Source organism: Sapajus apella, unplaced genomic scaffold, assembly GCF_009761245.1.
Source record: "Sapajus apella isolate SASKATOON/1434 unplaced genomic scaffold, GSC_monkey_1.0 scaffold62, whole genome shotgun sequence".
In the NCBI taxonomy this organism is placed as follows: domain Eukaryota; kingdom Metazoa; phylum Chordata; class Mammalia; order Primates; family Cebidae; genus Sapajus; species Sapajus apella.
This window is the reverse complement of record NW_022437002.1, coordinates 13,286,259-13,357,423: the sequence shown is the minus strand read 5'-3', so window position 1 is coordinate 13,357,423 and position 71,165 is coordinate 13,286,259. Positions and strand designations below refer to the sequence as shown.

Sequence of the window (71,165 nt, the reverse complement as noted above, 5' to 3'; positions counted from 1 at the left end):
TCAGGAGGCTGAGGTGGGAGGATCAATTGAGCCTAGGAGATGGAGGCTGAGGAGTCATGATCAAGCCACTACACTCCAGCCTAGGTGATAGTGAGACCTGTCTCAAAACAAAAAAACAAACCAGCAAACAAAAAACACCTGCTGGCCAGGCACAGTGGCCCACACCTGTAATCCCAGCACTTTAAGAGGCCGAGGCAGGCAAATCATGAGGTCAAGAGATCGAGACCATCCTGGCCAACATGGTGAAATCCCATCTCTACTAAAAATACAAAACTTAGCCAGGCATGGTGACGTGTGCCTGTAGTCCCAGCTACTCAGGAGGCTGAGGCAGGAGAATGGCTTGAACCTGGGAGGTGGAGGTTGCAGTGAGCCAAGGTCATGCCACTGCACTCCAGCCGACTCTGTCCCAATAAAACAAACAAACAAACAAACAAAAACCACCTGCTACACAGCCTGAGAGCCTGGCACTTAGTAAGTGCTCAATAATGCTATCTATTATTTTCATTACTGCTACAGAAGTGTGGAGGAGATAAGTGTCTTAACTTTTGAGTGCCAATGAGAGAACAATCTCAAATACAAGAGGCTTTAAATTGTGGTCATGACTCTACCCTGGGCAACAGTAATAGAAGCTCTACTTTCTGATCACCTGCTCTGTGCCAGGCACTTTGCCAAGTCCTTTACTATATTTTCTCATTGAATCCACACAACAATGATTAGCAATAGTGTATCGGTTAGCTTTTGCTGCATAACAAATTGCTCCAAATGTTTATGGCTAAAAACTACCACCACTTATTAAGCTCATGAGTTTCTGGTTTAGAAATTCAGCTGAGCTCTTCTTCTGGCCTTCACTGGGCTCACTCATGCATCTGCAGTCAGCTGCTAGCCAGTTAAGTGGCTCTGCTTCTGAGGGTCGTCTGGCTGACATCTGCGTGCTGAGGGTGACTGAGCCGTACGTTTCTCTTCATCCAGCAGGATAGCCCATGCTTGTTCACACAGCAGCTGGGCAGGGCTCCAACAGAATGGGGGAAAGCATATAAGGCCTCTTTAGGCTTGGGTTCAGAGCTGGGTCTGTCACTTACACCACACTCTGTTGGCCAAAGTAAGTCCAAGACCATCCCAGACTCAAGGCAATGGGAGAAGCTGCCAAATTTTACTACCATGAGGTGCACTCAGGGAGGGATGGGGAATTGTGGCCACTTTTGCAATCTACAACTGATAGGTACTAATATCCCTGCCATTTTACCTGGGAGAAAGCTAAGGTTCACAGAGGTAAAAATGGTCTGCCCAAGTTATGCAGCCAGAAAGTGGCAGACACGTGAACCTCAGGGTCTCAGGCTTGACTACATCCTGACATTCAAACTTCATTCTCTCAGGGGAAGCTGGCAGGTTCTCGTCTGTCACAATCCAAAACAGCCCAATTTTACAAGCATCAGTGAGTCTGGCTGAGATGAGGACGAGGCAGGAACGATAAAGAGTTGGGTGTGAGGCAGGTCAGGATCAGGAGACTCAGAGAGAGGTGCAGCCGCGGCTAGGCTCGGTGACAGGGACCTCAGCCTGCCTCACAGAGGCACAGAACTAAACTGCATGGGCCAGAGCTGACCCTCTTCCAGGCAGAAACCTTGCCTGGGCCTCAGGCTGGCAGGGTCCCATCAGGAGCCTGTGGTGAGGGAGCTGCCTCCGGTGTTGGCTGCTGGGCTCCCAGCCCATGGTGGTGACAGCGCAGGCGGAAAGATCAAAGAGGTGCCACAAGGTGAAGTGAAAGATCTGTCCTCTCCAAAGAGTTCTGAGATCACCTCTGCTTGTAGGGAAGTGAGCAGAGGGGCATGGGGTCTGCGGTAGGACTGCCCCACCTCCTCACCTCCACTAAGACCGGCCCCTCCCCCACAGAGACACCAGAGCCATGAGCACAGCTGTGCCCAGCCAAGCTGCCGGGTGCCAAGACGGGCCTGGCGGGCTCCCTCTCATCTGTCTCTCTTTAGCAGGAACAAATGGGAATGAGGGAATCAATTAACAAGGCTCCTTAGCCAAAGGACTGCTGCTCCCTCCTTCCCCAGCCTGTTAACCCTTTTCTTCCAGGGCTGGGAAGGGCTGCCCTGGTGGGGCAGCCATGCTGGCCCTGGACCTCACAAGCTGAATACTGGGATCCTGTCTTGTCTGTGCCAGATGCCCGTGGCAGCTGCCAAGCTGAGGAACCAGGGCCAGAAACACAAGCACCTCCATTCCACCTCGGCGGAATTTGGAGTCAGGATTGAAGAGTACACAGGACTCCGGCACACAGGCGGGCCTGGACCTTTCTTCTCTCTCTAGAGACCTGGGATCTTCTCCTGGCTCAAAAAGCTCTGAACAGAGAAACAGGCCTAACAGTGGCCTTCAGACTGGGAGGGTAGGTCACAGCCGAACCCTGTGTGGGCCTCACACTGGATCTGGGAAAGACAAGGGCCCAGGGGACAGGGCAGGATGCATCCAGCCATGTTCAGAGAAAAAAAATAAAATAAAAATAAAACAATTCCAACTTCAGAAGCAAATGGTCAAATTTGCTAAGAATTCTCTCGGGAATTCTGCTCTCTGGGGAATTCAGAAAGGCAACGGTGAGGGCCTGCAAGTCCTGGGTTGTCAGGAGCCCGAGGTGTGAGTCCCTAGCTCAACAGCTGATGTGGCCTTATGACATTTCGAGTTATTAATTAATAGGCCACTCTTTCTCCCAGTAACTCTCACCAAACGACTTCACTTGCTCCCCAAGGGTCTTTCCCAGCCTTGGAAGTAAGGCCATCGGTCTTGAGCCTGCTATATTACACAATGCAGGGCTGCCATTCATAGCCTGCTCCACCATACACAGTGGCACTGGGGTCACCCCTGCATGGAACAAAAGAAACAAAAGTGTGTACTGTTGGCCTTTTACTTTCGAAAGATATTCTAAGTTAAGACCAAAAAATTAAAAAATTGGATGCAGCTTGCGTTGAGAGTGCTGCCCACAGATCCCACATGCCTACACTCTAGACCGGATACAAGACTCCAAAGGGGAAGAAGGTGAAGAGAGGGATGAGACAGGCAGGTCAGAGGGAGGACCACCTGCCGAGCTGCACCCACAAGCTCCAGCGGTTTCCAGAGCCAGGGAGCCACATGGAAACCAAGTGTGCCCAATGACAAGGCACCCTCCACACAGCTGAGTGAGCTCTGAGTGAGCCAGGGCCTGGGACGGGGCATATGTCAGGCCGTTCATTCATCCATCCATACCTTCATCACAAAAATGGACAGTGAGTGCCTACTGTATGTCAGACACTATTCTGGGGAGAGTCAACAAGCAGACAGGGGCCTGGGCCTTGGGCAGTGTGAGCGTGAGGACCACTCGGTGACTGAGTCTTCCAGCAGGAGAGAGGTGGTCTGTGCCCTAAATCCTGGCTCAGTGCCCACTGGGATCATCCAATGGGCACAGCCCCCTCCTACCCCTCTTCAGCACCCTAGGACACTTGGTGTGAGCCCCCTGGGTAACTCTGGGGCCCTAGACAAGCAGAGGGATGACAAGGAAGGGTGGGGGAGATAGGTGGGAAGGTGGAGTTAGTTGGGAGACTGCCCAGTAAACAAAACGTGTGCTGAAGCACCCTAAGGTGCCCCAGTACAGGCAGGAGTAGCTGGACCTCCCTCCCTTGCTCTCAGCGTGTTTGCGTTTCCGTTTTCCTACTGCAGAGGAGTATCCAGACTGCTGAAAACTCCAAAGGCTCACCTTGGCCCTAAATTCAAAACTCAAGCCAGACCCCGGCACGGTGGCTCATGCCTGTAATCCCAGCACTTTGGGAGGCTGAGGCGGGCAGATCACAGAGTTGGAGACCATCCTGGCCAACATGGCAAAACCCTGTCTCTACTAAAAATACAGAAGTTAGCCAGGCATGGTGGTGCACGCCTGCAATCCCAGCTACTTGGGAGGCTGAGGTGGGAGAATCGCTTGAATCCGAGAGGTGGAGCTTGCAGTGAGCTGAGAAGGCACCACTGCACTCCAGCCTGGGCTACCTAGTGAGACTCTGTCTTTAAAACAAAACAAAACAAAACAACAAAACAAAAAACTAAACTAAACTAAAGCAAAACTCAAGCCAGGGCATCTGATTGGCCCAGTGTGAATCACGTGTCATCACTGAGCCAATCAGCATTGTCCAGGAGAGTGGGCTCCGTAAAAGATGGCAGCTCCCATTCCAAAATCAGGGTTAACATGGGTTGAAAATGGTTCCCTGTAGACAAAACCACAGATATCCACACCAACCTTGGACATACAGAGATCCATGGAGCCTCACTTTTCTGACCTTTAAAATGGAGCTAACTATAGTGCCAACCTCACTAGTCTGTCTCAAGGATTAAAGTAGATAAACAAGTGTGCTTGGCACACTTTAGCAGATATTAGAGAAATAGGAGGCAAGTTTGATTTAGGACCTCTGGCCTCAGTCAACCCCTTTCAAAAATGGGTGTCCTGCTCCATCTCCCCAACCCTGATGTCCCAGGATCCCATGGCCCAGGGCCTCCGTGAAGGCGGTGAGTGAGCACAGACTCTCCTCTCCAAGGTCTAGTGTCCCTGGTCTATTCCCTGGAACTGGGAACTCCTCCTGCTGCTCTTCTCTTCTCCAACTAATGTTTCCGGCCCCCTGTGACCACCTTCAACACCCCGCATCTCTGCCTAGTGTTCTGACAAGAGCATGTGCAGGGCTATCCTTAGCTGGGCAACAAGAGTTCAGAAGGCAGTTCTGGCTGGGTGATCTTGCTCAGGCACCTAAGCCCTCTATGCCTTGGTTTCCTCAACTGTGACAATGGGGTGGATAATAGTAGAAACTCTCCTGTGTATGTGGCCCAGCACAGAGCGAATGCCATGTAAGTCTTAGCCGGTCCCGTTGTTAACGCTGCTGGCCCCCGCTCCGTCTGCTGCGGAAACAGCATGGACAGGTCAGAGTGAGCTGAGTGCTGGGACAGAGCCATAAACAAGACTGACTGACGCCGGCTCTGTCCTCCTGGAGTTCCCATCCTGATGGAGGCAGACACATCAACAGACAATTTCAATGCAGCGTGACCAGGGCCACTGTCAAGGGAAGCCCGAGCGGCCAGAGAAGGGGCCCAGCCCCTCGGATAGAGGCTCAGGGCAGGCAGCCTCCAGGAGAGGTGGTGACTGGAAGACAGTGCAAGTGTGCCGGGTGAGGGAGGTTCAGGGTGCGTCCAGGCAGAGGGGCCAGGCAGTACTCAACCCTGAGAGCTGGCGGGGGGCAAGGAGACAGGTTGATCTTGGTCAGTTCACATGGAGGAAAAGTGGGTGAGGTGGGCACGGAGGGCATCCGAGTGGAGGCAGCTGTTCTCCAGGGCTGAGTGTGGAGCCTCAGCCCTGCCCTCTCCCTGGACTGTGCCTGTGTGTGATTTTGTGTGACTGCGATTATGTGTGTATGTGTGTGGTCGTGTGGGGGGTGGTGTGTTTATGGTTTTGTTCCTCAGCAGGAGGGTGTGAAACAGTGTGAGTTTGGAAAGGGTATGCCTGTTTGAGACAGTTTAGGGTGTGACCACTGTGTGTAAAGTTGTGTGTGTGTGTGTGTGTGTGTGTGTGTGTGTGTGTGATGCTATACGTGTGACTGTGTCCATGAGTGTCCATGACTGTGTGATGTGTGGCTGTATGTGGCTGTGTATTACGTGTGTGTCTTCCTGTAGGTATGTGTGGATAAATGTATGTCTTTCTGTAGGTGTGTATGTATAAGTGTGTGTCTTTCTGTGCGTATGTGTGAATAATTGTGTATGTATATGTATGTGTGTTAGACACACATGCACTGCTGTCTGTGGAGACCAGGGCAATGAGAACTGCTCCCCCACTTCCAGCCCTGCTGCAGAGGACACACACACACACACACACACACACACACACACACACACTCCTGGGGCTGGGAGGGGTGGCTGCCTGTCGCTGCCACAGCCAGTCAGAACTTGCTAATTTGCATGTTAATGAAGCCCGGGGAGCTCTCCAGCTCCAGACTGACAGGAGCCCCCGGCACCCCCATCCTCCCCTGACAAGACTGGGAGCGGGGAGTGGGAGTTGGGAGGGCTGAGAGCCGGCAGAGGGAAGAAGAGACGGAGGAGGCTCTGGAATGGAGCTCCCCTTCCTCTTTCTCTCATCCCCCCACCCCTCTGCAGGCCCCAGACCCCTCCACTTAGCTGCCAGCCCCCACTCTCTCCCTCCACTTCTCCCCACTAGACTCTGAACCAAGGGAGAAAAGGCTGGGTCAGAGCCCTCACCAGGCAAGGGCAGCCCTGGGGTGAAGGCAGGGGATGATGCTCAGGGCTTCTCATGAGCTGAGCAGAACTGCCCAGCCGCCCCCTTCACAGAACATGCAGCAAGCCATCCCACGGGCACCTGCAGGAGCCCTGGGGCAGACGCCTTGAGCCAGACATCTGAGAGCAGCAGGCACTAGTGTGCCCAGGTTGGTGCCAACACAGTCAGTGGGCTGTCTCCTGCCCACTGCACCAGGCTTCAGCACAGGCCGAGGGGACCACTGAGCACTCAGCCTGCCCGGTGTCCTAAGAGGGAGGACTCAATCCATGTGGCACCCCCCTGCCAGAGTCCTGCCAGGAGGGGAGCCCTGAGGCAGAGTTGAGGACCTGGACGGGGCTGGGGGCTCTGAAGATGTGATGTGTGAGGAGTGACAGTGGGGTCATAACAGTGGAGGGTACCCACCACCGTCTCCCCAGAGGGGCTGTGCTCCCAGGGAGGGAAGGGCGGTGGCGGTCGAAAAGTGGAGCCTCACGGCTTTGATCAACAGGTCAGTCCAGATTGTGCTGTTTCATTCTCAGTGCCATTGCCACTGGCAGGCCTGTCCAAGGCCCAGATCCCTCCCCCTTTCCATCCCCCCATCCCTTTCGTGCCCCACCCCCTCCTCCTGAGCTCCTTCCTTTCCTAATCAGCCACATCCCACAGGAGGCTGGGCTCTCTGGGGAACCCTCCACAGCCAGCTCCTAAACACACTGTCTGGTTTTGTCTCGGAGAAGGTGTGTCTCCTGCTTTGGCAGAGGGACAGTCTGAGCTGGGGCCCTGGCTCCTGCCCTGTCAGCCTCGCCCCTACTGGGCACTTTCTTCCCTCCTTTACCTTCCCTTCTCCCCCCATCTCTCTTTACCTGGGCCTGGCCCAGTGCTCCTCTGTCTCCCCCTGGGCCTAGGCCGCCATCTCTCCCTCTTTTACCCAAATGCTCAAATATTCATATTCATTCATTTCTCTCTCTCTCTCTCTGGCATCTTGACTCTTGCTCCCTGGACACCCACCCCTGCACCTGCCCCATCCCCCACCCGCGGCTACAACTGGTCCCCAGATGTGCTCACCAGAGCTGGGAGGCAGAGAGGTGAGGGCACCTCAGGGCCCTGGGTCTCTGCAGGTGAGAGGAGAGCGAGGCAGTTGCTGGTGTTAATTGCAGGGAGGATGTCTGGCAGAAATAAGGTGGTTTTTCTGCTTCAGTGACGACTGTTACAATCAAATTGTCCACAGACAATTAGCAGAGTGGGGGAAATAAGAATTAGATTTCTAATTATTTTCCCAGTAAAAGCCGCCCTGGACCCCGTGGGTGAGGGGGAAGGGCTTCTCGTTGGAGCCAACAGGCGCTTTTGTGGGCCTACCTCCGCTGAAGCTGGGGTAGGGGGAGCTCCAAGTAGCAGGTGGCGGAGACAGAGAAATGCACCCCACCCCAGCACCACCATGACAGCAGGAAGGAAAGGGTACAACTTGCTGAGCCTTGGGGTCCTGGCAAGAGCCAGCATCTAGAGGCTGCTACTGGGTCTCAGGACCAGCCCTGGCACTGAGACCCACTTGCTGTCTCTTCCCATTTTCAACCCTCAGTTTGCTCATTCCAAAAATGGGGGAATAGGAATTCCCAGGTAGTGGAGTTGCTGTGAGGAGTCAATGATTCGCGCTGGTGGGAGCATCTCACGGCGACTGGCAGAGGGCAGGGGGTCCTGCCTGCTCCCGCTGTGGCCTCACTCTCTCACTGCGGTGCACACGCTCACACACCGCTGCGTGGATGTGCAAGCTCACACACACGTTCGCATATGGGAAGCCTCTCCTTCCACACACCTCTGCACATTTGGGTGAATAGCCTAACTCAACAAAATGGGCCAGGCAAGGTGGCTCACGCATGCAATCCCAGCACTTTGGGAGGCAGAGGTAGGTGGATCACTTGAGTCAGGAGTTCAAGACCAGGCTGGCCAACATGGGGCAAAACCCCATCTCTACTAAAAATACAAAAATTAATCGGGCATGGTGGTGGGTGCTTGTAATCTCAGCTACTTGGGAGGCTGAGGCAGGAAAATCATTTGAACTTGGGAGGCAGAGGTTGCAGTGAGCAGAGATTGCTCCACTGCACTCCAGCCTGTGGGTGACAGAGTAAGACTCCATCTCAAAAAAAAAAAAAAAAAAAAAAACCACCACACCCTTTGCATATCTGTCAAGGAGGCTGATGAAGGTACCTACTGCATTGGGTTCAAGGACACATGTGGAAAGGGAATGGCTCCTGCCTGGCACACAGCATGCATTCAGTACATGCTGTTAATGATGGAAATACTATCTAAGGTGTCCAGCCCAGGCCTGCAAGGCTAAAGGACGAAGGTAGAGGGTATTTCTGGAGGGAACAGGTTTAGGGAGCTGAAGCAAGGGATGAATAAGCATTTGTCAATCTCTACTAAGCACAAGCGCTCTGTGCTGCGTGCTGTGGACCCACCAGACTCAGCCTTCATGTTCAGAAAGACAGCAGCAGAGCAGGGAAGGACTGACCAGGTTTAACTGGGACAGCCCTGGGTTTGCGTCGGAACTGCACCTTTGGTATTAGTCAGGCTGCTTCCACTTCCCCTCTCTGAACCTTAGTTTTCCTTTCTGTAAAGTGGAGATAATAACAGTGGCTACCTCCCGGGGTAGTCTGCAGGCTGTGACAGTGCTTTGCACCTGAGAACACGCTTTTGGGGTGGATTGGCCATTGTCACAATCACTCTGACTTGGACACCAGTGCCCCACATGTCCTGCACATTGACTCAGTGTCTACAGATAGATGCCTCCAGACCACCTGCAGCCTTCACGCCTGACTCCACGTGCACGTGGAGGAGAGGAAAGACCTAGCTCACCAATGTCCAATAGGTGCCCAGGCCTAGTGACCGCCAACACACCTGCACACACAAGGTCTCATGCAGGTGCCACACACGATCAGTCTCACTGTCACATTCACACACACACACACACACACAAACACCCACACACCCTTCCTGGGCCAACTCCCTCTCGCACACCCAGGACAGGCAGCCAGGATGTCCCCGAGTGAACCAAAGAGAAGCTCAAGGCCGCACCCACCAGGGCTGTGCAGAGGGAGGCAGCTGCAGCCCAGCTGTGGGGTCTGGGCTGGGGTAAAGGGAGCTGTGTGGAGACCCAGATGGGAGTTGGTGTAGGAGGGGCACAAGGCTGCATCCTGGGCTCCACCTTCCCACCTCCAGGCCAACGAGCTGGGCTTGGCAGGGAGGCAGTCACCTGCCTGGTGGTGGGAAGAGCCTCTTTCTGTATTGATCTTCCCTCCTCACCTGCCCTTTATTCAACAGTGACAGCGACCCTGGGGAAGATGCCTCTGCCCACCCTCCCTCACCCCCACCTCTGTCTCTCTCCCCAGGCCTCCTCCTGGGTCCCTGGTCTCTGTCACTCTGGGCCTGGGTCTCCTAGCCCCCCGTGCTGGGCTATGTAAATGTGGTATTTCCCTCCCATCATCGGAGCTGCCTGCTTGGCTCACATTTAATTTGATCCGTGGCAGCGCCTCTGCGGAGCCACTCATCAAAGCAAGAAGACAATTAGGTGAATGTCAGGTTGGCCTAGGCCCCGCAGGAGCCACCAGGGCCTGGAGCTGGGACTGGGAGGGGTGGGCTCAGGGGCCTGGCTGCAATCTTCGTCTCCCTCTGGGCCTGTGTGTGTTCAGGTTCCAGTGCCTGTTGTGTGACCAGAGGCCTGGACTGCACAGCGACAACCAGGCTTCCTTCTGCCTAGACCCTGCTTTGAGGGGAGCGACTGGTGCCCTTGAAGTACAGGAAAGGCTTGCCAGGCCTCTCTTTCCTCCCCAGGCCACAGAAAGCAGGGGACCTGGGCATCTGTATGGCTACATTCAGGTTGACCCCTGGGCTGGCAGTATTTGGGTTTGGGGGAAGATCCAAGCTCTGATCTGGGTCCTGCTCCATCCCTGCCACCCTGGACTTGAGGCAGAGCCCAGAACCACTCTTTGACATCCAAAGGGCAGGGGGTTTGGAGAACATGCAGAGGCCTCCACTTTGGACTGGCTTGGTACTTCATGATGGGAGGGATGGCTTCTCCAGACGTGTTCCAGGATAGCAATTAGGAGTTTGGGCAGGAACAGAATGGACGAATAGGTGGGTTCCTCTAATGAAAGACAGGTTTACGTGCCCTGGGAGACCCCCACCCATACTGCACAAAGCCTGCCAGAAATGCTGGTACCTTGTGGGGAGGGGCCAAAGGCCCTTCAGTGAGCATGGGGGGACTCTGATCATTTGAGCCTAAGAATAAATGTGAATGTGACCTTACTTGTGCTCATCAGTTCTGCAGCTCTGTGACACCTCATGCCAAGGACATGAGCTTATTTAATTCCTACATAAACCCATTTTACAGATGAAGAAACCAAGGGTCAGAGGAGGTAGTTGCCCAGGGTCATTCAGCCAACAAGTAGGAGAATCCTATAGACTCTGGGCTCAGGCAGTGTCCACCTCTCCAGCTGCCCCCCAGAAGTGCCAGCCCTTCTAAGAGAGCTGCTTGCATCCCCCAGGACACCTCCTACTGAGGACCAGGTTACCCAAGTCTCCTGCAGCCTGGTGGAGGTCTGTCTGCTGGGGTGAGCCTCTGCCTCACCCGCCCACCCGTGTGCTAGGGACAGAAGGGGGACTTTATGTGCAATCTGCCCGACTCTCCAGAAAGCACTTAGGTTTACGATGTGCATGAAATTGATCGCCAGTTGGCGCAGCCCCCGCTTGCTCAGTGCCAGCCCAGTGCTGGCAGGAGGCTCTCCCACCACCCCCTACTTTCAAGGAGCATCAAAGCTGGCTGCCAAGGCCTCTCGTGAGGGTCCTTCTCCAGTAACAAGTGCAGAATGGAGGGGGGAGTTCTGCCCAAAGGCCTTTCCACAGTGCACACACCCCCGCCCTGTGAAAGTTAAATAGCTCCGTGTTTTATGCCAGTTCCAGCCTCTTCTGCTTCCCCTCTAACAAGCTGATGCTTTCAAAGGCCCCACTAATTGGTGTTTGCACCTCACACACCACGACACTTTGATAGTCACTTAGAATGTGGGTCCATCCATCACATCCAGGGTACAGGGAAGCTGCTTACCTTGCTGTACCAGGGTGCCAGGCCTGTGTGCTCTGTGCATGTGTGCAAGGGTAGCATGCCTGCATGCACATGTGAGAGTACTCATATGCCTTCTTTCATATGTGCAGGATATGTGTCTGTATAGGCATGCCTATGTGCACTTGTGTGTATAACGTCTCCCTTGAGGATATTTCTTGTACAACTCTGTGTTTGTATGGCAGTGCATGTGCACAGGTGAACCCTTACCTCTGTGCACCTGGGAGGTGAACTTGTGTGTATGCACACTTTCCTAGGTAGTATTTGTAAGCACATGCAATAGTGCTTTCGCATGTTTAGGCAGGTGCATAAGTGTTTCGTATGCTTGTGTATATGTGAATTTTTGCAGGTCTACAAATGAGGAACATATTCATATCTGACTGCACCTGTGGGTGTGTAGGTTTGCCTGCTTTAGCACAGAGGAGAATAAATGTGTTTGTGTACATACAGGGAATATGTGGTAATGAGTGAAACCCTGTGTCTATCTGTATCTTAGTGTAACACAAGCATACGTGTACCTGGCCATTTGTGTCTGGCATGGGGAGAAAAGGTTTAACCTAGTCAAGGGTCTGTTAGCTTTGGATTTGAGACCTGGCTCTACCATTTTCTAGCTCTGTGACTTTGGTTTAGTCACGTAACCTCTCTAATCTCGTTTTCTCATCTGTAATGGAGAAATTAAAGCATCTTCCTTCTATTGGAGGGCAAGTCAAATGGGATAATACACCTCGAGGGCTGGCAGGACGCAGGGGTGAGCCTGTGGGCAGACTCTCCTCTCTCCTTATGCTTGCCCCCTCCCTGGGAACGCCCACAGTGTAGACACTTTTCCTGGCCTCATCATGTAGCTAGCTGCCTGAAAGAGACCCTGTGGGCACCTGGGGAGAGAACTGGAAGAATCGTGAGAACCAGGTTGGGCCCAGGTCACACAGTGACAGCCAGGACCTCTGAGATTTTTGCGACATCCAAAGTGAGTTCTCACTTTATTACCTACCTTTGGCAGGTGGGAAACTGAGGTGCAGAAGTAGATGCAAGCTGGTGGCAGAGCAGAAACTTGCTGTCAACGGACACAGCCTGCAACCAGGCTGGTGGGAATCCAGGATGTCCTTCTGAGTCCTGAGGGAGAAGGGGCAACTTCACCTTTCTCACGTACCCCGTGCACAAATCCCAAACCTGGGATTATTCCACTGACCCCGGCCCAGGATGCCTGCCGCAGGCTGAGTGTGGACCTCAAGGAGTGCAGCCCTACCCCTCTGTAGAAACACAGACCGAAAAACATAGCTCTAGTGCAACCCTATCGTTCACTCAGCAAGACAGAGGGCCAGAGAAGGGCTGGAGCTGGCTCAAGGCCACAGGGCAGGAGAAAGCTAGAACAAAGGCCGCTTGTGCCCCAGACCAGCGTTCTCACTCTCTTGCTGTCCTCATTCACCACACCGCCACTCAAGGGCATCGACCTGGTTGGTGGGTCATGGTTGGGGGAGGGCCCTCCCCACGGGCAGGTCACAGGACCTTCAAACCCACCCGGTGCCCAGCCCAGGAGGTCCACATACCGCCATTTGGGCGAACTTGGCCTCTAGACCTGGGCTCCCACACTGCCCCCACCTACGATTGCAGCTAGTATGTATCCCTTGTTTTTTCTTCTTATTTTTCAGGGCACATGTTTTATGTTACCTTTTTAATTAAAAAAAATCAAACTTTACAAATCACAACCAGCAGCAGCAGCGTGGCAGCCTCGCCAGGTGACATCCCCACTGTCATTAGCACCACCATTCCCCAAAGTCATCATCCTCTCCAGCATCAGGGTAGGACTATACCCTGCCCACCAATCCCCACCCCTTAAGCTGTCGCTACCCCCAACCCTTCATAAGTGTCCCTGACATGGCCCAAGAATCAAGCAGAAGTGGTCCTCTTCCACCATCTACATTTCATTTCTCACTCTCTCCCTGCCCATGCCCATGCTCATTCCAGGATCACATGACCCAAAGCCCTCCCCAAATCTTCATCCCTCCCTGCTCCCAAGGGCCCTGGGCCTAGCCTGTCCTGCAGAAATTGCGGGCTGGGCTTTGGCCCTGGAGTCTTCACTGGGGCTGCAGCCAGCAAAGGGAGCCGGGAGGGGAAGGAGGGGTGAGCAGCCCCCTCCTCAGGCTTGGTGCCCCACCCACCCAGCCGGCGGCCTGTCTGCCTTCCTGAGCTCATTAACTGCAGGTCACTGTTCAGCAGGAAAGACAAGGTGTGGGTTCTGCGGGCATTCATTAGCCGTGAGAGGAACAGTGTGTGTGAAATTAGCAGTCACCTGAGGACCTCGATAATTTCATAATTAGGAGGCCTAATGGCTCCAGCTCTGGATGCCAAATGACTTAACCCCTCGCCTGCTGGCCCCAACCCCCAGCCCAAGGCTGCAGGGGAGGGCCTGCAGTGCCATCTCTGCTCCAGTCCCCCTCCCTAGGGCCCAATAATGTTCATTTCTGCCTCCCCAGTGCCCAGCACAAAGGCTGGCACAGGGCAGGGGGCATAAAATCAAAGTTTAAGGAGTGAATGAATGAATGGATGAATGAATGAGCAGGTATCTGAATGGGGAAAGTGTTCCAGCCCCCGATGCAGGTGCTCAGGGGAGGAAAGCTTTGGAAAGGGGAGAGGAGCGGCTCTGCATCTGCAGGAGTGAGTGTGTAGCTATGCACGTGCCGGTCTGTGTGCATGTACAAGTTTCAAGGCACACACACATGGGTCTACGATGTCTGCTTCTAAGAACCTTTCCTGGGTTCATGTTCAAGCTCTGTGAACACACTCATTCTGCTGCCTCCTCTCTGAGGGGGTGCTCTGTAATGGGGCCCAAGTGCCTCCCTTGATGCCAGCCTTTCCTGGCACCACCTGAATAATGGTAGCTCCAGAATTTCTATACGGGGGCACTTTATATGGGGGCACTTTTTGGGGAGAGAGGCATTCTAAGGGGCTTGCCTTGAACTGCATTTACACAGCAGATGCACTATTTTTGCCAAGAGTGAGTGTTTACTTGGGAGTCTGGAGTACTGGTAATAATAAGGGTGCTGAAGTCACACTATTTGGCATAAGGGGAGCTGGTCAGGACAGCCTCCAAAGACCCCCCACCCCGCCACCTTTTTGAGCTTGGCCCCCCTCCTCCCAACTTTCCCCTGGTCCTCCAGAGGTGAAGAATGAAGTGGAGGGTTGGGGTCCTTGGGGCTCCAGGCTAGTGCAGGCCTTCCCCAGTTTGAGACAATTGATTCTGAGCCTCCCTGACCCAGCCTCACTGTAGAGAGGAGGAGCTGAGGGGCGTGATAGGGGAGGTCTATAAAGAAATAGGGAGGAGAGGAGGTGTGGGGAGAACAACAAAGGAGCATGGAGGGGAAGAATGGAGGTGAAAGGGAAGGAAGGGGAGGAGGAGAAAGGACAGGAAGGAGGTGAGAGAGAAGAGAGAAGCCGGGAGGGGAAGGGAGAGGAGGACAGGCAGGGAGGCTGAAAGCATTATCAGCACTTAAAAAGCCAGCGGCTCAGTTCTTCTTTGGCACAAATAATGGCTTTTTATGAATAAATCATGTGTCAGACGCCTCCCAGGGAGTGGGCATAGAGGAGAGCTCATCTGCTGGGCTCCAAGACTGATGGGGAAGGGCCAGTTGCAGCCCCCCAGCCACAGGGTGTTGCCCCCTTTCTCCTGATGGGGCCCAGCAGGACAGAAGCAGTGTCTGGAATGATCCCTGGCCAGAGCCAGGCAGAGGGCGGTCAGGGCTCTGAGGTGGTCCCACCGCCCGCTCATAAGCTGGGCTGGAACCCAGGGTCTGGAGTGTCCCTCTGCTCCCCTCCCCTCAGACAGACAGCAGAGCAGCCCAGAAGACGCTCCTGGCAGGGGAACACCAGTGCTGGTGCTCCCAGTGAGAGCTTTGTGCCAAGACAGGCAGGCACGCCCAGAGAGGAGGGTGTGTAAGGCACATGTGGGGACAGAGACAGTACCTCACACAGGCATAGCCTGCACAGCCCCGGCACTTGTGTGGGCACACTTAGGGGCAGATTCACTGTCATTCCCACCACACACACACACACACACACACACACACACACACACCCAGCCATATGCACACTAGGACAGGGAGAACCTTGACCACCACTCCACCTGTCCCACAGCACACTCACTGACACAGACACAAAGACACAGGCCCACACAGACAGACACATATGGGACTACATGGAAACACACAGACCTGCACACACACACCAGTGGCCCACCCTCCATCAGCCTAGGATGGAGACAGCTCTGCAGCCCATATGGAGCCCACACCCAGCTGAGCTCTCTCAGAGGCTGGCTGTGGGGTGGGGCTGGGGTATCTGTCCCAGGGGAGGGCCATGAGTCTCTCTGTGCTCCCCACTTGGCAGGGACAACCACCATACCAGTGAGGTCTCAGCCCCAACTCTGAGCCCAGAACCTATGCGGATTCTACTGGCTCCGAGCTCCTCTGCTCCTCTGCTCCCAGCCACACCATCACAGGCAGTGGGGGCTGCAGGAGAGCCTGGACATTGGAGGCACACTCAGGGGCTCTACCCCTTGCCAACAGTGTGACCTTAGATAATAATTCCTATCTTATTTCCTCCTTAAAACAAATGTGTGAAACAGGTGCTACAGCCCATCTTCCAGAATGAGAAAGTGAGGCTCCAGAAGGTAAGAGTATTGGGTATTCCTTTCTAGGACACCACCCCCGACTCTCTGGGGTCCTGGTTTTCCTTCTCTTTTCCCTCTCAGACAGTGGGTCCCTCCTGTGCCAAGGTGTTCATCAGAGCAGGCTTGGACTTTCTGCTCTTCCAACTCTTCAGTACTTCCCCTCTCAAGTCACTTCCAACCCCTCAGTGACAACCTCTGTGCTCCCGATTCTTGACTTCCCTTTCCAGCCCAGACACTTCCTGGGCTCTGACCCCACTATGCAAGTGGACATCTCAGAGCCACAATGTTGCCCAGAGCCAGAGAATGTCATTTCACCCAGTATATATGCTCCTGAACATCCCTCCCCCTGCTCCAAATCCCAAAGATTCTCATGGAATGTAGCTCCAATGATCATATCAATTTCCCTAAGGTTCCTCCTGCTTTGGTGTGCCCCATCTCAAGGAATGGCCATCTCCCCAGGTACCCAAACGAAAACCAAGCATCACTTGATGCTTTCTTCTCCTTCACCCCCCAGGTCCAATCCACAACCAAGTACCCAGTGACTCCATATGCAAAGTAGATGTGAACTCATCCTTTCCCTTCCAGCCCCACTGTCCTCCCCCATCCCCTAGTTTGAGCCACACTGCCCCTCTTCCACTGGTGAACTCTCTGGCCCTTTAGCCTCCCTGCCATCAGTGATCTGTCTCTCTGAATTTTAGCCACATTCAAGTGCTTTTGGTTCTGGAATCCACATGTCTCTTGTCTCTGCGCCTTTGAACATGCTATTTCATTTGAATACCCTTCCCAATGCCAATTCCTCCTAGCAAGCTTAGCTGAGGCAGCACCACTCCAGGCACCTTCCCTGACTCAAGTCCAAGATGAATGCTGCCCCATCATTCATTCATTCATTCCCAGGATAGCTCCTGATCTCCTCCTCCAATTATCACAGCTTTGGTCTATAATCTAGACCTGTTCCCCACTCTAAGGAGCCTCTAAGTTCCTTAAGGGTAGAGACTTTGTTGTTCTGGGGCAGCCTCAATGCTTAGTATAAGAACTTAATAGGTGTTCAACCACGTCCTCCTGGAATGAATGAGTGCAGGGCCTGTGCTGAGCACTTTACATACCTTTCCTCAGGCCTCACAGAAATTTATGAGATGGATGCTACTACTCCATGCTGTAGTCCGGAAAGACAAGGCTTCAGAGGTTGAAAATTTTCCCAAGGTCACACAGCTGGCAAATTGCAGACAATAGATTCCAAGAGCAGTCTGTGCACCTCAAAGGGTTCTCTTTTCACCATCTCTACCCACCTCCCCAAGTCATTTTCTCTCTCTGACCTTTTCTTATCTGTACAATGGGAACAGAACTCACGTCCAACACAGAGCCTGGCACTAAAGGTTCTCAGTAAATATTTGTGCATTCCCTCCCAATCTCTGAGGCTTATTTAGGATGTGTTTTACTGGGCCAAAACTTCCTGCATGCACGTGTTCACAGAAACAGGTGCAGAGCTCCACAAAGCACATCTTCAGTACGGGAAACTCAGTAGGCGCTTAACCAGTGTGTGCGGGACAGAGGAGCATTCGTGTAGCAAAGGCTGACGAGTACCCAGACACAAAGCCACAATAGTGACTCAGACACAGGAACCCTCCCCCTGCCCCCAAGTTCCCTGTCAATTATCCTCCCCTACCACTCCCCTCCCGCTAGCCCAAGGCGCGGGAAATATTTAAAACAATTTTATTCATGAAAATATGCTGTACAATGCACTCTACACAGCCTCGACACGGCACACACGCACACGCACACTCTTGACGGCACGGCCACGGTACACTGCCTACGATACGCGCCGGGGACGCCGCGCCCACCGCCCGCCCCGACCGGACACTTATAAATATGGGAGAAGGGCCAGAACTGGCGCGGAGAAAGGGGTGTCGGGGTTAGGGGTGGACCGGGCTGAGGCTCGCTGGAGAAGCTGAGACCAGTACTAGGGGGTAGGGCCGGCTGAAGAGAGGGACTGACTCCGACGGAGGCAGGGAGAAGCCAAGGCCGGCAGGGATGAGATGGGGAGGCTGAACTGTTGGGGTGGCGGTCGTCGGAGGGCGATTTGGGGGTGGAGGGCTGCTCAGGGTGGATGGATAGGTAGGCGTGAGTTTTCGGGAGAGGGCTGCTGGCTTCGGGTGGGTGAGACTAAGACCAGTGGGAAAGCGTGTCAAGTGGGAATCAGATGCGTGTTTGGGGTGGGCGCGGAGTCACGGCTAGGGCTCCGCAAATGAAACTGAAGATTTGGAAAAGCACCCTGGCACATCTCCTAGTTGGCTTCCCCGACCACGGTCCACACCAGGCGACCCACCCTGCTCCTCCCTACTCCGAGCCAGCCTGGAATTCAGCCTCCTCTCCCAGGCTTCCTGCCAAGGAGGAGGGGGCCGATCTCAGGAGTGTGGGCAGGAGCGCTGGGGTGCCCCGGCCCCTCCCTCCCCTTCCCCGGCTGCCGGCCTCCGTGAGGGGTCCCTAGCTGGGATGGGGCCGCCTCCTGGGTACTCCCGGGGAGCTGGAGTCGGGGGCGGGGGCCCGGGAATCGGGATGGGAAAACAGAGACCCCTAGGGGACGGGACGGGGCGCCCAGGGGCGGGAGGCGGCCCTCAGCCCGGCACCCAGCTCTGGTTGGGGGGCGGGGCCCCGGCCAGGCCCGGCGGCGGCGGAGGCAGGGCCGAGTCGAAGTTGAAGTCCATTTCGTCGCTGTCCATGAAGTCGTTGAGGATGATGGACTCCACGTCGCACTCGAGGCTCCCGCTGAACATGTCGAGGTCCAGGTCGGCTGGGAAGCGGTCGGGGGCGGCGCCTAGCGGCCCGGCAGCGGCGGCCGCGTAGGGCCCGGGCAGCGCGTCCAGCAGGAGGCCGCCGGGCGGGCCCCCGAAGGCGGCGGCGTGGCCGGGCGGTGCCAGGCCCGCGGCGCCCGCCTCGCCGGGCAGCGTCATAAGGCTGATGGGGTGGGCTAAGGCACTGCGCGAGGGCACGGGCGGCGCGTATGGGGCCGCCCCCTTGCCGGGGTAGGCGGTGACCGCGCCCGCCAGCGCCAGCTCCCCCGGCGCGCCCAGCACCGGGCCGGGCCTAGGCGCGGGCGGCGGCGGCGGCAGCAGCGCGGGCAGCGCCCCGGGGCGGAAGGGCGCGGCGGCCGGCGCGAAGCTGGCCTGCTTGTTCTCCTGAATGGTCTGCATGGGCAGGCGGCGCAGCGCGCCCAGCGCCGGCGGCCCGAAGCCCCCGCCCCCGCTGTAGGCACCGCCCTTGCAGCCGCCGAAGTAGGCGGGCGTCCCGGAGCGGGCCCGCGGCCCGTACGCGTCCTGCGCGCCGTCCAGCAGGCCCTCTGGCAGCCCCGCGCCGCCGCCGCCGCTGCCGTGCAGGCCCAGCGGGCCTCCCAGCTCGGCCAGGCGGGGCAGCTCCCCGGGACAGCGTGCGCCCAGCGCCGGCGACAGCGCGCTGGCGGGGCTCGGGTACATGAGCGGCGACGATGGCGCCAGGGCCTCTAGGGCCTCGTCGTCCTCCAGCTCGGCCGCCTCCCCAAGCAGGGGTCTCCCGCCGCCGCGGAAGTCGGCCCACGCCTCGTAGTCGTCGCTGGCGTGCGAGGCGGGGCTGGCGGCCCACTTTGCTGCGGCAGGCACCGGCCCCGGGGCGGGCGCGCCCGGGGAGTTGTCGTCCGGGCTTCGTTCGGGCGCCTGCAGCTGCTTCTTCTTGCTCGCCTTGCCCTTGATGCGCAGGAACTTGGCCCCGTTGTCCATGGACACGGCCCTGCGCCGCGGGGTCTTGCCTGTCTTTCCGCCCTCGGGGTTCAGCATCCACCACGAACTCTTGCCGGTGCCCTCGTTCTGCACGCGGATGAAACGGGTGTGCAGCGACAGGTTGTGCCGGATGGAGTTCTGTGGCCAGAGACAAGGGCGCGGGTGGGAGTTGGGGGTGAGGAGGCCATGGGGAAAGAGAAGATGTGATGGAAAGAAGAGGGGGAGGTAGGGAAGAAGATGAGGTAAGGGGGTTGAGAGGAGGGGACAGGTGTAAGTACCGGCTGGGACAAACCCAGAGTACCCACCCTCTGCCCCAGAACCGCACCCCCATCCCGCCCCACCCCCACACAGAGACTGCCCAGAGGGTGGGGGCCAGAACTCTGGTCCTAGCCTTTCCCTGGGGTCATGGCCAATCCTGTGGGTTACTCTGCGCCTGCGGGGGTCCTGCAGCTGGAAGCAGGACCCTCTCTCCTCAGCACAGCCGAGCCCCACTCGAGGCTAACCAGGCTGCCAGGGCCCCCAGCAGATTACGTAAGGGCTTATGCCGCCGCGGCTCATTTGTCCGCCCCCCTCCCTCCCCAGCCTGGCATGGCGCCAGGAGCCCGAAAACCCAGGGCTCCAGAAATCAATCTCGCGGTGACTGATTAAGCCCTGTTTAGAACTAATTGCTCTTTCGTGTGTGGGGAGAATAAATTACCTGCTTTAATTTCGTGTCTTTAAAATGCAACTGCAGGTAGAGAAGACTGTTAACCCTTTGCTGGGAGGGCCTGGCCAGGACAAGCAGAGTAGGCTGGGGGTCCCCAAGGTGGGTACAGGCCTGAGAATTTTCAGAGGTATCACCCTAACTCCTCTGAGCTGCTGTGAACTCCACAGAGGTCTTCGATTCCAGCAGGACCCTCAAAAGATGTCCTTTTGCCATGGAGACCTCAGCCTCCACCCCTGTTCAGTGCCCACCTTCAGGCCAGCTCAGGTCTCCTGCCTGTCCTTTGGGCTGCAGCCTGCCCTCTCCTGACCCACCTGCCTGCCTTCCAAGCCCCTTCCTGGTGGAGCCTTCAGAAAATCCCCACAAAGTGTGCGGCAAAGTCCCCATTCACACACCAGAAGACCTAGGCTCAGAGAGAGGAAGGGGATTGCCCAAGGTGGCCTAGCCTCTTCTGCTGTCCCTCGGTTCCTCCCTGGACTTCGCCTCTGCCACCTCTGCATATATCCTCTTTTTAATTTCTGCTGTGCCAGTATCTGGTGTTCCCCATGTCACTGCCTGATTTTGCCAGGCCTGTTCTGAGGACAGAGGAAGGCAGGGAGTCCACTGGCCCCACTGGAATCTGGAGTAGAACTCTGGCTGGGCCTGTCGCACCCCACCTCTGGAGCCTTTTACGTGGTGGCCTCAACCTCCTGGTCCAGGTACTGCTATGGAAACAGCAGGGGCTTGGGTATCAGAGGGCCAGGCAGGATGTCTGGCTCTTTGGCTGCCTAACTATATGACCATAAGCTGTTTACTCAGTCTCTGTGAGCCTCAGTGAATGACTCTGAAAAAGTGGGCTATATTCAGTAACTACCTCTTAAGGTTGTAAGATCATTACATGCGCACAAATAAGTGTTTGCACACCAGGTGTTTATAAACGTTGGTTATATCCTCATTCTGGCCAGAAGACCTCACCCCGTAGGTCTCCCAACAGACCTGCCCTGTTTCCATCTCTTTAATATCATGTCTTGAGTGCAACTGTGCTGGTCACCAACAACTCTGGGAAGCTGGCATTCTCCAATTTCATGCACTGGGGACCGGAGGCCCAGAGGCATGATGTAACTTCCCATGGCCCCACAGCTAGGCAACGATGCTGAGTATCACTCCATCCCTGCCCAGCTCATGGACCTGCTCTTAACCTGTGAATCCACCCAGCCACACTTATAGTCACTGCTCTGTGAGGGCTCTCCCTCCTGCCTCCTTTCCACCAGTCTCCGGGAGGAGGGGTCCTTCCTGCTGCCCAGGGTACCCTCCCACCCCTCACCCCCAGCTCCAGGCACCAACCTGATTCCTCAGGGCCCCAGGCTCCCTATCTCTGGCACTTTCTGGCCTTTGGAGGCAACATCTGGGACTTGCCAGCCTTGCCCTTCCTGATTCTCCTGAGGCCCTGAGAGGAGGGGGAGCTGGGCCCCTAGGGAGTGGTGCTCCCTCAAGTAGATACCCCCTTCCTGTTCCCACCCCTGCAGCTGGCTCCCCAGCCCCTCCCCCACACCTGTGTTCAGGCTCCTAGGAGGCCTCAGTTCTCCTCCCCCATAGGATTGTCTGGCTTACAAGAGGCTCCACCTCCCACCTCTTCACTTCTCCAGCTGGAGGTCACTCAGGCAACGCCACTTTATCAATGTCATTATGTTCTGGAGAAAGGACAGTTCCATGTACCAGCACCTAGCCAGCACCTGCCCATTCAGCCCTGGGCACTCTAAGGACTTTATCTCATGTCATCATTAGTTGAACTCCATACAAGTCAGAGATTGTGATCCCTGCCTCATAACAGGAGAGTAAGGCTCAGAGATGTTAAGTGAGTTGCCAAGGTCACACAGCTTAAGTGCTATGCCAGGTATTGATTTCAGGTTGGTCTTCTTTTTTTAAATTATTATTATTTTTATTTTTTTGAGACAGTTTTACTCTGTATCTCAGACTGGAGTGCAGTAGTGTGATCTCAGCTCACTGCAACCTCTACCTCCCAGGCTCAAGCGATTCTCCTGCATCTCCCGAGTAGCTGAGATTACAGGTGTGCCACTACCACCTTGCTAATTTTTGAATTTTTAGTAGAGATGGGGTTTCACCATGTTAGCCAGGCTGATCTTGAATGCCTGACCTCAGATGATCCACCTGCCTCGGCCTCCCAAAGCGCTGGGATTGCAAGTTGGTCTTTATTCTAAGTCTAAAGGTCATCACATTCTCCCATGGAAGAAACAGGTCTGAGAATCCCGAAGAATCTTAGGAAGCCAGTATCCAGTGCTCCTCAAACGTTCCATGTAAACCATTCCTAGAAGCTGGCAGCAGGGGAAGTCTGGGGGCATGCTGCGCAGGTCAGCATTTCCTGCAAGTCTAAGCTTCCTTTTTAGAATTCAAGGGAATTTTGCATATACTTCATAATCCATCCACATTTTCTTCATACATGTTATTCAAATATTTTAGATTACCACAAAGACAAGCCCGAGGCCTCTGAAGGTTTGTATCCTTCCCTGCTCTGTCCCATATCCAGCCAGGTACTCCTGGAGCTCAAGCCTCAGCCTGAAACCATGGCTGGCCCAACCCAGGGGGAAGAAAGCACTTGCCCAAGGCTGTCCGAGGCCTGGTGGCAGAGCAGGGACATGAGCCCAGGCTCCCGACCCCAGCTCAGTGTTCCTCTCACTCCACCAGGCCTGACCTAGGTGAAGTTTCTCCTTCTTTGGGGAGAAACCTCAGTGTCCTGAACTGTAAACTAAGGAGATGGTTAAGTTGTACTCGGGACCTTTTCAGTTTGACACTGAAAATCCTTAGAATCATTCAGTCCAGAGGTTTTCAAACATTTTTCTTAAATAGTGGAACTCTTCCTATAAGTGAGATTTAGTGCAAAATTTAAGCATTACAGACTCAAGCCATCAGGGTGGGGACAGGAGTACCTGGAACCCCATGCACTCAGAACCCTTCTTCACAGAAGATGAAGCTCCTGGGGAGGATTCTGCAGGCAAGATGGATGGGGTAGCCAAGGCACAGAGGGATGCCATGCCTTGCCTAAGGGCAGACGAGGTGGTTCAGAGCTGAGCGAGGACCTAGGCCTTTGACTGCTGAGCTGGGCTCTGAACCAGGTGTGCTGCAGGGCTGTGCCCCATGAGAGAAGCTCAGGCTTTGCAGCCTAGTCTGGCTCCTCAGGGCCCAGCCACCTGGTACCAATCAGAGCTGCCTGCCAGATCCAGTGGCAAGCACTGATCATAGCTCTGGCTCACACCACAAGGCCTCCTTGGGGGCCAGAGGCCATGGAGGAGGTGAAAGAGGCAGAAGAGGGAGATGCCTCTGCCAGGCAGCAGTAACCAGGGCTCCCTCTTAGAGTCGCCTAGCAACCCACCACCACAGCCACAGCCCTGGCATGCCCGGGCTCCCCTGGTGCCCAGAGCTAGGCCCAGCTTCTGGGGCCTCATGCCTCCCCCACCTACATCCAGAACTGGAGCATGTTGCTAGGGGAGTCAGGACCTCCCTGATTCAGGGCCCAAGGGAGACCATCTGGTGACAGAGAAAAGACAGTGGGTTACATCTCATGCCTACCTGTTCTCCCTCAGAACCTGGGCCAGGGAGCCCAGAACTCAGGGACTCCCCACCAAGGGAGGGGGCTAGAGTAGGGCTCTAGCATTGGAACTGGATTCCAGTTTCACCTCCATCACCCGTGAGTGCTGGACCCTGGGGCAAGATGCTTTCAAGCTCCAGTCCTCAAATGGCTCCCTGCTCCCTCCCTCGCTTCCTTACAGCACTCCACGTGGCAGCCAGGGTGACCCTCCAAATAAGCAGGATCATGTCCATTCCTGCCCAGATCCCTCCAACACCCTCCATCTCACTCAGAGGAACGACGGCCTTGCCATGGCCCACAAGACCCTCAGTGACTGTGCAGATGCCCCGCTCCATCCCTCCCCCCATCCTCAAACCTGCCAGGCAGGGTCCCGCCTGCCCCCAGATATCCACAGAGATCTTTTTTCTCCTTCGAGTCTTTGTTCAGATGTCACCTTTTGGAACAAGGCCCATCCTGACTGCTCTTAAAAACTGTTCTTCCCTGGAATTTCTTGGCCCCCTGATTCTGCTCTATGTTTTTCTAAAGCAATTACCATGTTCTAAATTAATACATTATTTGTCCTCCGTCTTTATGTTAGAATGTAAGCTTCATGAGGGCAGTGATTTTTATCCTTTTTTTTAACCGTACCTCATGCGTTTGGTACGTACTAGACACTTAAATGTTTGTCGAATGAATGAATGGATGGATGAATGAATGAATAAGAGAAAGTGGATGTAACAGGAGGAGTAATACTGTGTTGTAGAGAGAATTAAATAAGACTGGACAGACTGGCTGGCACATAATAGGGGCTTTTCCAAACTGGGCAGAAACAAGACACAGGCAGGGCGAGAAGCAGGCAGTGGGGCGAGAATGTCCACAGCAGTTTGATCCACTGAGGGGAGCCAGGGAGACGGGTAGGGCACCCGCTGGGGGTGGAGAGGTCCTAGGGCACACAATGCAGCTGCCTGCCCTCCCCAACCCTCACCTTGCTCCCCAGAGACACTTGGATAACCCAGGGCTAGCATACACCAAGGTCTCTCCTGGGCCAGAAGACACTCCAGGGGCCCCAGTGGGAACAGAATAACCTCGTCCTTGCTGATGGCGCCTCCCTCATGGACAGGGTCTGATCCATTTGGTGGTGGCAGCTCATCTATCCAGCAGGACACCCTCATCTATTCCCGGGACGCCCTTCACCCACGAGCAGTAATGCATTCACCTGACAGCACAACCCCATTTATCCAGCACACCAGTCTCATTTATCCAGCAAGTACAACCTCATTTGCTAACAGCACTCCATTCACCTGACGGACCCCCTCATTTATCCAGCAGGACACCCTCATTTATCCTCCAAGTCGGACACTCTCCTTCTTCCTGTGGTGTGGCTATGTTCTCTGACAGCGCAACCTGACTGATCCAGCAGGACGTCATCTCTACTCCAAGTACACTTCATCCCCTGACAGTACAACCTCATTTATCTAATAATGCAGCCTCACCTTGCCTCCAAATACCACCTCATTCCCTGACAGTACAACCTCGTTTATCTTCCAGTACAACCTCATTTCTCCTCCCAGCACAGCTTCATTCTCTGACAGCTCAACCTCATCTAATCTTACGTCTCCAGCCAGGGCCAGCCAGATCTCTGTAGGCCAAAGGAGAGCGTAGAGAAAAGAGAGGTCCCCTCATTTGCTGTCCCACACCTACAAGGGCTGCCTGGTGCCATAACTACCTCCAATTTCTCCAGGCCCAGAAGGGGCCATGGACTTTGAGTTCTAGGCTGCTTGGCTGAGCCAGAACTCTGCTATTGCTCTGCCTCCTGTTCTGTCCCTACTGTGGCTACAGAGGGCCCACAGGATGGATTCTGGGACATGGACTCATGGTCTCTGTACCAATTTCTTTTTTTATTTTTATTTTATTTATTTATTTTGAGCCAGGGTCTTTATTTTTTTTATTTTTTGCCAGAGTCTCCGTCTCCCACCCAGGCTGGAGTGCAGTGGTGCAATTATAGCTCACTGGACCTTCTACCTCCTGGCTCAAGTGAGGACCCTCTACCTCCTCCTCCCGCCCCAGCCTCCTGAGTAGCTGGGACCACAGGTGTTCGCCACCACACCCAGCTAATTTATATATTTTTTGTAGAGACAAGGTTTCTTTATGTTGCCCACATTGGTCCCGAACTTCTGACCTCAAGTCTTCCTCCCGCCTCGGCCTCCCAAACTGCTGGGATTACAGGTGTGAGTTACCATGCCTGGCCATCTCTGTGCCATCTTCTCCTGATCCTGGGCAGTGGGGCTGGGGGAAGTTACCTTTCCTGGGGCACATTCAGTGGTGTGTTGGCAAATGTTTAACAGCCAGCTCTTCTGGAAGTTTAAAAAAAAAACAAAACACCTGCTTTGATTTGTCGCTTTTGCTGCTTTCTGTGGAATGGATACTCACATCATAGCCAGTTTTAAGCTGCCACATGACGTCACTGAATGCAGAAATGGGAGGAAGTGTGCACGATCAGCCCCCATGAGCCAGTGCAAGCCAGCTCCTGCACACCACTGGCATGTGATCCAAATGCTGAAGCCAGAAAAGGGCACCACCCACTACATGCCCAGCATAGGCTAGGCTCCTTTAATCCTGGTAACCATCCTGTAAGTAGGTACTGCCATTTTACAAAGGGGGCAAACTGAGGCTCAGGTAGGTTAAATGACTCATGAGGCCACAAAGCTGGGAAATGATGGAGCCAGGCTTGGGTCTTAGGGATATTGGATTCTAAAACCAGGGCTCTTCCCACACCCAGCCCTAATGTGGCAAGGGACACTCTGCTCTCCTGTCCACCCCAGTGGCCACCTCCACCTTGACGCTCAAGCCCCAAATCTCCTAGCTTTCATCAGAGAGAGGAGACAAGCACTGTGCCCCACCTACCACCAATCTTGTGCTACCTCCTGGCCTCCGTGGCACCTGGGGTCTTCCAGGATCCTCCAAGTGTGGCCCTGGGTCTTGTGTCCACCCATTGCAGCCCAAGCCCAAGATCAGGTGTGGATGCCTGTCCAGGTTCCACCACAGTCAAAGGTTCAGCCCAGCCCCTCCCTCAGGAGACTAACCCTGACTACCTGATGGGGACAATGACCCAGCACCTGTTGTTACTGCAGTGACCACCTGCGGGACTGTGGTAAGGGAGGGCTCCGATCCCCTCTATGACTCCCATTTCCTCCTTCCCTCCTGTCCTTCCTTCCTGCATACAGAGAGGTCAAAGGAAGGGGACAAAATCCCACTTCATCCATGTGACCGTGGGCCTCCACTATAATGGGGACTACAATCCCAACATCCACAGGGACATATTGGACCTTGGATGAGATCCTGGATGTCAAGAATGGCATCCCTTTCCTGTCTCAGAGCTCCAGGAGCCTCCCTGTTCCACCCCTTGCCCCCACCCCACTCTGGGGCTCCAGCCTGGAACACACATCTGTATTAGACAGAGCCACAGACTCCCTGAGAGTCACTTGCCCTGCCATCTGAGGTAAAGTTCAGGTTCTCGGTCCAGGCTTCTCCCTGGTGAAAGAGGCGACCTGAATGATGCCAGGGACCTGAGGCCATGTGCAAATCTTCGGCACGAGGGTCTGCCGTGCAGAAGGGATAGAAGGCAGGTGGGGGCACAGGGCCACAGATGTCTCCAAGTGAGTGGGCTCAGGATCAGCAGTGGATCCCAGAGTGGGCAGCCCGGGGCCAGGAGGAACCAATAGCCAAAGCAAAGCACGAGGCTCTGGCACCCCCCCAGAGAAAGCAGAGCCCACACACCCAGGCTGGGCAGCAAATAAACCACCAACAAAAGTCCAGCCTCGCACTGCTCCAATGACCATTCTTGTAACCCATGGGCTTGGGTCCAATCCCAGACTGATAGTAAAGAGCCCTCTGATGTCCTCCAACCTCATCACCTCCTTCCTTCAGGACCATCTGGGCCTCCAGCTACCTTGGATGTCACCATCCCTGTGCCTTTGCAAACTACTCCCTTTACTCTTGTCCCTCTCTCTGCTCTACCAGTTCCTGTTCTTCCATCAAGGCCAGCTCTGTGGTACCTTCCTCATCCCCTAGGCAAAGATAGATGCTACCACCTCAGTGCTCCTGCAGAGATCTAACAGCAACCAGAGTAAAATCGTGTCTGAGCCGGCCTCCCTACTTGAACTTTGTAGGGCAATCCTTGGCTCACAGAAAGTCAACAGATAGGATGGAACCCTCAGCAGCTGTGAGCTGCTCAGGCCTGACATTTCTGTGTAGTTTCTGTTCAGCCAAATCTCAGGCCAGATCTCCAAGCCTTGCCCTCCCCCTACCAGGGTCCTGTGTGACCCTCCTCCCTGATGCTTTCTCCTGCAGCTCCTGCTGCTTCTGCCACCTCCCTACTTGTCCTCAGTACTTCCTGCCTCATTGGGAAAATGAGGCAGTGAGGGGAGAAGGACTGCTGCTTCTGAGATATTGACCACGTGCTGCCACTCAAAAATTATCAGCTTATTGTAACAACTCTCTGGTTGATTTTTGTATCTTTCTAACAACCCTCTCGTTGATTTATCATCCCCATTTTCCAGATGAGAAACTGGAGCTCCCAAAGACAAACTGACTTGCCCAAGGTTGCATAGTGTAAGTGGTGGTGCAGGAATTTGCACCCATGGCCCTTGCTCTTCCTCCTGCCCTGAAAAACCTCCAGAGAGGAGCCAAAGCCAAGCAGAAGCTCTAGGGTGAGCCTTGGGCTAGGGGCAGGGGACTGTCCACACTGGTTCAGCAACCCCCTCACAAACCTTCCTTCATCCAGGATTAAACGGAATTCCTAAATGCAAAGCATTCAGACTTTTCCATCTCTCCTCTCAGTCTGAGCCCCTCCCTCCCTCTGCAGGCAGCACCTCCCCACTCCCCTGCCCCAGGCCCTGGGAGCAGCTGCAGTGACCTCACTCAGCCCTGCCCTGAGCCCAGCTCTGGGGAGGGCCCAGCAGCTGTGCCCCAGCCCTGCAGGCTGGCTCCTGGGGGAGAAAGAGGAAGAGTAGGCATGGTGCCAAGAGAACCATCTGCTCTCCCAGGGGCATGGCCACCCACACAGACACTGGCCTTGCCCCCAGGATCTGCCCTTGGCCCTCTGTCCCCACGCCAAGGGGCTCCAGGAGCCCAGGGCGGCCCATCCAGACCACGGCACCAGCCCTCATCTGCCATCTGTCTTCTAGAGACTGAGAGATCCTTGCAGGACATGTTGGAGCACTTGAATGTCCACTGAAAAATGAACAAGTGCTCAGAGTAAGCCCTAGGGGCAGAGGCCAGAGGCCAGGGTAGGGTGTACTGAGCACTGCCTGCCCCAGCCCCAGCCCTGTCGGGCTAAGAGCCCTCAATCCCTTCCCCGGGGCCCTCCATCTCTGCACATCTGTTCAGCTGGCAGGTGCCTTAGGCAGAGGACAAGCCCCTTCCCCTAGGGCCCCAGCTCAGGTTACATGAGGAGGAGGAGGAGACCAGCTGAGGACAGAGGGAGGGGACAGGGGAGAGAAGGAAGAGGCCTCACAGCTTCCCAGAGTGTTGGGGGAGGGGAACTCAGAGAAGGAAGGGCCATGCCCAAGGTCACACAGTTTGCCAGTGGGGCAAAGAGGAGCCAGTGTCCAGGGGCAGACAGTCCTGGGCTCAAACATGACCTTAAACAAGACATTTCCTTCACCTGTGAAAATGGGGCACCTAAAACGGCCTGCTTGTCATCCAAGGCCTTGGAGAAGGCTCCGGACGCCAGAAAGCAGCTGGCCCACCTAAGGGCAGGAGGGAGCTTGGACATCCTGAATATGTGACACCTCGATCTCAGGGACAGGAAAGGGAGGCATTCGAAGAAAGACTCTATTATCCTATTTCGTAGAGGAAGAAACTGAGGCTCAGAGTTACCCAAGGCTACGAAGAGGGTAAGCAGAGCTAGGTTCTGCCCTCCTGTTTGCCTCCAAGACTCCTAACCACAAGGCTGCACCTTACCTGAGGGATTCTCAAGGCACCGAGGGGTGCTCCCTATGCCAGGCTTGGCATTGGGGACTCTTTGGGCCTCTGCCCTATCTCAGGTTCATTTTCTCCCCTGGACCCCAGTAGCAGGCCAACACTGGGTGCCTGGGCCAGCCTCTCTCTCCTGTCCACTCCCCACAGCACCTTGAGTGATCCCTGCCCATGTCATTCCCATTGAGGGTTTACACTGAGAAGCCCAGAGCCTGGGTTGGTCTGCTTTGTCTCCCTTCCCCTCCTCTACCTCCAAACACTCACAGCTCATTATCTGGCCTCCCAGCATGACCCTGAGCAGCTTTTACCCGGCATCAGAGTCAGTGTCCTCATTTTATCTCCCTAGCTTGACCCCTGCAGGCTGGGATCTCAAGGTCAAGGAGCCAGTCCAGTCCCCACCCAGCAGCCCTGCAGAGTAGGTACCCAGTGAATGTAGCCCTGGATCACAGGGAATGGAGGGAGCGGCCTCAGCCCTGGGGTCTGCAGATCAGGGGAACATTAGGCTGGTCTGCCCCGGTCCTCAGGGAGCTCTCTATCTGGGAATGCGAGGCAGGGATCCCAGAGCCATTCCCCAGGCTAGCAGCCTGAGGGCCAAAATCCAAGGGAGAGCAGAGAGACAATGACTGGGAGGGGGAAGGGAAAGAAGGGAGGAAGGTCAGAGCTCTGGCCTAGGGTGGAGTTAGCCCTGGAGAGTTTTCGTTTTTCTGCCACTAAGAGTAGGCTACTCTTCAAGCTGCTTACTTTTCTCATTCTCCTTCTCACCTACAAAATGGGGAAAGTAACCCTACCAGCTTCACAGGGTTGCTGGGAAATTAAATGAAAGAATGTATGTAATGGCACATGGCAGGTTGAATCCTGAGCTAGAATAGTTCAGTGTGGGTAAGGCAAGGGTCAGAAGATGGGAGGATGGCTGGAGAGGTTGACTAGGGCTGGTGGCCAGGCCTTGAGTGTCCTACTGAGGCCCCAGGACTGGATTAAGCAGCTATATACACACTCCTCTTCTCTCATCCACCGTATGGGGAGCTCTCCAAGCAGGGGCTGTGACTCTCAGTTTCTTCACCATTCCAGTTCTAGAGAGGCTTCCCGAGTATTTACAACCACATAGACTCTGGCCTTGCCCCCAGGGGCTGCCTAGGGTTCTCTGCCCTTTTGCCAAGGGACTGCAGGAGCCCAGGGTAGCCCTCCCTCCCTCCTGCAGCAAAGGCTCCTAGTGGCAAATCATATCAGCCCTGGCTGTGGCTCCATTCTCTTCATCCACATCCTATACAGCGTGATTTATAAGCCATGGGGTGGCTGCGTGATGTTGATGTGGTGGCCCAGTCCCTTGGTGCTGACTGCCTGGGGTTCAGATCTCTGGAGGACCCAAAAGGAGCAAGGAGGAGGGGCATAGCCTCAACCTGGGCAGCCTGCTTGGGGAAGAAGCTGGTCCACACTGGGAGGAGGAGATGAGGAGACAGGCAAGGGGCCAATAAGCCGTCCTCTAAGGCGTTGGTTCAGAATGACCTCTCACTAGCCATACACAGATTCCAGAGCCCACCTGCTGAGAGCCTGATTCAGAGGGTCTGAGCTGGGGACTGGAAGCCTGTGTTGTCGGAAAGCTTCTAGGTGACTGATCATCAGCCAGGTTGCAAACAACTGAGGACTTGAAGCAGGAATTCTCAGTCAAAAGTGCTGGGTTCCAGAATCAACTGGATGGTGGTCTTTGTTCAAACCACCCAAGACCCCGCCTAGTTTCTGAGGTGCATCGGAGGGATCGGCCAAGGAGAATCAACAGATGCCTTGGTGACCGTGTGACAGCAGTGGTGGGTGTGGGTTGAGAACTCCAGTGTCAGGTGTGAAGGTGGCAATGCCAGAGCAACCTGGGATCAGAGGAAGCAGGAAAAGTGGGAGGAAGGCAGGGCCTGGACAAGGCGGGCTGAGGGCCTATGGGTCCCAACAGAGCAGTTTGGACTTGGTTGGCTCCCAGGTGAACTGAGGAGCCCAGGAGGGTTCTGGAGCAGGAGAGCCTGGGGGCAGGAGGGCTGGCTGGCTGGCATGTGGAGCTGACAGCACCAGCATGGGGAGATGGAGAAACGTGGCAGAGACAGACGGGTCTGTGGCTAAATCCAGGCTCTGCCTGTCCCAGCTATGCTGCATTGGCCAAATGACTTCATTTTTCTGGTCCTCCATTTCCTCAACTGCAAAATGGGGTTATTAATGTGTACCTTGCAGGATCCAGGGAGGGTGAAATGAGAGAATTTATGTGAACTGCCCACTGACTGCCCTGTACCCAGACATCAATTCTCTTACCTCTCTTTCTCCTTTCCATAAGAGGCACCCCGACTTAGAGACCAGAAAGGTTTCTCTCTGCAAAGAGGGAGGCCCTGGGGGGAGGGTGTGGGAGGCCCCTCCCCCACGCACCACCTGGCCCCCCTCCCACCTCCACATATGGGTTGGGGGGTGGGGAGAGGCAGCAAACAGCCAAACCCTCCCAAACAGGAGTTGGTTTCTATAGCAACCAGGGTGCCAGGAGAAGGGGGTGCTCCAGATCCAGCTGTCCCCCTGAGAGCCCTACACAGGCCCTAGAGCCTGAGCTCATGCCCACCCAACACCCTGAACCCCCATCTGCCCGCTCTGGCGGCCAGCTGGAACTACCATAAACACTCCTTTCATTGTACCCAGAGCATATTTGCCACCTGGGTACTGCCACAGACAGGACAGGCATCTTTAAACAGGAGTCCCAAGTTCAAGTTCACCCACACCTGTACTCACATAAGCCCACCTGGAGGAAGTCCTCTCAGTACTATGTGCCCCCTGTCCAATGAACCCCTCATGGCTCCTAGAACTCGTGGGTTTGTAAGTTACAGCACTGAACCTATCAGAGACGGAGTTAAGGCCCTTTGGACACAGATGAAAACACAGAACCAGAACAGGAGAGAGCTTTGCTCCAGCTCACACATGTACTGTATCAGGTTCCCTACAGGTGTTCTGTCCAGCCCCTACCTACTCCTGACTCCACAGCTGACTCCAAATGATGCCAAACGGCTGGACTAGGACACCCTGTGTGATGCTGAAAGGGGATGGAACACTGCTGTGGAGAAGGAAATAAGTCCTAAAAGCTTTACGACTCATCTAGCAGCCAGGCATGGTGGCTCATGCCTGTAATCCCAGCACTTTGGGAGGCTGAGGCAGGTGGATCGATTGAACGCAAGAGTTCAAGACCAGACTGGACAACAGAGGGAAGACCTCTGTCTCTACAAAACAAAAAATTTTTTTTAATTAGCCAAGGTGGGATGACCTATGCCCATGGTTCTAGCCACTCAGGAGGCTGAGGTAGGAGGATAACTTTAGCCTAGGAGGTCGAGGCTGCAGTGATCTATGCCACTGCACGCCAGCCTGGGTGAAAGAGTGAGTCCTTGCCTCAAAAAAATAGAGACTTGTCTTCCAACAGAATGGTTAATCCCAGACAGGGTGAGTTTCCAGTCACCAGGAGTGTGTTAGAGGGGGTGAGCTGGGGAGGAGGCAGGGGTGTGGAGACTGGGCTCCAGGATTCTCCAGCTCTTTGGAGAGCCCAAGTCTGATTTGAACTCGAGGGGGCAGGCACCAATGTATAGGCAGGCCCAGCCCCACCCTCTCCTGTTTCCCAGGCACGCCCACGCCGGGTAAGCTGCAGTTGGGAAGTGGATCTAGTGAGTCCCTGGGAGGTAAGGGAGACAGGTGAGGAAGGGGCTCCCCCTGCTGTAGCTGATACACCCACATCCCAGTACTTGACTACCCCTCAACCCTCACAAGTCACAGACAGGACCCCATGTGGTGGTTACCACTAGCTGCTACTCAAAGACCGGGAAGGCAGGCTGCAGGGAACAAGCGCTGAACCCTTTCAGAGTCCAAAACAAGCCCTTTCCTCTAGCCCCCGCCCCACCTCAGTCCTACCCAACAGCTCAAAAGCTTCAGCTTGGGGTCCACTTCCCAGGTCCACCACTTCGGAGGTAGCGACCTCAAGGCAAGTCACTTCCTCACCTGAAACACAGGAGTGCCAGCCCGCCTTGGTGGCGGTGAGGGTCTGATGGAGTGCTCTGGGCCACCCCACCGGGCGCCTCTGTCCCGGCCACCTCAGCCCTCCAGCCCCTCTGGCAGGGCCTCTCCAGTTCCTCAACCTCCCTGCTCCCTCGAGTCAGCCCCTTGGCTGGAGCCCTCAGGGCCTGCAAAGAGGGGCCCCCACAGACCCGCAGAAAGTGGGGGGTGGGGGCACTGAACTTTTGAACCCGCAAACCCCCCGCGCCGTTCATTACCTTAACGCGAGTTAAAAATAACCGTCTCATCTCTTTAAATTAGTCTGTCTGCAATTACCGCCTGGCACGGCGCTGCCCGCCATCGTCCCGCTGGAGCGGCGCCAGGTGGCAGGCGGGGCCCTCACCCTGTCTGTCGGTCTGTCTGCCTCCTGGCCCCCTCCTCTCCCGCCGCGTGGCTACCCCAGGGGCCTCCCTGAGCCCCGCCTCCTCAGCTCCCCAAGTTGCCCGGGGTGTGGCGGGGGCGGCTGCCATGGGGCCGGCAGGGAGTGAGGGGTTCCGCGGGGAGCCGAGCGGGGTGGGCCCCCCTAGCACGGCGGCGGGGGAGGGGTGCCGGGAGGCCCGGGAAGCCGGAAGGGCCCGCAGCGCGCCAGCGCTCGTGGGTGGGTGTGAGCAGGTGGCCGTGGGAGTCTGCCGGGCGTGCCAGCAACTGTGCCAGGAGCGGCTGGCACGGGCTCGTGCCCAGGAGGCGGGCAGCTGCCAGCCTCTCTCCCCACCCCCCCCCCCCGCTTATGCAGTGAGGGGGGTGTCCTCACCCCCCAACCGGGGCTCACACCGCCTCCTCCCGCACCCCCATCAGCCCTTGGGGCTGGGGATCCCCGGAGGACAAAGGAGGAGGAGGGAGCCCTGCTGGAGCAGGCTGGTGGGAGAGGAAGGGGGTGGCTTCAGCTGACAGCGCTGCTCAGGGCTGTAGCAAGACCCTGCCCCTGGCCTCTCAGATCAGTCCCTCCCTTCCAGCCCCACCCCACCTGGAACTTACTGGCCCAGATGGGGGTGGCGCCACCCCTCCTGATCCCACCTCTCATCAGCCAGGCTGCTCCCTCCCCTGGGAGAGAAGGGAAGTCCCCATCCACTGTGCTTCTTCTGGGGACAGAAATGGGAGGCGCCCATGCCTGGCCTGGGAGCTCCCAATGGAGCTGGCAGCCAGGAAACACAAAAGCAGGCAGAACAACTCCAGGGGTGCTAAGTGGAAGGAGCGCCAGAACTCAGAGCAGCCTGGAAGGCTTCCCGGAGGAGTCCAGGGCCAAGGGAAAGTGAGACTGGAGCATCTGAGAGAAAGTAGGAGGCTCTACCTGGATATTCACAGTCTTGGGACACTGTAGATGGAGACGGACCACCTATCCAAGCCTCCATCCTAAGCCTGGAGGGGAAGACAACCAGCCCCTTTGGTTGGGTTCCCAGTAATGAGCCCAGGCTCTAGGCCTCAGCCTGGTCTGGGTATCCCACACTTGCTGCTGGTCTTGTCTTCTCCAATTCCAGTCCTGCACCACTTAGCTACCTCCCTGCATCACAGATGTGAACACAGGGATAAGGCCACACATGTCAGCCCTTCCTGATCTGGCCCATTTTACCCTTGCCGTGCCACCTCCCTGCCATGCTTGGACACCCTCGGTTCGAGCCTGGCACACCCAGATTGTCCCCCAAATCAGACATGCACAATTTCACCTCCCTGCCTTTGGGAATGCAGTCAATACTTCCTGGAAGACTGTATCTCCCAAATTCTCCCTTCCCTGATGAAGGCAGCGCAGACCAAGTGCCACCTCCTCTGTGAGGACCTCCCTGGCTCCTCCAGGGTATCTAACTCCCCTTTACCGCAGCCCTCCCCCCACCCCCAACCTTTCCTATCTACAAAACACAAGGCCTGGGTGTGGAACTGGCTGAATCCTGATCATTCTGAAGTAGATCCAATCAATGCCTTCTCCTTCAGTCCCCCACCCCATCTAACATAGGGTTGGGTACACCCCAGGGATCCAAGTGCAATATGTTTGTAGGGGAGGAGAATGAGGAGAGGTCTGGCACCCCAGGCCTGGCACCTGATGTGCTCTGTGTGTCAACCTATGCCTGGATAGGAGTTGGGATACCTCTTTCACCAGGTCCCTGGAGAAAATGACTGAGAATGGGGAAGGGGCGCAGTGCAGGAAGCTCCAGGAATAATCGGGAAGGAGGCTCCCTGGGGAGCTGGGTAGAGGGTGAGGTGGAAGGGGACAGCATGGGGCAGACCCCTTTTCAGTGCCTGAGTGGTCTCTGCCAAAACCTAGATAAGGAGCCCAAGCCTGAGGCTCCCTCTTCAATGCCCAGCCTGTGACTGGGAGCCCAGGCGCAGGGAGTATCGGTGTGTCCCTAGCGGTGTGGTGCAGTGGAAACTGCATCCAATGGGCAGACGGGAGGCCTGGGCCCTCATCCAGGGCCTGCTGCTAGTTGATGCCCTGGCAAGACTCCTATCCCCTTCCACAGCCTCAGTCTCACCGTCTGAGAAATGAACTCATGGAACCAAATTATCTCCAAGCACATTCTCAATCATGTTTTAGGATTTATACTTGCCCATATTCAAAAGCCTTCCATGTGCCCCTCCCACCCCCAGTTGCCAGCAGGACACTGTTCCAGAGGTGCTTGGGGACCCTGGAGGTAGATATACATAGGTTGGATTCCAGCTTTCCCATCTACTAACTGTATGACCAGTTCACGTCTAAATACGGACCTCAGTGCCTTCCTTATAAATGATCACAGTAAAACTACCTCAGGGACTGCTGAGAGCACTAAAGGAAGATGTGTGAAGGTGTCTCTCACAGAGCTTGGCCCCAAGACCTTCGATGAACGGCAGTTCTCCCCTGACTTCCAGCGTCATGTCCCCTCTTCCCATCTTTCCCCATCCTGCCTGATTCAGCAAGCTCAGCTGGAGCTACACCTCCTGCAAGAAGCCCTCCCAGCCCTCTCTGGCCCAATGTACTGTCCCCTGCCTCAGCATCCTGCACCATCCACTCAGTTCCCCACTAGACACACACAGGTGGCTTCTTGCTGTCAAGACTGTATGCTGGGTGCTGTGGGCACAGCATAGCTCTGACACTGCCACTGTCTTCCAAAAACAGGGCAGAGAGGGGAAATGAGACAGAACACAAATGACTAAAACTCGCTACCAGCAGGGAGAGGGCCAGAGAAGGGGGAGTCCTAAGCTAGCTAAAAAGGGTTAGGGAAGTCTTCCTGGAAGAGGCATCTGAACTCTGTACCCTTGAGGACAGTGAACATATCTACAGGGAGGAGTAGGTCAGGGCATAGGGAGCAAGGAGGTGAGAGCGATTCCCAAGCACAGGATACACTTGGGAGAAATGTGTTCTGGTGGGGGTTTAGCCCAAGTGGATGGGAGAGGGGACATGGAAAGAGACCCTGGACTGCTGCCCCCAACTGTGTTTCTGCCCCATCATGGCTGGTGAGGGACAGAAGCTGCCAGCACTAACCCTGAGAGCTATGGGCTCCCAGAGCAGGACACCCTGACTCTACAATGCTGCCCCTGGGCATCTAGAGTTGTTCATGCCCACAAGTCTCCCCTCCTCCACTGGCACACCTCCTTCCTCTGACCCAGCATGGAGGCACCACAGGGCACAGCCCCCTCCCTTGATATCCCTCACAGAGGCCACCCCTCCCACAGGGAGGCCAACAACTCACCTCCTAGGCAGAGGCACCCCTCCAGCCTCCTCTCCCCCAAAGGCATAGACTATCACCACTCTCCAACAAGATGGCCAGGAGAGGAGCTGATCGCGAGAGGCCACAATCCAAGCAAGCCCCTGTCCCCTCCTAAGATGGCTCCCCCCTTTCTACTGGCTGGCACGGAGGCCTCCCTGGGGTACCCCTGTCCCTCCCCCAGGCCCTAAATGCATCTGGACTGAGACAGTCAGGGAAGTGGAAAAAAGCAACCTGGGTGGGCATGGACAAATCCCCAGCTCTCAACACCCTGTCCTCACACCAGCAGGGGTCATCACCAGTGACCCTCATCCTGATCTAGGTAAGGAGGGGCGGCAGCCACCCCACGGAGAACTCAGATCTCAGGTCACCTGCCGAGTTCCCCACCCCAGGCTGGTTAGTGCTCTAGGGTGAACTCTGGTACCACAAGAAGAACTATGGGCCCATGGTCACACTCCTCACCCTGGGGACAGCTCCAGGAAGGGCAATGATAGAGATTTGGGAGGGAAAGCCGGCATTGGCCCCAAGTCATTATTCCAGCACTCTAAGAAGGGTGCTACGGAGGAAAGGGTAAAACAAGAGTCACACAAAGCAGACTAAGGGGAGGAGGGAGAGGTTCCCCAATGTCCGCGGCCTGGGAATGGGCTCCTCTGCTATGCCCCCAAGGACAGGGTGGGGACGTTCCTTGGGGACGCCTCAAAGCGACAGTCCCTTGTCACCCCACCAGACCTCCCATCAGGCAAGGGAGCATGCACACAGCTGCTCCCAGTACGCCCCCGCCTGTCCGCTGGCCGGCTCCACGCCCTGGGCGCACACTCTGTGACCCCTGGGGGTGCCAAAGAGCCCTCCTTCTGACGGCCCGCCTGGAGCCCAGCGCACCTAGCAGCCCCTGGAAGCCCCAGTCGGCGGCCCCAGTCGGCGTCCCCAGCCCCCTCCCCAGCCGGACGCCCCCACCTTCCAGCCGGCCGAGCTGTTGCTGTCGCCTTTATCCTTGAAGTAGGGCACGTAACGGACCATCCAGTCGTAGATCTGCGAGAGCGTGAGCCGCTTGTCCGGGGCGCTCTCGATGGCTTTGGTGATGAGGTCGGCGTAGGACAGGTTCCCCCACGCGTTCCGCCGGGAGCTCTTCGCTTTCCGCAGCGGTCCGACCTCCGAGCCCAGGGGCGGCGCTGGGGCCATAGCCGGGGCCGTTGCCCGGCGCTCCGGCCCGCAGTCCTCGGCGCCCTCGGCCACCCCTGCGCCCAGCGCTCCGTCCTCGTCGCCAGCCAAGTCGGGCTGCGGCAGGGGCCAGGTACACGAGCGCGGCCGGCTCTGCGGCGCGAAGTCCGGGTCCACGTCCACCTGATGCGCTCGCAGCTTCGCAGCCATGGTCCCGCCCGGCTCCGGCGAGGAGGGGAGGGAGGCTCCACGGAGGGTGGGCGGGCGGCTCCGGGATCTGCACGCCCCGGGGAGGCCCGCGGGAGGGGTCTCTGGCGGCGCTGTCTCAACCGCGGGGCGCCATGGGCCGAGACGCGGAGGTAGGGGGCTGGACGCGCTGGGGAACACGAAGGGAGGGAAAGACCTGGGCAGTGAGGGGGCGGCGGCCGGGGAGCCCAGCGGGCACACACCTCGCCCAGCCCGGCTTCTAGCACCTGCCGCCTGCCTGCGCCTGCAGCCACCACCGCCACCGCCGCTGCCGCCGCTCCCCGGGCGCCGGCCCTGCGCACGGGCCCCGCTCTCCCGGGACGAGGCCGGATTGCACCATGCCGGAGCCCGAGCCGGTGCCGGAGCCCGAGCCGGTGCCTGAGCCCGCGCCGCCGCCGCCCGGTGAATGCCGCCGCCGCCGCCGCTCCGGCTCCAGCGCCAGCTCCCGCGCCTGCCGCGCTCAGCGCCGGCTGCACCTCGGGATGGGCGGGGGACGGAGAGGGGGCGGGCCCGGCGCGGGAGGGGGCGGGGCGTTTCGCCTGCGGCCGCGAAACCCTCGACCAGCCCAGATGCCCCGCCCGCGGGCTGGGAGACTGGACGCGGAGCTCGCAGCTCTGGGCGACCCAGCCGCAGCCCCTGCAAGCAACAGCGCCGCCTACGGAGCAGGGGCGGAGCGGCGGGCGCGACCCCGCCCCCTGCTCGGCGCGGAGGGGGTCTAGGGGGCGGGGCCCCAGCGTTCCAATTGGTCCGTGGCTGGACTGTCCCGCCCATGGGCTCGACAGGCTCCCTCCCAGAAGCGCGTCACCGGTTATTGTTACAACCTGGGGTTTCCCGGGGCAACGGGGTGGGCGGGGCTCAGGGCACTGGCCCCGCCTTCTACTCGGGAGAGGAATGCCCGCCCTCTGTTTCTAGACCCCCCTGACGTTCCCAAGTCACCGTTCCAGGAACCTGAGAGGGAAAATGATCGAACTCTCTACTCTTTGTGCCCTGGACTGGGCTGGGGAAAAAGAATGGGTCAAGAATACCTGGTTTCCTAGGCCAGGCTTTGCCACAATTCTCGCTCCTCCATCCGCAAACGTGTTCTTCATGGTGCCTGTGGGCATAGTTTGAGAGCTCCAGTTCTCAAAGTTTAACGCGGAGCGGAATCATCCCCTACAGCTTGTTAACATTACTGGACTCCAGCTCCAGATTTTCCGATTCGGCAGGTCTGTATTGGGGCCCCAGACTTTGCATTTCTAACCAGCTCCCGGGTGATGCATGAGGGACCGCACTTGCAAACCACTGTTGTAGAGTCTGCAGGAGATCCTCACCGCGGCTGTTGGAACAAGCACTTGTCTTAAGTTCATAGCGTTTGGAGGGAAGCTTCTCATTCAGTTCCTGGATATTTATTGACCTCTGGCACACCAGGCACTGTCCAGGGCTCTACCGTGAGAGCAGCAACTGAAACAAATGAGGTCCCCTACTGCATAGACTCGTCAGGAGTCAGATGCTAATCAGATCATCACATAAGCTCAGAAGGGCGAAGCTAGCTGAGAGATTGGGCAGTCCATGGCTTCATCCTACAGGCTGCTGAGCTAGGTTTCCTGTCACCACTGCACCTGCTGGCTTTTGCTTAGGGTATTTATGCCCTCTGCCTAGGACACCATTTTCCCTCCGCAAGGCCCTCATCAGAGATTCTCCCACTATTCAAAGCTCAGTGCAAATGTCAACTTAACCCTGACACCTTCTCTGGCCCCCAACTCCCAACACTTGTCTCTGTTCTCTGCTTGCCCAGACCGCTTGTTGAGCTGCCAGCAACACCTCGTCCCCTTTTAGCACAATATTCCTATTTTGCCAATCAAGAAACTGAGCCCTAGGATGGGCAGGTGACTTGCCCAGGTGGCATGGCCAGGACTGGAATCTCAAGATCCTGACTTCTTCACCAGCCAGTTCCTTGCTCCTGGGGAGCCTGGAGATGCAAAGATCTCTGGGCAGTGGGAGGGCTGAGCCCAGGCCATGGGAGATGGCCTCCTTTCTCAAAAATTTCTTCCTTCCAGTTTAGACCTTTAGGAGCAGGGCCAAGGGTGAGGGTTGGGGTGGGGCTGGAGGACCCCCTCCTCATCCCCCAGGGTGGGAGCAGGCCTTGCTTGCAGATGCCTGGTGTGGCATCTGCTTGAGTCACATCCCAAGGCAAGGGTAGGCATGGGTAGGCTGGCTGACAACCCCCCCATGCATACACATACACACGCCCTGCAGGTGGTTCTGTTTAGAGTCACAAGGAGCCTGAAATCATTGCTGAATCCCCCTCCACCACCACATCTCTCATATGCCCTCCATTCCTGGGGAGTTCTCACTGGGGGCTGCCCCCTAAGGGACCCTGGAGACTGAGCAAGCCTCTTGCCGGTCTCCAGCCCTGGCCCAGCTCTGAGCTGTGATACAGAGGCCTACTGAAAGCCATACCAGTGCTGGGAGGATCTTTAGCTGGGGGCCCTGGCACACGCTGCCACCATGGGTCTGGGAAGCCAGGTTGGCAGGGATGCACTAGAGGCTGACTCAGGCTCTGCTCAGGCCCCTGCCCTGCCCAGTGTCCACAGCTGGTGCCTGGACTCTCCTCTGAGGCCCATGTCTGGTACTACACACACACACACACACACACACACACACACACACACACGCATTCAAACTCATACCCAATGGTGCATTCTCACATGCTTCTTCACTCACAACTTGGCCCCTGCTCACACATTCATTATGAGGCAGTATAACATAGTGATTAAGAGCACGGGCAAGTTACATAACTGCTCAAAGCCGCTCTTTCCTACTCTACAAATGACTATCATAATAGCGATACTTTCACAGGATATTTGAAAAATTAAATACGTTTATGAATGTGAGCACCAGGCTCAGAATAAGCACACAGTAAATGCTAGCTGTTTTTATTGCTACTGTTGTGTGTATGTATCTCCCCTTCCTACTTTGCCCAGCTCATGCAGTCCCACCTGCTCTTACCTTGCACACACTCACAGCTGTTCACACACATGGGCTCACTCACAAGCACACTCACCACGTGCCTCACACGTGTGTCCCAATTACACAGACCTATGGTTTCTACCTACAGTTCCCTTGACCACCAGTTCTTGCCCTTCCCTCCTCCCCCAGGTTGGCTTTCAAGCTCCCATCCACCCTCCCTTCCACGCCCACATTCATTCCTGATTACATACAAGCCCCCACTTGCTTCCCCTTTCATTCCTCCTTTTTCCTTTTTCCACACGCAGCCACGTTTTCTTCACTCGCACTTCCCTGGACCCTGGAACATGCTCGCATTCCAGTGCACACACATGTGCTTGCCCACAGGCAGATGGATGTGCACGTTGCCCACTCAGCTCATGCTTGGATCACAAAACTTGTACACATACACTCAGACAATCCCAGCGCATGCCTCAATACCTCAGCTGGCTCACCCACTCCCAGTGAGGAGCACACACCACCCAATTCTCCCAGTGCACACTGCCATCGGCAGACATCCCCCCACCTGGGGCTATAGTGGCACTCCCCTGGCCCTCGAGAAACTGACTGTCTCCTCCCTGTCGCTTCCCCTCCTCCAGTCTCAGCTCCCAGCCCCTCCCAGCGCTCAGAATAGCCCCTGCCACCACTGCTGCTGCCACCGCTAAGCCGTCAGGGCCCGCCAGAGCCCGCTTCCCAGTGCTCCATGCCAGTTCTCCCAGCTCACTCAGGGCAAGTGAGGACAGGAGGATGAGCTTCTCTGAGGCCTGATGGGCATAGCTGTGCTGCATCCCCAACAGCCCCTTCCAGAGCCCACCTGGAAGTCAGCCCACCTGGGATTGGCTGCTGCCACTTGCTCAGGTTTCGCCTGTGTCCGCTGGTCCTCATAAGCCCGGCAGAAAGCAGAGAGGGCTGCCTCTCGGAGAAACCCAGGGCTGGGGAGGAGGAGGTTTGCTCAAGGAAGTGCAGTAAGCTGGGAGCAGAGCCAGACCAGAGTCAACCCAATCATTCCTAGCCCATCACTCCGGGGCTTGAGAAGACCCTCCCCCAAACCACATGGTTATCAAGAACCCCCACCCTGCCAGTACTGAGTAGAGCCTGGTTGACATTTAATGCCACCGTTGCCAGGAAAAAAACATAGCACAGGGGTGAGGTCTGGGGACACCGCTGGAGGGGAGGGGAAGGGGTTGGTGACCAGAGGAAGCCTCCAGGGGCAAAGAGGGGGAGTGTCTACAGAAGCCAGAGGGGATATCAGGACAGCTGGGAGCGCCTCCAGGACAGGCTCAGGCCTGGCCCCTGCAGAGACAGTGTCAGGGAGTGGGTGGGGCTGAGCTGAGGAGGCAAGGCTGAGGGGACAGTGCAGCAATGCAGGCCCCCATGAGAAGGCCCAAGGCCCCTCCGCAGCCTGCACAGACCACAGACCAGGCCTGGGCGGAGAGTTCTGCTGGCTTTGGGCAGGCAGCTTACAGCAGCGACTGCTGGGTGCCTGAGAACATGGAGCCCAGGCCCCAAGGACCTTGCACCTTCCTTGTCCGGAGAGCTATACCACCACTGCAGGGTAGAGAATTAATGCCAAAGTGAGCTCCTCTTACAGGCCAAGCCCATTCTGCATCCCATCCCATTCAATCCTGTATTCTTAACCCCATAAGTTTCCCTAAGCACTTACTAAGTGCTGGCCCCTGTGGAGCACCTGACAGGCATTACCCAAAAGAATCAGACTCCTAGGAGCAAGAACTGGGCCCATCCAGTTCACTGCTGTGTCTCTGGGGCCTAGAACAAGGGTGACACAGAGGAGACCTTCTGTATATTTGTTGAATGAAGGAATGAGCTCCTTTCTTCTCATAACCACCTGAGAAGCAGATACTATTATTCTCATTTTCTGGATGAGGAAAGTGAGGCTGAGAGAAGGGAAGTGAGTAACTTACTTCCCTGGAACTCAAACTAGAGTCTGGATTTGCCCCTGGCATAGCACCAAGGGGCAGGGAAAAAATGAGCTTAGGGGCAAATGACTTTCCTTTTCTAAGTCTCAGTTTCCTCATCTGTGAAATGGAAATGGCTGTACTTATATCAAGATCCCATATGTGAGATGCCAAGCAGAAAGCCCTGCGAAGAGCAAATGTCAAACATCACATTCCCTTTGTCCTGCTCTGCCTTGAGTTTGTCCCGATAGTCTAAATTTCGGATCCAGACTTCGCCTGGGATCCACGACGCCTATACGTCACCCGCCTTCTGTACCATGGGAAGGAGGTATATTAATTTGCTATGACTGCTATAATAAGGTACCACAAACTGTGGGCTTAAAACAATAGGAATTTATTGTCTCACAGTTCTGGAAGCTAGCAGTCTGAAATCAAGGTGTTGGCAGGACCACACTGTCTCTGAAGGCTCTAGGGAAGAATCCGTCCTTGCGTCTTCTAGCTTCGGGAGGTTGCCGGCAATCAATCCCACACGTTCCTTGTTTTGTAGACACATCGCTGGAGTCTCTGCCTCTGTCTCATGGTGTTCTTCCCTGCCTGGGTCTTCACATGGCAATCTCCTGTCCGTCTCTGTGTCTTTCCTCTTCTTATAATGACACCCGCCATACTGGATTTAGGGCCCATTCCATTCTAGAATGACTTTGTTGTAACTTAGCTAATTACACCTGCAAAGACTTTATTTTCAAACAAGGCCATATTCTGAGGTTCCTGGAAAGGTATAAATTTTGGAGGGCCATTATGGAACCCAGTGCGAGAGGTGTAATAGAAAACATGTAGAATTTGGAGACAGGCAGGTCCAGATTTGAATTCTGCCTCCTTCACGAAGAAGCTGTTTGACTTGGACTTCTCTGAGTCTTGTTTGTTACCCTGTAAAGTGAGGACAACAACCCTGACCTCCCAAGGTTGCTGCAGGGAAAAGATAAATGATGCTTTGATGGTAGTGCCTGGCAGAATAAGACCTAGCATCTCACCATGGCCTCACTGCGTGCCAGGTCCTGCCCAAGTGTCCTTTCCTCTGGATTGCCCTGTCCCTGGGCCTCCAACAGTGCTGTGAAAACACTGGGCTGCTTTCTGCTGCTACTGGCCCTGCTCTTGGCTAAGTCACTTATCTCTGGAGCTCTGTTTCCTAATCAGTCAAATGGGTGGAGGGCCTAGGCAGATACTCTCGAAGATTCCATCTGAGGGTGATGTTCACAGAGTCTTGAGACCTCCTTGCAAAATACTAGTTTGGAACACTAATGACACAACCATCACTGTAAGAAGTCACTGGAAAGGGGGTGAGGTTTCTAGGGGACAGCTGCCCCTCCCAGCTTCCCTGCTCTCACCAGGTCCTCCCAATCCCCATCAGGCCATGGAGGCAGTGGACTTTCCCAAGTCAGTGAGCCTCCGCCTGTAAGGACCCCCCAGACTTGCTGCTTCTCCCCTTGGCGGCCATAGCCCCAGCACTGGTAGGTGGCTATGGACGGAGGTAGATAGTACCAGCTCCATTAAGGACCTGCTGTGTGGCCATGGAATGGTTACTTACCTCAGTTTCTGCATCTGCAAAATGAAGATCACATCTGTCCCACTCCCCCAGAGTAGGTACAAGAATGAAAGGATATAAAGGGGTAGGGAAGGAGCTACGTGGCCTCTGAAGAATTGTAAAGAATTTCTCTCTCTGGCTGACAGCTTGGCCTTTCCCTTTATTCTCTGTATGCATGGCCAGCATCACCACCTCCTCAGCTTGACTATTGGTCTCAGGACCCCACAGCACAGAGAACTCTGGGAGAGAGGTTGCAACCTCCTGGCAAATTAAGATAATTAGAAAACCATCCCTGCAGAAGTGGCTGGTGGAGGGAGGGAGGGAGGAAAGGACTGTGTGCCAGGCACTGTGTTGTGTGCTCCTTCTTATTCAATCCTGAAAGCCACACTCTGGAGTAGCCAGAACTATTCCCATTGCAGGTGGAGAAACTGAGGCAGCACTCCTGAGGAAACATCACAGTGCTATTGTGACAATGATAATAATAATGACTGCTATGGTCTAAATGTTTAAGTCCCCCCAAAATTAATATGTTAAAATCCTCACCCGCTAGGTGATGGTATTAGAAGGTGTGGCCTTTGGGTGGTAATTAAGTCATGAGGCTGGAGCCCTCATGAATGGGATTTGTGCCCTTATGAAGAGGCCCTAGAGGGACCCCCTGCCCCTTCTGCCACGTGAGGTTGGGGCAAAAAGGTAAAGTCTGTGAACTAGAATACAGGCCCTCACCAGACACTGAATCTGCCGGTGCCTGGATCTTGGACTTCCCAGACTCCAGAATGGTGAGAAACACATTTCTGTTGTTTGTAAGCTACCCAGTTACAGCAGCCCAAGTGACTAAGACAATGACAAAGAAAACAATGTATCAAAGCACTTACTAAGTGCACTCTTTATGCTAAGTGAGTCCCTGGTTCTCTATTGATCCTTAATTAACCCTAGAGCCTGGGATTATTTTAGAAGGGACAGCAGAGGCTCAGAGAAGTGAAATAAATTTCTCCAGGTCACAGAGCCAGAATCCAAGCCCAGATTTTCCAGCCCTGAAGCCAATGCTTTCACAGCTGCAGCTGCATTCTCTCACCTGGTTGCTGCCTACACAGGTGGGTGATGCCACATAAGTGGGGCACAGACTTCCTAGACCAAATGGGGCTGACAGGGTAGCAGGGATGGCTCATCCCCTCTTCTCCCCTCTGTGTTTTGTGAAACATGTCTCAGCCCACACCCTTAACTTCTACTTTTAATTACTGCAATTGAATACCTGGGTTAGACTGAGTGAGGACAAGCCAAAAATGTGGTCCCCACCAATGCCGTCATCCTACCCTTTGTAAACTCTCATCAACCAGCTGATGGCCCCTTAGCTGGCCTGACAGCCCTGAAAACTGGTTCCAGCCTCAGGCTGCTTTGAAGTCACTTCTCTGCTGCTCCTCTGGGTGCTAGGCAAGCCTGAGCAGGACCCCACCACAATGACCACAACTCTTACCTGCTGGGCCCAGGCCAGCCACGTGTGCCGCCCACATTTTCCCTGCAGCTACCATTCAGAGGCCCCCTCACCCACTAGAAAGACCTAATGCTATGCATGCTTATCCTAAGCCTACCTGCCTAACATGCTTTTCCTGAACCTTCATGTTTATCTCCTGATCTCCTGGCCTCTGTCCCTTAACACAGAGAGTATAGGAATTGAGCCCAAAAGGCCAGGGTTAGAATCCTGGCTCTAGCTCAGTGACCTTGGGCATTTCATCTCCCTGAGCCTCAGTTCCTTAGCAGTAAGGCAGCATTGGCATTGGCACAGCAGCAAAGGACTATTGTAAGGATGATGATGATGATAATAATAATAATAATAATAATGACAGGCCGGGCGCAGTGGCTCACTCCTGTAATCCCAGCACTTTGGGAGGCTAAGATGGGTGGATCACTGGAGGTCAGGAGTTCGAGACCAGCCTCACCAAGATGGTGAAACCCTGTCTCTACTAAAAATACAAAAATTAGCCGAGCTGGGTGGTGGGCACCTGTAATCCTAGCTACTCGGGAGGATGAGGCAGGAGAACTTCTTGAACCTGGGAGGCAGAGGTTGCAGTGAGCTGAGATCATGCCACTGCACTGCAGCTTGGATGAAGGAGTGAGACTCTGTCTCCAAAAAAAAAAAAGACAATAAAAAATAACAAGAATATTTCTCAAGAACGTATTAAGTACAGCCTCTGTGCTAAGTGATTCCATGGCTCTCATTTGATCCTTAATCAATCAGAAGAGGTTGCCATTATTTTACTGTCATCCCCATTTTACAGATGCAAAGAGGGAAACAGAAGTTCCTGGCATATAGTAGGCACTTGACAAGTGCTAGTTCTTTCTATGGCTTTTGGTTTTTCAACCATCTAAATTCATAAATTAAACCAACCATTCTCAAGCTGAGCCAGAGTACACAGCAGTTTCTCCTACCTGTGGCATCTGTAGGTGTCTGGCTTGCTCAGTGACTGTAGCTTGGCAAACAGATCACCCAGGCTGGCTTCTTGTTCTGAGATATCTCATCCAAATATCTCATCCATCCAAACTCATAAAGAGGCTATGCTGGGGTCAGGAGATGCGGGCCCCTGGCCCAACTCGACCAATGTTTTACTTAACTCCTCTGAGCCTCAATTTCTTCTGTTTATGTTGCAGAGAAGAGTAGAAGGAGTGGCACATAATAGGTGCTGCTAAACTTTTGGCTCCACAGCCTCTCCATACACCTCAGTCATTTGAATCAGATATAATTAAAGACCAGTTCAAAACACTGACCAGCCAAACACACAAGGGAGCCATAAACACGGCAAACAAATCAATGGAGAAGGGGTGGGTGAGCAAGAGCTCTCCTGGTGTCACTGGATGGGCCCTCTGTCCCCACATTGCAGTGTGTGCAGCTATGCTACCTTCTTGCCTGCTGGGAAGCACAGAGCTAAATCTTGTATTCAACCACAGTAACTATTCTAAGTGTAGATTTGTATTTCTTTCTCTCTTCCTGTAGTATTATAAAACTCTTACTTCTTTTTCTTACTTAATGGTTGTATTGTTATTGTATGTGTTATTTTATAAAAATCAGAATCTACCCAAGTCCCTTTTTTTGGAAGTAGAGGCATAAATGATGAGGGAGGAAAAGTAGCGCAGATATAGGAAGTCAATCCACATGTAGGGTGAGGCAGAACTCAGGCAGCTTCCTCACATCCCTGATAAATGCCTTTGAAAGTCAGCTATGTGTCACCTCTTCTAAGAAGCCTCCCTGGATCACAGAGCCAATGGTAGATAGATTAGATAGATAGACTGATGGATGAGTAGGTGGGTGGGTGGGTTGGTAGATAGATAGATAGATAGATAGATAGAGAGATAGATAGAGAGAGAGATAGAGAGATAGACAATGAGGAAATTGGCTCACATAATTATGGAGGCTGAAAAGTTCTGGAGGCTGAGAAGTTCCACAGTCTGCTCTTGCAAGCTGGAGAGCCAGGAGAGCTAGTGATGTTGTTTCCAGCCCAACCCCAAATGTCTGAGAACCAGGGGAACTGCTGGTATAAATGCCGGTCCAAGGGCAGGAGAAGACCAATATCCCAGCTCAAGCAGGCAGGTGGGAAGGACACAAATCCTCTCCTCCTCTCCTCTTTGTTCTAATCAGGCCTTTAACTGTTTGGATGATGCCCACCTGCATTGGGAAGCTCAATGTACTTTACTGAGTCCACTAACTCAGGCTAATCTCATCTGGAAACACCCTCACAGACATCACAGATGCACCCAGAAATAACATATCATCTGGGTATCCCTTGGCCCAGTCAAGCTAACATATACAAGAAACCATCACAAATGTATCAGTCATTCCTCCTATGTTCCTGGTGCATGCTTCTCGTTCTCACTCTGCTGTAATTATATGTTTCCATACCTGTGTATAGTCTGTGAGTTTCTCTAGCACAGGGTCTTTGCCTCACTCATTTCTCTGTCAAGTCCAGTGCAGGACCTGAATGGGAGATGGGAGAGAATAGAGAAAGGGAATATAAGAGGCTTCACAGAGGTGAAACATTTGAGCTGGGTCTTCCAATAATTTCCTGAGCACCTATTATGTGTTGGGCATGAGATACCCAAGAATAAGAATGCCATGTCTATTAAAAAATGTATCTAGGCCAGGCACGGTGGCTCACACCTGTAATTCTGCACTTTGGGAAGCTGAGGCAGGTGGATCGCTTGAGCTTAAGAGTTTGAGACCAGCCTAGGCAACATGGCAAAACTCAGTCTCTACAAATGATACAAAAATTAGCCAGGTGTGGTGGTGCATACCTGTGGTCCCAGCTACTTGGAAGGCTGAAGTGGGAGGATCCTTTGGGCCTAGGAGGTTGAGGATGCAGTCAGCCATGATCATGCCGCTGCACTCCATGCTGGGCAACAGAGTGAGACCCTGTCTCCAAAAAAAAAAAGAGCCTCTTGTAGTAACAGGCACATGATAGGAACTCAAGAAGTGACAGCCATAGTTGTAATAGAAAAACACTGAAGGTCATCTAAAGGAGATTGTGCTATTGGCACAATTACACAGAGAAAAACTACGTAGCACTGAAAAGTAGTAAGGTAGACTTCTATGGACTGATACAGAAAGATGGTTCAAAAACAACACTGAGGAAGAAAGGAAGTGACAGAAAAGTCACAGTGCCTATTACATGCCAGGCACCATGTGTCATGTGATTACCTGTCTGTAAATACTACACATTTGCATTATATTCATATGTATGTGTGCACATATATAGACATTTCTGGAAGGATTCCCCAAATCTGTTAAGAGTAGTTCCAATCAAGAGTGATATTGGGGATTGGGGAAATCCTCCCCCTTTACCTTATGTAGCTTTATATTGTTGAATATTCTTATAATAAATTTGAAAATAGTGAAGGGAAAAAGGAGAGTTGCTAGAAGGTGTGTTCTTGGGTGAATAATGAATGAATGAGTGCCCCAACAACAGCCTCGCTGAAAAGCCCAGTGACTTGGTAAAGTGTGTGGTCCAGCAGCCTGGCCTGGTGACTTCCACCACCCCAGGAAAGGCCTGATGAGTGCAAGGAACAAGAAGACAAGGAGTCTGACAGGGAGGTTTATGGAGAAGGTCTCAGGGTCCCACAGAAATCAGAGGTAGGGAAATTGGCCTCTCCTGAGAAGGGATGTGACTTAGGAGCCCTGTGGAACCACAGGAGTGGCCAGAGCTGCCTGAAGGTCAGCCCTGTACTCAGGAGGCTGGTCCTCAGCCAGAGCTGGGCCCTGTTCTCTCTGTGGACTTTGATGGAGTCACCAGGACAGGACCCAAAAGAGGGAGCTTTGGACATCACCAAGCCATTGCCCCTCCTCCCAGTGTGGGGAGGGGGTCAGGCACATGGGCAGGGGCAGAATTCAGGAATTGTGATTTGGAATAGCAGAGTTCCCAGGCTTCTGCATGGCCCTCCAGCAGAGGGCCTGGTGAGTAGGGAGAACACGAGTCTTAGAGAGAGACATAGGTGGTTCTGAAGCTTGACACCCACCCTATGAGACCATAGGGCCTCAACTGCCTTTCCAAGAAAATGGAAGCAATGATGCCTTTCTTGAGGGTAATTGTGAGAGTTGGATAAGGTACAATGTGGCCAAAGGAAGACCCTAACCAAGATAGGATGTAATCCATGGTGTTAAGATGGGCATGAGGGGTGTCTTTAGGAGGGTGAGAATTCATGGACAGGGACAGGGTTGCTGGGGCCCTGGACTCTGGTCTTTAGGGCTCATGCATAATATACTCAGAGAATGAAATCTACACTCAGCCCCAACGAGAAAAAATGGAAGAGTGTGGCAGTTAAGAACTTGGTCTGTAATCGCAGCACTTTGGGAGGCTGAGGCAGGCAGATCACCTGAGGTCGGGAGTTCAAGACCAGCCTGATCAACATAGAGAAACCCCATCTCTACCAATAATACAAAATTAGCCAGGCGTGGTGGCGCACACCTGTAATCCAAGCTACTTGGGAGGCTGAGGCAGGAGAAGTGCTTGAACCTGGGAGGCGGAGGTTGCGGTGAGCCGAGATTGTGCCATTGCACTCCAGCCTGAGCAACAAGAGTGAAACTCCATCTCAAAACAAAACAAAAAAAAAAAGAACTTGGTCTGGAGTCATTCTACAATGCAAATTTCATTCCGTTACTTCTAATCATATTGACCTCTCCAGGCCTGAGATCCTTCATCATAAAAATGGGGAGAATAGTAGTTTCTACCTTGAAGGCTTGTTAGGATTAAATGAATAAATGCTTGTAAATTACCTAGTACAGTGCCTGATACTATTAGGGGTTATAAATCAAAGAGGTTCAAATATTTTCCATCTGAGAGAAAAGGACCCAGATTTCCCAGTGGACCTCAGGCTGTGGCTTGGAGAAGAGACTGTCAGAAGGAGGAGGTGTGTGGCTTTGGCAACCACAGTGTGGAGTGGTGAAGAGGGCAAAGGCCTAAAAGTCAGACAGATCCAAACCAAATAACAGCATCTCCACTTTCCAGCTGTACTTCTCTAAGCCTCAGTTTCCCTAACTAAAAAAGTCGATTTTTGTGCCTGTTCCTGCTCTACCAGATATATTAAAGTAAAACTGCAGGCTGGGCACAGTGCCTCATGCCTGTAATCCCAGTGCTTTTGGAGGCCAAGGCAGGTGGATCGCTTGAGCTCAGGAGTTTCAGACCAGCCTGGGCAACATAGCAAAACCCTATCTCTACAAAAATTAACTGAGCATGGCGCCACACACCTGTGGTCCCAGCTACTCAGGGGGCTGAGGTGGGAGGATCACCTGAGCCCAGAAGGTCGAGGCTGCAGTGAGCCATGATTGTGCCACTGCACTTCAACCTGGGCAACACAGTGAGAATATGTTTCAATAAAAACTTAAAAAATAATAAAGTAAAACTCCAGATACCACATCACCCAAGGTTCCCTCCTTCATCTTTATTTGCCATAGCTCCTCATTTCTGACCACAGTCTCGTGAGAGGACTGAGCACTGGTCTTGGAGTCTCAAAGACTTGCCTTCCAATCCCAGGGCATTCCCTGTCACCTGTGTGATTTTGAAGAAATCTCTGCACTTGACAGACTCCCCATTTCCATGCCTGGGATAACAGAGGAGAATTCCTCTTTCTTCACAGAAGTGGTAGGAGTGACAAGTGAGGTACTATGTATGAATGTGCCTTGCCCAGTGTCTGCAGAACACTCAGGGTAAATGTTCATTGTGACTTTTTATTCACAAGCCCTTTTTTGGAGGGGGATACCTACATTTTACAGTCAATTTAAGAGCAACTTAGCTTTACTCTCCCTGACCAAATGAACACCCTAAAGCTTAATGTGGAAAGAATACATACTCTGAGCCTGACAGGCCTGGTTTAGATCCTAGCTCTAACTCTGTGTTCTTGACCAAGTCACTTTGCTTCTCTGAGCCCTAATTTTCTTAGCTATAAGGTGTCATTGATAATATCTACTTTGGCTGGGCACGGTGGCTCACGCCTATAATCCCAGCACTTTGGAAGGCTGAGGTGAGTGGATCACTTGAGGTCAGGAGTTCAAGACCAGCCTGGCCAACATGGTGAAACTCCATCTCTACAAAGAATACATAAATTAACCAGGTGTGGTGGTGTGCGCCTATAATCCCTGCTACTCAGGAGCTTGAGGCAGAATTGCTTGAACCTGGGAGGCGGAGGTTGCAGTGAGCTGAGATTGCGCCACTGCACTCCAGCCTGGGTGACAAAGAGAAACTCTGTCTCAAAAAAAATAACAAAAAACAAAAAAACTGCTTCACAGGATTGTCATGAGGATGATAATGACAATAGTGGTAATAATAACAGGGGAGGGGCTGAGAACTGGCCTCAAGACCACCATGGGTGACCAACCAGACACCTGGGCAGGTAGAAGGGTTTTTATTTAGCAGATCTTCACCTGAAAAAACACCTTGAAACCTATTCATCAGGAAGAATAGCTAATGCAGGCTGGGTTAATACCTAGACAGGTGCAGCAGACCACCATGCCACACGTTTACCTGTGTAACAAAACTGTACATCCTGCACATGTACCCGAGCTGGCCTGAGGGTGCTACTTGAGGGAGGAGTGGCAGTGAGGAAGGGCAAGCTTAGGGGGTACAGCCTAAAATTGGGTCCCCGTGTAACTCTCTCCACATTGTCTGTCTTCACAGACAGCAGCTGCCTCCTGAGGCAGGGTCTCAGTTCAGCTAGGAAAGGTCTTTGGATGAGATATCTCAGAACAAGGAGCCAGCCTTGCTGATCCATTTGCCAAGCTAGAGTCACTAAGCAAGCTGGACACCTAGATATGTCCCAGGTAGGAACAGCTGCTATGTATGGTTGGTGGGAATGTAAATTAGTTCAACCATTGTGGAAGACAGTGTGGCAATTCCTCCAAGATCTAGGACCAGAAATACCAACTGACCAGCAATCCCATTATGGGAATAATAGCAATCATTCTATTACAAAGATACATGCACACATATGTTCATTGCATCACTGTTTACAACAGCAAAGACATACAATCAACCCAAATGCCCATCAGTGATAGACTGGATAAAGAAAATGTGGTACATTTATACCATGGAATACTATGCAATCATAAAAAGGAATGAGATCATGTGCTTGGCAGGGACATGGATGGAGCCAGAAGCCATTATCCTCAGCAAACTAATGCAGGAACAGAAAACCAAACACCACACGTTCTCACTTATAAGTGGGAGCTGAACAATGAGAACACATGAACACAGGGAGGGAAACAACACACACTGGGGCCTGTTGGGGGTGGGCTGGAGGGAGGGAGATCATCAGGAGGAATAGCTAATGCAGGCTGGGTTAATACCTAGTTAGGTGCAGCAGACCACCATGCCACACGTTTACCTGTGTAACAAACCTGCGCATACTGCACATGTACCCCAGAGCCAAAACTTAAAATAAAATTAAAAAAAACAGAACCTGGAAAAAAAGAGAGAATAGTTGATTTAATTTATGAATTTAGATAGTTGAAAAACCAAAGGCCATAGAAGGAACCAAACCAGTGCTTGTCAAGTGCCAGGAACTTCTGTTTCCCTCTTTTCATTTGTGAAATGGGGATGATAATCAGATAATGCCAACGTCTTCAGATTGATTAAGGATCAAGTGAGAACCGTGGAATCACTTAGCATGGAGGCTACATTGTATAAGCCCTTGAGAAATATTAGCCCATATTATTATAAGGTATGAGGCAGAGGGGAGGGGTGGTTACTGAGACAGAGATCACAAGAAGAGTGGATGCTTCAGAGGAAGATGTTGGATTCAGTTTGGGGGAACTGAGTTTATGTGCCAGCAGGTCAGCCAGGGAAGATGTCCATTTGTCAGGCAGTTGATATGGTGGTTGGTGGTCATGAGGCCACAGTCTGGAACTCTGGACAAAGGTCTGGACAGGAGATGTAAATTGAGAGTCCTTGGCACAGAGGTGGTGAAACCGTGGCTGGTGGGGGGTGAAGACCCCAGGGGTGATACTGGAGCAGAATATGAAAAGAACAGAGAGCCAAAGGGGGCTGCTGAAGAACACCTAGATGTTGGGGGAGCAGAGCCAGGGCACACTGAAAGCTTCTGGGAAGGAGCAACCAGTGAGTTCAGAAAGGGTGAACTCATGAGAACCAGGAGAAGAGAGTGGCTGAAAAAGAAGGCACTGGTAAATAGCACATATGTCATGGACCTTTACCAGGTCAAGAAATCAAAGGCCTAAACGCACGTGTAATAGTACATACCTTCTCCGGCCAGTGCAGGCCAAAAAGCGAGGCAGTGACTGCCCTGAGTGTATACTGCCAGCTCCCAGCCAAGCGAGGGCAAACTGTAAAGCTCACATAAGAACTGTGAGTCAGCCAGGGGCCTCCAAACGGAACCTGACGGCTCTTGAGAGGCAATGTGGCGGAGGAAAGGGTCTCAACCCCTCTGCATGAGACCATGAAACCCCCAGCAGGTCTCTAAACAGCTCTGAGACAGTTTCCTCATCTGCAAAAAGGAGATAATATCCAAACCTTATATCAGGGTTGTATAAGAATTGGATGACATCATAAGATACCCAGTATACAATGGGCACTCAAAGGTTAGTGCTCTCCAGCATTTTAATATAAAAATGTTGATCCCTCACGATGGCCCTGAATTACTAGGAAAAGGAGAGTAACTGACATTCAGGTCAATTGCCCTCCTTTTGGAAATACAGGGAAGGGTATAATGTACTTTAGAAAGATTCACGGTAGAAGTCATGTCTGTCTTATTTTCTTTCTTTTTTTTTTTTTTTTAACACATCTTATTTTATTCAGGTAGCAGTCTGATCACATGTGGTCCAACAATACTCAAATAATAAATCAAATATTACCAGATGTTAAAGATTGGTCTTCAAATATCATAGCCAATGATGCCATGCTTGCCTATGATCTCTCCTACATAAAACCACATCAAAGGCCAGGCACGGTGGCTCACGCCTGTAATCCCAGCACTTTGGGAGGCCGAGGCGGGTGGATCACGAGGTCAAGAGATCGAGACCATCCTGGTCAACATGGTGAAACCCCGTCTCTACTAAAAATACAAAAAATTAGCTGGGCATGGTGGCGCATGCCTGTAATCCCAGCTACTCAGGAGGTTGAGGCAGGAGAATTGCCTGAACCCAGGAGGTGGAGGTTGCGGTGAGCCCAGATCGCGCCATTGCACTCCAGCCTGGTCAACAAGAGCAAAACTCCGTCTCAAAAAAAAAAAAAAAAAAAAAAAAACCACATCAACACCTCAGTGGCCACCAAACCATTCAGCACAGCTTCCTTAACCATGAATTGTTTGAAGCTACCAGCCTGAGCACAATTGACTATTTCTTTCAGGCTCTGAATAGCTCTAGGGATCTCAGCAGGGGTAGGAGGAATCAGCTCGACCTTGGCATAGACCAAAATGTGGCCAGCTGAGGCTTTGAATAAGTCACAGCAGCATTCACCAGCGCCGGGGTCTTCTCCACAAGGTTACAGATAAATTGGGCCATGGTTCTGGGATGGAAAGTCCGTCACCCCGAACGGCTGGCTGAATGTCCTGTCTTATTTTCGAAGACGGTTGATCTTGGTGATGGGGTACCCCCGGCATGACCACCAAGCTCCCCTTCAGCACTGTGATTCAGTGGCTTTTCCTAGAAGGAAGTGGGCATCTGCATATTAGCTCCCTGCTCAGAAGTCATGGGGAGCTTTCCTTACTAGTCGAGAAAGACCCAGGTGGCTAGGGAATGAGAGGAAAGCCACACAGACCTCACAGAGGAGCCCCAGTGAGGGTTCAGTTTAGGAAAGTAAGGTTAAGTTGTTCTTAAAATGACTTGTAAAGATTCAGTCACAGTTAACATTTACCCCAAGTGCTGAGCGAGGCATGGTCACATATCACACAGTCTCAGTTGTCACTGCCACCAGCCTCAGGAGGAAAATGGAATTCTCCTCTATCTTACACATGGACACTGGGATTCTGTCAAGTGAAGTGATTTTCTCAAAGTCACACAGGTGGCTCTTGGACTGGAAGGAGTGTCTGTGGTCAGGAAGTAGAAGTCAGCTGGATTAGAGGAGTTGGGGAGGAAGCCAATGAGGGAGGAATCTGTGGGCAACGTGATTCCTGGGTTTCACTCCAATACATCCTAACAGAACAGTATCAGGTGCAGGGAGAGGCTGGGACCTGGCCTCACGACCACCAACCTGAAGGGACCACTCTACAAGTGACAGACCAGACACCTGGGCAGGCGGAGGCATTTCCATGTAGCAAGGGCCTGCCACCTGCAGACACGCATCAAAACTCTGCCATCACTGTCCTTAGTCTGTGACTTAGGGAAGAGTCACGACAAAGAAGAGAGAAGGGGAGAGAAAGAAGAGTCAAGGGTGCTTCCAGGCTTGCGTACTGTGTAAGTAGTGTGCCATTATCAGAGACAGGAAGCAGAAGAGAAGTAAGTTTGAAGAAGACATACTTTAGGGTTCCAGGTTTGAGGGCTGCATGGCTACAACTGAGCCCCACTGGTATCCATGGTGGCCAGGAGGGCAGAAGCAATCAACACACCAGCTGTGAGTACACAAGGCCCTGGAGGAAGTCTCAGGGTCAAGTGTGAATGAAGCAGAGAGAAGAAAACCTACAACATTGGACTTTCCAAGGAATATGTAACACAGCACACGGGGAGCACCCCAGGGAATTCCCAGCACCAAGCAGGTGCTGCTCTCTTCTTCTCACCTCGTGCTTGTCAGATGAGGGTGCTAAGGCCTGGAAAGGAAGAGTGACATCACATAGATAGTGAACTAATGATGGAACCAAGACTGGGATCCTGACTGCCTACCACCCAGAGGCCCCAACTCTTAGGCACTTGATGACCCCTTCCTGCTGAAGCAGGATGATGTGTCAGCCACAACACCACAGCAGATCCGATCATGTTACCAAAGGTAGGGTCTGGACTGCACTGCCCAGCACTGTAGCCACAAGTTGCATGTGGTTCCTGAGCACTTGAAACATGGCTAGTCCAAATGAGATGTGTTGTTGAGTATAAAAACACACTGGATTTAAACATTTCATATGAAAAAAAGTTTCGGCCGGGCGCGGTGGCTCACGCCTGTAATCCCAGCACTTTGGGAGGCCGAGGCGGGTGGATCACGAGGTCAAGAGATCGAGACCATCCTGGTCAACATGGTGAAACCCCGTCTCTACTAAAAACTACAAAAAATTAGCTGGGCATGGTGGCGCGTGCCTGTAATCCCAGCTACTCAGGAGGCTGAGGCAGGAGAATTGCCTGAACCCAGGAGGTGGAGGTTGCGGTGAGCCGAGATCGCGCCATTGCACTCCAGCTTGGGTAACAAGAGCGAAACTCCGTCTCAAAAAAAAAAAAGAAAAAAAGTTTCAAGTATCTCGTTAATTATTTTTGATACTGATCACATGCTGAAATAATATTTTGACTACATTTGGTTAAATAAAAATATTTTTAAGTTAATGTTACCTATTTCTTTTTACTTTTTTAAAAAGATAGATGCTTATTTTTTATTTATTTATTTATTGAGATGGGATCTCACCCTGTTGCTCAGCCTGGAGTGCAGTGGCACAATCATAGCTCACTGTAGCCTTGAACAACTGGGCTCCAACAGTCCTCCCACCCCAGCCTCCCAAAGCACTGGAATTATAGGTGCATGCCACCATGCCCAGCTCCTTTTATTAAGGCAGCCACTAGGAATTTAAAATTACACATGTGGCCCACATTACATTATCACTGGATGCACAGGTCTTGATCTAGTAGGAGATGGGACTGCCCTATCCTGTTCAGAGGACTGAGTTGAATTCTAGACTGCAATTTCAGGAGGCACGTAGGCAAAGAGGAGTCGATTCAGAGCATGAGGAGGGTGGCAAAGGGACTTGGAATGAGGTCACAGCATTGCACAATTCCAAGGGCACCACTGATGGTATGGTCCAGTGAGCATCCAAGCTATCTCATGTAAGGGACAGTTGAAGAAACTGGACATGTTCCACCTGGACGGAAGACTTGGAGAGGAGATGTGATCACTGTCTTCAAATAGCAAAGGATGGTCACGGGATGCTGGGGGCAGATGGGTTCTGTGCGGCTTCAAAGAGGAGAGCTGAGTTTCAAGGGAGAGCTCCAGGGAGCAGACTTCCATGCTAGGGAAGGCCCAGGGCCCTCCAAAGCCGGGCTGTGCTTCCTTTTCTGGGGACACGGAGAGTGAATGGCACCTGGGGCCCTTTGGTGGATTTGCCTTGGGAGGGGTGAAGCACAGAAGAAAGAAATGTGTTAGATTATCAGCAGTGGAAAAGGGCCTCACATCTTGAGCCTCTGGGGTTTCAGCCTAATAATAACACTACAAAACTGCATATTGAGCATGTACTACATACCAGGGGACTTTACACATATTATTACTGTGTCTCTCACCTACCCGGAGGAAGTGGGTACTATTTCCCAATTATTAAGTGGATAAGGAAACTGAGGCTCAGAGAGAAGCAATGCTTTATCCCAGGTTACACAGCCAGGAAGAGCTGAGATTTGAACCCAGTCTGACTGATCTCAGGGCCCAAAGGCATGGGGTGGCCTCCTCAGGGAGCCTGGAGGGGCAAGGGCCAGCCAGAGCTCTGGGGAAGCTGAGTTGGTTCTTCATGGGAAGCCAGGGCCCCACTGGGCTCTCCAATTAGCAAGAGCAGAGAAATCAGAGGCAGCAACAAGCTCTGCTAATGAGCTGCCACATTAAACAATGAGTCACACTTCCATACGGTGCCGCTCCAGCCCTAACCCGGAACAAACAAGCTGTGAGAAACAGTTTACAAAACAGCGAGGTGTGACTGTCTCCCTGCTGCCGCCTGCCGCTGCTGCCACCACCACAGCACTGCAGCCACCACCGCGCCCACCGCCCATGGGCGGACGCACAGAGGTGCAAGGGGCAGGCCCAGGAGGGGGCTAAATAGCCGGCCCTGGCTTCTGAGCTCAGGAGGAGTCCCCTTCTTTGGAAGTGACCTGGGGACAGTCCCTGAGCTCCAGCTTCCACTGCACTCTAGCCATTTCCTGGGATGCAGGGGTTCTGTCATTTGGTCACTCTGTGACCTAGGGCAAATGACTTAATCTCTCAGGGTCTCAGTTTTCTTATTTGTATTGCAGGGATAATAATATCTAGTTCATTCTTTAATTGTGAAGGCTAAATGTTGTCATCACATAAACTGCCTACCACAGAGCCTGGCATTGAGAACTTATGCAGCAAGCCATTCACCCCTTCCTCCCCCTTGCATCCTTCCCTTCCCCTGTAGAGGGACTGCAGCTCCGAGGTAGTCTTGTAGAAATCCCCCGTTAATGGTGCCTGCCTTCCTTTTCCTGACCTATATTGCATTTATTTGTGTCCCTGGCTTACCCCCGACTGAAATATGGAATCCCGTGAGCAGTGACTTGTCTTACTCATTTCCCTACTCTCAGGCCCAGCACAGGAGGTGGCAGGTTGCAGTGGGAGAAGCACTAGGCATTAGGGACAACAACTGTGAGTTCAGATCGCTCCTCTGGCAGTTATTATCTGTGGGATCCTGAGCAGCTATGGTGAGAGCCATTTATTGAACACTTCCCTGTCCCAGACCCAAATGCTTCATGTGTTCTATCCCATTTAATCCAAAGAGGGGTGTTACTGTCCCATCTCACCAACGAGGAAATGAGCTCTCAGAGCAGTCAGGTAGCATGGTGTGATGTCTTTTCAATGTGTCAACTAGGCTCAGCTGAACCATGTTTCCCAGAATTCCCTTTCCTGTATGTTTCGGGTTAGAATCCCCTAGTGGCTCTGTTTCTCTAATTGAAACCCAACTGATGCAGATGGCCAAGTTTCCAGAGTAAGTTAGTGATGGAGCTGGAGTTCAAAATGGGTGTTCCTATCACCTAGCTGAAGATTGTTAACTACTCACTCTGATAATAATAGCTAATACATGGTCATTATGAACCAGTTATATGTTTACTCATTTATAATTCCCCCAGCAATTTAGAGGTCATTTCTATCATTAGCATCTCAATTCTTACAGGTGAGGAAACTGAGGCACAGAGCAGTTAACATGTACAAGGTCATATAACTAAGAAGTGGGCAATCTGGGAGTCAAACTCAGATTGATTGGCCACACATCCATCTTTTTATCCGTTACATTCTTCTACCTCTTCAACTCTAGTATACTACAACTTAATCCCTAACACTCAACTTTCCTTATCTATAAAATGGGAATAATCATACCCATAGAAGATATTTGTGATGATATAAGCGTGAAATTGTAGTTACAGAGCTTCTGGACAGAAGAAATAACAGGGAGTTGATTCACCCTCTTTCCTAAAGCAACTAAAAACCTAGATAAAATATACGAAACAACTGTTTTCAGACACTGAACATAAGGCAGTACAAAACAGCAATTCCTGAGAGATGAGAAACTAATGAGGTAAGCCCTACAATTGCCAGCTTCTACCTGGGGAGAGTTTCCAGGCTGCAGCACAAGGAGTAGCATCCAAGCTATTATAGCTCCCTGAGTGGAAGAGACAGAACAGAGAGGCTGAGAGGCCAACACAACCAGACTTCACAGGGCAGAGAACTGGAGAGGAAAGCTTCTCAAAGAGAGAGCTCCAAAGAGCTGCAGAAAGTCCCTTCAAGCCTTCAGTTGAATACTGAACAGTATTTGTATGTGAGGAAATGACCCAAGTTTAAGGAAAGAATATCTCAAAGGAGCGGAGGAAACAGTCTCCAAAGTTCACACAGACCTAGAGTGGTATGTGTCCCTATCAACCAGATTGGAAAACTTCACAAATCTCAAAGTATCAAGTAGATTCCTTAAAAGGGCATTGCTGTAATAGTGGGAGGAAACGTAGTGGTCCTGCCTGAGAAAGCTGCAAAGCAAACCTCAAAAAATCGAAGTTTTCAAGCAACTTAACTGCATCCCAAAACAAAACTTAAGAATATTTCTAGGAATATTAAAATGGTCAGCACACAAGGTAAAGTTCATAATGTCTCACATCCAACAAAAAAACTACTAGTCATGCAAAGAAACAGGAAAATACAACTGATAATGAGGATAAAAAATTTAGCAATATAAACACACCTGGCTGGGCGTGGTGGCTCACACCTCTAATCCTAGCACTTTGGGAGGCTGAGGTGGGCAGATACCTGAGGTTGAGAGTTCAACACCAGCCTTGCCAATATGGTGAAACCCTGTCTCTATTAAAAATACAAAAAATTAGCTGGGTGCAGTGGCGTGCGCCTGTAATCTCAGCTACTCTGGAGGCTGAAGCAGGATAATTGCTTGAACCCCTGAGGAGGAGGTTGTAGTGAGCCGAGATCATGCTACTGTACTCCAGCCTAAGCTACAGAGTGAGACTTTGTCTCAAAACAAAGGAAAAAAATCATAACCTAAAATGGCACAGAAAAATAGAATTCATATACAAGACGTTAAAAACAATTATAATAACTATATTCCATATGCTCGGAAAACTAGAGTAATGATTGATCATGTTAAGTAAAGAGAAAGGGGAGATAAGACCCAAATCAGACTTCTAGATGTGAAAAAATACGATGTCTGCAGTGAAAAATGACACTGGATAGAATTAACAGCAGATTTGAATTAACACAGAAGAAAGGACTAGTACATTTGAAGACATAGCAATAGAAACTGTCTAAAATAAAATACAGAAAAAAATATATATATATAATAAACAGCTCATCAATGAGCTGTTGGATAATTTTATGCAGTCTAACGTCTGTGTAATTAGAATCTCTCAGAGGAGAAGAACATAAAAATATTTAAAGAAATAATAACCAATAATTTCCTAAATTTGAAACAAACCATAAACCATGGATTCAAAAATACTAACAAAACATCAAGCACCAAGGCATTTAATGATTAAATTGCTTAAAACCAGTAATAAAGAGAAAATCTGAAAAGTAGCAGAGAAGAAGACACACATTATATACAAAAGAACAATGAATGTCAGCAGACTTCTTATTGAAAATATTTCAAGCCAGAAGTCAGTGGAATAATATCACTAAAGTACAGAAGGTTAAAAAAAAAAAAAAAACAAGAAGAAAATCTGTCAACCCAGAATTCTGTACCCAGTGAAAATATATTTCAAAACAGAGGTGAAATTATTGCTTTTTCCAAAATAAAAAGTTGAAAACATTCATCACTAGCAGACCTGATCTACAAGAAATGTTTAAGAAAGTCCTCAAGACAGAAGGCAAAATGATACCAGATGGAAATTTGAATCTACACCAAGAAATAAAGACTTCTGGAAAAGTAGTAATATGAGAAAATATTGAATACTTTTTTATTTTAAAAGTATCTTTAAAAGATAATTTATTGGTTAAAGCAAAACAACAAGTATTCTGGGTTTATAACATATATAGAAATTAAACACATGACAGCAATAGCATAAAGGTTGTGAAAGAGGAAAGAGAAGCATGTTGTTGTAAGGTTCTTACTCTGTGTGAAATGGTATAATATTACTTGAAGTGGTTTGGGATTGAGGCTGTACATTATAAACGCAAAAGTAACCACTAAAAAATAGCTGTATCTGATTAAGCTAATAAAGGAGATAAAATGAAATCATAAACTATCCAATCCAAAAAAGGCAGAAAAAGAGGGAAAAGGGAACAAATAATGCATGGGGCAAATGGCAAACAAATAGCAAGAAGGTAGATATAAACCTAATCATATCAATAATCACATTCAATATAAATGGTCTAAATACCACAATTGAAAGGCCAAGACTGTCAGATTGTTTATCCAGAGCAAGATTCAACTCTGTGTTGCCTGTAAGAAATCAACTTTAGGCCGGGCACAGTGGTTCATACCTATAATTCCAGCACTTTGGGAGGCCGAGCGGGCAGATCACTTGAGGTCAGAGTTTGAAACCAGCCAAGCCAACATGTTGAAACCCCATCTCTACTAAAAACACAAAAATTAGCTGGGTGTGGTGGTGTGTGCCTGTAATCCTAGCTACTTGGGAGGCTGAGGCAGGAGAATTGTTTGAAATAGGAGGTGGAGGTTGTAGTGAACTGAGATTATACCAAGCACTCCAGCCGGGGTAATGCAGCAAGACTTGAAAGAAAGAAAGAGAGAAAGAGAGAGAGAGAGAGAGAGAAGGAAAGAAGGGAGGGAGGGAGTAAGGAAGGAAGGAAGGAAAAAAGAGAGAAAGAAAGAAACCCACTTTAAATAAGATATAAATAAGTTAAAAGTAAAAAGAATGAGTAAAGATGTACCGTACTAACAATAATCAACAGAAAACTGAAATGGCTTATTAATATAAGACAAAGTCGATTTCAAGTAAGGAATATTACCAGAGATAAAGAGTGATTTCATAATGATAAAGTGTTCAATTCATCAGGAAAAAATAACAGTGCCAAACATTTATACACCTAATAGCAGAATTACAAAATACATTAAGTAAAAACTGATAGAATTACAAGGAAAAATGGACAAATCTACAATTAAAGTCAGATATATTTCAATGTCCCTCTCTCAATAATTGATAGAACAAGCAGTTAGAAAAATCAGCAAGAATATATAGTAAACTTGAACAACACTATCAACAAACTTGACTTAACTGACACTTATAAAACACTTTACCCAACAACAGAATCCATATTTTTCAGTGTACATAAAAACATTTATCAAGATAGACCATATTCTGACCATAAAACAAATTTCAATACATCTAAAATTAGTCAAAGTATGTTCTCTGACCACAGTGGAATTAAATTACAAATCAATAACAAAAATGTAACTGGGAAAATCCCCAAATAGTTGAGAACAAAATAAGACACTTTTAAATAACCTATAAGTTTAAAAAAAAAAAGAAATTAGAAGAGACATTAGAAAGTATTTTGATCCAAATGAAAATAAAAATGCAACATATCAGAATTTGTAGGTTGCCACTGAAGCAGTACTTAGTGGGAAATTTATAGGACTAGATACCTATATTAGAAAAGAAGAAAGGTCTCAAATAGTGTCATCAGCTTCTATCTTAAGAAATAGAGAAAAGAAGAGTGAATTTAACCCAAATAAGCAGAAGAAAGGAAATAATAAAGATCAGAACAGAAATAAATGATATAGAAAAACAGAAAAGCAACAAAGAAAATGGATGCAATCAAAAGTTATGTGTTTTTTGTTTTTTTTTAAGGAGATCAAATGATATTGGAAAAACACCAAATGAGTCCTCTGCAGCAGAGCACATGTTTTGGAGTCCAACAGACCTGATTTCAGTTACAGCTTGGATGTTATTAATTGTGTGATTTTGGATTGTCCATGCCTTGGTTTCCTCATGCATAAAATGTACCTGCCTTGCTATTTCATACATTGCTGATGAGCATAAAAATGTAAGAAATTTTAAATGCATTTCTCCTTTGATCCAATGGTCCCAGTTCTGGGAATTTACTCCACAAGAAACTCTTTTTTTTTTTTTTTCTTTAACAGCTCTTTTAAGATCTAATTTCCATACCACACAATTCACCCATTTAAAATGTATAAGTCAACAAATTTTAGTTTCTTTTCAGAGTTGTGCAACCTTTACCACAATTTATTTTAAAACATTTTCATCTCTCCCCTAAAGTTCCATACCCATTAGGAGTCACTTCCACTTTCTCCTAATTTCTCCAGCCCTAGGCAACCACTAATCTACTTTTTCTATATGTAGATTTGCTTATTCTGAACATTCTATATAAATGGAATCATATGTGATCCTTCACGATTGGCTTCTTTCACTTAGCATAATGTTTTTAAGGTTCATGTAGCATGTATCAGTACTTCATTTCTTTTTATTGCCAAATAATATTTCATAGTATGAATATACCACATTTATCCATTCATCAGTTGATGACATTTGGATTTTTATTTTTTTGCTGTTAATAAGGCTGCTATGAACAATCATGTACAAGTTTTTGTGCAATTGTATGAACATGTTATTATTTCTCTTGGTTGCATTCCTAGGAGAATTTCTGGGTCACATGATAACTCCATGTTAATATTTTGAAGAACTCCCAAAAAGTGTTTGTATCATTTTACATTTCCACCAGCAATGTATGAGTTCCAATTTCTCCCTATTCTCATCGATGGTCATGGACTAAATGTTGTGTCCCTTCAAAATGTTTATGTTGAAACTCTATGTCACTGTATTTGGAGAGAGGACCTGCGAGCAGGTGATAAAGGTTATGCCTTTATCATAAGGACGAGGCTCTAATCTGGCTCTTAAAGGTGCCCTTATAAGAAGAGAAAGATATTTATCAACCCATGTTCACAGCAGTATTACAATAGCTACAGAGTGGAAGCACCCCAGGTGTCCATGAATGGATGAATGGCTAAGCAAAAGGCGATATGTCCATATAATGGAATATTCCTCAGGCTTAAAAAAGGAAGGAGATTCTGCAATATGTTATAACATGGATGAACCCTGAGGACATTATACTAGTGAAATAAGCCATCCACAAAAAAACAAATTCTGTATGATTCCACTTACATAAGGTACTTAGAGTGGTCAAAATCATAATGACAGAAAGTATAATGATGGCTTCTAGGGGAAAGGGGAAATGGTGAATTATTGTTTAATGGAATTTTGATATTATAAGATGAAAACCATTATGGAGATGAATGGGGTAATGGTTACACCACATTATGAATGTGTTTAGTGCCACCGAACTATAAGCTTTAAAAAGGTTAAGATGGTAAATTTTATGTTGTACACATTTTACCGCAATTAAAAATATTTGGAAAAAGCTGCCAATCTATTTGTGGTCACATTCATATATGCAATAAAAGTATAAAAACATAATTTCAGGTTACTGGTTAACCTGAGGAGAGGAAGCAGGAAGTGATGAGATTGGGCTTTAGCTTGGCTTTTAATATTTTTATTTTCTACAAAAAGAGAGAGTTCTGAAGTAAATGTGGCAAAATATTAAACATTTGTTAAATCAAGTAAATGGGCTACATAGAAGTCAATTATACTTTTTTGTACTTTACTGTATTCTTGAAATATTTCATAATTTGAAATCTAAAAATTAAATTAAGTTGATACAAATAAAAGAAAAAGAGACACCAGCATACACTTGTGCACTCTCTCTCTGTCTCTCTCTCCACATGCACAGGAAAAAAATGTCCTAGGCACAGTGTGATCATGGTCCTTCACAGGCCAGGAAGAGAGGCCTCACTGGAAACCAAATCAGCCAGCACCTTGCTCTTGGACTTCCCAGCCTCAGAACCATGAGAAATAACATTTCAGTAGTTTGAGACAACAACTGTGATATTTTCTTATAGCAGCTGGAATGAACTAAAACATCAACACTCGTTATTATCTGTCTTTTTTATACAGCCATCCTAGTGAATGTGCAGTATCTCACTGTGGTTTTTATTTGTATTTGCCTAATGGGTAATGATAGTGAGCATCTTTTTATGTAATTATCCTATCTTCTTTGGAGCAATGTCTGTTCAAAGCCTTTGTCTATTTTTTCAGTTGGGTTATCTTTTTATTGTTACGCCTATAGAAACTCTTGTACTCATATGAAATGATACGTGCAAAGCTTGTTCATTGAAACATTGTTTATAATAGCAAAGAGATTGGGAACAATCTTGGTCTTCATCACTGGGAACTGTGTAGCTTATCCATACAATGAAATATTATGCAGTTGTAAATAAGAAAGAGAAAAGTCACAGAGTACTTTATGGAAAGTACCCCAGGATATATTGCTAAATAAATAAAAACAAGCAAGGTGTGGAACAAAATGTATAGTATTCTTCCCTTTTCTAAGAAGAGAGAAAAAGGATATATATATATATATATATATATATTTTTTTTTTTTTTTTTGAGACAGAGTCTCGGCCTGTCGCTAGGCGCCAGGCTGGAGTGCAGTGGTGTGATCTCGGCTCACTGCAACCTTCGCCTCCTGGGTTCAAGCAATTTTCCTGCCTCAGCCTCCCCAGTAGCTGGGACAACAGGCACGCACCACCACGCCCAGCTAATTGTTGTATTTTTTTTTTTAGTAGAGATGGGGTTTCACCATGTTGGCCAGGATGGTCTCAATCTCTTGACCTCGAGATCTGCCCACCTCGGCCTCCCAAAGTGCTGGGATTACAGGTGTGAGCCACCGCGCCCAGCCATATATTACTATTTGCTTATATTTTCATAAAGAACCATAGGAAGGATCCACAAGAAATTTTAAAAAGTGATTACCCATGTGGTAGAGTGAGTTGACAGGAACAAGGATAAAACTGAAACTTTTTATTGTACAGCTTTGTGTATTATTCTGATTTTTGAACCTCTTAAATGTATTGACCAAAACACAGAAAAAATTAAATATAAAAAGCTTAAAATTTACATAAAGTGACCAGCTCTTCATAGGCGCTTCCCTTGGGTGTAGGCCTGATTCGTTCCCCTGCAGATCAGCGTCCTTCATGGCAGGATGAGACTGGGCCATGGCCACACAAAGCTCCAAGCTTACATCATTCTGGACCCCAGAGGAAAGATTAGCATTTTCCTGTCCAGCATTTGTAGATAAAAATCTCAAGGAAAGACTCTGATTGGCTCTGCTTCATCACATGCTCATTCCTGTGGCAAGAAGCCACAACTGTAATTTACTAAGTCATCTGAGCCATAGGAGTGGAGGGGGTGAGGGGGTGTCACTTCTTCAAAGAGAAGAAGATGCTGTTATCAGAGGGGGAATGGGACGCTGTACAGATCAAAACAACTGGCATCCACCCTAGCAAATGACAGTTCTTAGAGCGTGATACATGCCATGATGTAGGTCAACACAGTGGGCTGTGAGAACCCACAGGAGGCAGCAGTCTAGCCAGGAAGCCTTCCTGGAGGCAGTGATGCTCTAGCTAGGTTTTAGATAATGAGTAGGAGGCATTCAAGGGAGAATAGAAAACATGGACAGTGTTTCAGGCAGACAGAACAGCAACATGTAGAAAGATGCAGAGAAGGAAGGTAGCATTATGGGCTGAATTGTGACTCCCAAAAATCTTTTTTTTTTTTTTTGATACAGAGTCTTGCTCTGTTGCCCAGGATGGAGTGCAGTGGTACAATCTTGGCTCATTGCAACCTCCATCTCCCAGGTTCAAGCAATTCTTCTGCCTCAGCCTCCTGAGTAGCTGGGACTACAGGTGTGCACCACCACACTGAGCTAATTTTTGTATTTTTTTGTAGACATGGGGTTTCACCATATTGGCCAGGCTGGTCTCGAACTCCTGACCTCAGGTGATTGGCCCACCTCAGCCTCCCAAAGTGCTGGAGTTACAGGTGTGAGTCACCAGCCTAGCACCCAAAATCATTTGTTGAAGCCCTAACCCCCAGTTCCTCAGAATGTGACTGTATTTGGAGATAGGGCATTTAAAGAGGTGATTAGATTAAAATGAGGCCCTTAAGGTATGCCCCAATCCAGTTTGACTGGTGTTTATTTAATTTTTTAGGAGACAGTCTTGCTCTGTCGCCCAGACTGGAGCGCAGTGGCACTATCTCAGCTCACTGCAACCTCCACTTCCCAGGTTCAAATGATTCTTGTGCCTCAACCTCCCAAGTAGCTGGGACTACAGGCATGCACCACTACATCCAGCTAATTTTTGTATTTTTAGCAGAGACAAGGTTTTGCCATGTTGGCCAGACTGGTCCTCGAACTCCTAGCCTCAAGTGATCCACCCGCCTCAGTCTCCCAAAGTGCTGGGATTACAGGTGTGAGCCACTGTACCTGACCTTGACTGGTGTCTTTATAAACGGAGGAAACTTAGACTCACAAAAAGATACCAGGGCTGGGTGTGCACAGAGGACACAATGAGAAAGCCCTCTGCAAGCCCAAGAGAGAGGCCTCGGGAGAAACCAAACCTGCCAACACCTTGATCTTGGACTTCCAGCCTCCAGAATTGTAAGAAAATAAACTTCTGTTGTTTCAGCCACTCAGTCTATGTTACTTCATTATGGCAGACTGATGTAGGTAGCATGATGCATTTAGAAGACCTGGCTGTTCCACCTTGCTGGGCTGCAAAGTACAAGGCAAGACTGGCAGGTTGTTGAGCAGGACAGTGTTAGAAGCACAACTTTGGTCTGGGGAAACACATAGTTTAGTGGAAATAAAAATAGCTCATGTTTCCTAAGAGTCCATTCTGTTAGACAGTGTGCTAAGCTCTTTACATGCATTAACTTGTTGAATTCTTACAACCATCCTGTAACTACTGTTATCATCTTCTCACTATAGTAGAGAAAACTGGGGCACAGAGAGGCTAAGCGACTTGCTGAAGATCACACAGCCGACAAGTGATGGAGCTGGGATGGAACCCAGGTCTGTCTGACTTAAGCCCTGAGAAAGAGGATACCCAAGATCTGGTGACTATCTGGAAGTGGGTTGTGGAAGGGGGACATGGAGAGCGACTGAGGTTTTCAGCCTGAGTACGTGGTGGTGCCACAGACTTTGGGGGAATAATAATGGCATTTTCCCCAAAATACTTTTTAAATAATGGCTACTATTTGCGTTTTTCTGAAAATATTCAGTGCTCATAGCTATTGTTACCATCGCAGCTTTGGGGAGGGTGGGGGCGTGTGCTTTTCGGACAGACTGTGTTCCTCCTCCTTGCTCTCCACTCCCAGGGCTCCTCCCCAACTATTCCTCACCATGACAATCCCTCCAAGCTTCTGTCCCAGGCCCACTTCCTCCTGGAAGCCCTCCCTCTGTTGTGGCTCAGGGTGGGTCCTCTGATACTTGTCTGAGTGTCTCTGAGTAGCTGCTTGGTCCCCTGGGGTAGTTTGTGTAGAGGAGAGAATCCCATTCATATTCATGATCTCCCTCCTTCCCTTTCTTGTCCCTCTTCCTCTAGAAATCCATGGCATCTTTGCCATCAGACCTCTTTGATGTTACCACCTGGGTGACAAGAGACCCCAGTCCTCACTTCTAAGCACTCTCAGGCAAATTTCAGCTTACCTAAAACCCAGTGACGAATTGGAGTGGGTGAAGCAATGGATGATGTCAGAGGCGGGACTCTGAGGCTGTGGCGCGCCTTCAGCACTGCTGCCTCAGGGGAAGGAGCTGTGAGCTGTACTG

At 51.5% G+C, this 71,165-nt stretch overlaps 1 protein-coding gene and 1 pseudogene across 1 annotated transcript; both read right to left on the bottom strand.

Moving 5' to 3' along the window:
• Nucleotides 1-17,725: 17,725 nt before the first annotated feature.
• Nucleotides 17,726-39,623, bottom strand: FOXO6 (forkhead box O6). The gene is made up of 2 exons (XM_032247150.1): nucleotides 38,701-39,623; nucleotides 17,726-19,916 (listed from the first exon to the last, which is right to left on the bottom strand). Exons 1-2 carry the CDS (start codon nucleotides 39,112-39,114, stop codon nucleotides 18,645-18,647), a joined length of 1,686 nt encoding a protein of 561 aa, XP_032103041.1. The 5' UTR covers nucleotides 39,115-39,623; the 3' UTR covers nucleotides 17,726-18,644.
• A 16,256-nt stretch (nucleotides 39,624-55,879) lies between these two features.
• On the bottom strand, nucleotides 55,880-56,791 carry LOC116529626 (annotated as a pseudogene).
• Nucleotides 56,792-71,165: the final 14,374 nt, after the last annotated feature.

Excerpts from the sequence above, each read along its gene's own strand:
- FOXO6 (XM_032247150.1), bottom strand. The coding sequence starts at position 39,114 with ATGGCTGCGAAGCTGCGAGCGCATCAGGTGGACGTGGACCCGGACTTC. Across the intron at positions 19,917-38,700 it reads ACAGCTCGGCCGGCTGGAAG|AACTCCATCCGGCACAACCT; the intron begins GTGGGGGCGTCC and ends CTCTGGCCACAG.